The sequence below is a fragment of the Patiria miniata genome, unplaced genomic scaffold (genome assembly GCF_015706575.1).
Source record: "Patiria miniata isolate m_02_andy unplaced genomic scaffold, ASM1570657v1 HiC_scaffold_6, whole genome shotgun sequence".
Classification (NCBI taxonomy): domain Eukaryota; kingdom Metazoa; phylum Echinodermata; class Asteroidea; order Valvatida; family Asterinidae; genus Patiria; species Patiria miniata.
Genome location: NW_024037073.1, coordinates 13,710,809 through 13,775,646, shown reverse-complemented (window position 1 = coordinate 13,775,646; position 64,838 = coordinate 13,710,809). Strand labels below are relative to the sequence as shown.

The 64,838-nt window shown below is 41.0% G+C and overlaps 3 protein-coding genes across 6 annotated transcripts in view; 2 read left to right on the top strand and 1 right to left on the bottom strand.

Moving 5' to 3' along the window:
- Positions 1 to 8,221: 8,221 nt before the first annotated feature.
- LOC119742563 lies at positions 8,222 to 27,023 on the bottom strand. Its single transcript, XM_038218642.1, has 8 exons — positions 26,823 to 27,023; positions 14,270 to 14,335; positions 13,150 to 13,341; positions 12,113 to 12,251; positions 10,763 to 10,932; positions 10,136 to 10,251; positions 9,686 to 9,935; positions 8,222 to 9,273 (listed from the first exon to the last, which is right to left on the bottom strand). Exons 2-8 carry the CDS (start codon positions 14,286 to 14,288, stop codon positions 8,987 to 8,989), a joined length of 1,173 nt encoding a protein of 390 aa, XP_038074570.1. The 5' UTR covers positions 14,289 to 14,335; positions 26,823 to 27,023; the 3' UTR covers positions 8,222 to 8,986.
- Positions 27,024 to 27,177: 154 nt separating this feature from the next.
- On the top strand, positions 27,178 to 38,582 carry LOC119742562 (dye-decolorizing peroxidase msp1-like). Its single transcript, XM_038218641.1, has 7 exons — positions 27,178 to 27,345; positions 30,154 to 30,648; positions 33,022 to 33,083; positions 33,283 to 33,458; positions 34,058 to 34,251; positions 34,591 to 34,776; positions 36,440 to 38,582. The coding sequence occupies exons 2-7, from the start codon at positions 30,156 to 30,158 to the stop codon at positions 37,039 to 37,041; spliced, it is 1,713 nt and encodes a 570-aa protein (XP_038074569.1). The 5' UTR covers positions 27,178 to 27,345; positions 30,154 to 30,155; the 3' UTR covers positions 37,042 to 38,582.
- Positions 38,583 to 46,034: 7,452 nt separating this feature from the next.
- Positions 46,035 to 64,838, top strand: part of LOC119742853 (zinc finger CCCH domain-containing protein 14-like) — a 35,419-nt gene continuing 16,615 nt past the window's right edge. For 3 of the 4 annotated variants that reach the window (XM_038219057.1, XM_038219055.1, XM_038219058.1), the window contains exons 1-11: positions 46,036 to 46,203; positions 48,894 to 48,936; positions 50,641 to 50,755; positions 52,258 to 52,597; positions 53,563 to 53,730; positions 55,806 to 55,930; positions 56,481 to 56,627; positions 58,975 to 59,252; positions 59,582 to 59,726; positions 60,331 to 60,740; positions 61,846 to 61,972. In XM_038219057.1, the coding sequence (XP_038074985.1) occupies positions 46,165 to 46,203; positions 48,894 to 48,936; positions 50,641 to 50,755; positions 52,258 to 52,597; positions 53,563 to 53,730; positions 55,806 to 55,930; positions 56,481 to 56,627; positions 58,975 to 59,252; positions 59,582 to 59,726; positions 60,331 to 60,740; positions 61,846 to 61,972 (1,937 nt within the window). In that variant the 5' untranslated portion in view covers positions 46,036 to 46,164. Of the gene's footprint in view, positions 46,204 to 48,893; positions 48,937 to 50,640; positions 50,756 to 52,257; positions 52,598 to 53,562; positions 53,731 to 55,805; positions 55,931 to 56,480; positions 56,628 to 58,974; positions 59,253 to 59,581; positions 59,727 to 60,330; positions 60,741 to 61,845; positions 61,973 to 64,838 lie in introns of all 4 variants that reach the window. The other variant, XM_038219056.1, reaches the window with a different exon arrangement.

The window sequence follows — 64,838 nt, the reverse complement described above, 5'->3', positions numbered from 1 at the left end:
TGCCCTCGTGTCGGGGCAACGTTGTCAAACACTGTCTTTACTTAACCTCAATTGTATTCAGGTTACCACAATTGGTGTTGTGTTTCTTATTGATAAATTAATTAAGACCTCAAAGGTCGGGAATCAGAACTCTACAATGCAACAGTATCCCCAAGACCACTTGCTTTGTGTAGCAATTTTACTGAAAGATTATCTACGCAGAACACATGCCATATGGTGCCAAAAGAAAACTGTTTTTCTAGTTATGAAATGCCCTAGCTACAAAAAAAGTTGGCGCACAAACAATCTCCAGGTGGATAAAATCAACGCTTGGACAAGCAGGTGTAGATACTAACACCTTCTCAGATAGTGGAAAAAAGGGGTTATCGTGCACCCTCGGAAATCAACTTCTAATTGACGTCTTTAGATCAGAAAAAATGCGTAGAAAACGATTTGCTACGTTAAAAATTCAAAAAATGTCCCACGTATTGTTTTTATGCAAATTAGTGCCGCCTTACCGAAAAATCCATTGTTCACTATATCTCAGCCAATATTACAGATAACTGAACAAATTAGGTGTCTAAACCTATGTTTTCAAGGTCAGAGATCACAATAAAACTATTCTGGAAGTGACCACATGTGATCTGTGGCATAGGAATATGCAAATTAGTGCCGCTAATAACGGAAAATCATGTTTTTGGCATATCTCGGCCAATGATAGCACATAACTACACAGGTAAGGTGTCTAAACCCATGTTTTGAGGGTCAACTATCGTTAGAAGACCATTCACGCAGTAACTATGTGTGTCATAGGCAGGTAAATAGGCCTATGTAAATTCTAAAATGCCGGTTTATCAGAAATTTAATTTTTAGCCAATATCTCGGCCAACATTGCACATAACTACACAAGTAGGGTGTCTAACCCCATGCTTTGAGGGTTGTTGATTTCTAAACCCATGTTTCTGAGACATTGATTAGAAGTTGATTTCCAAGGGTGCACGACACCTTCTTCGACCCAACTACAAGATCAGCAGCATGCATGCCGCCTATAGACAGGGAGTACCGGTAAAAATCATCCTCAAGACCGCAGACTGGACAAATTGTTCAATATTTGCAAAATTTTACAATAAACCGGTTCAAGCTTCCAGTTAAAGGCTGATTTGGATTGTGTCATGGTACCTTAAGAATAATTAATAAACATTATACATGTTTTATGTCATACATGTATCATACAAGCCTTGATACTTGGACTTGTCGAGACCTGTAAACAGTCTCTGTTTATGTCATAATTCGTGATTTAGTTTTCAATTAAACTTCAGCAGAAACAAGTCAATATGCACGCTTATTTTTATGATTTGCCTTGAGCAGAGCCAGGCTTTTATACAGTAATAACTTCGTTAAACTAGGAGGAATCGTCCCACGGCGACGCTCAAGCCGGACCCAAATACTTATGTTGTAATGACCCCTTTTTGTGTGGATTTTTGGCAAATAAATTATGAAAACAAACTGCTAGGTGACTTTTGAATGCATTACTACAAAATACGACTCTCACTTCATGAGAAAACGCCTCAGAATGCAGTTTTACGCATTCGTGGTTGTCATAGAGCTGGAGCTGTGTCATACTTACATTGTAATTAATAGATTTGTGTGAGACTTAACCTTGTTTGTAATTGGGCAATGTAACGCGAACACTAAAACATTCTGGGGACACACAAACTGTGAACATAATTTTGGCCGCTAATCAAACAGATGTATATAATAATTTAATTATGGTTTATGTATTTCTCGTAACAAATAGTTTAATTTTGTGATTAATACATCGTGTGTTGAGTCCTCTGTTCTTTAGAGCGGCGCAAGGGTCCGCTGTGCGACAACCAGAAGCCCAATTACAATCAATTCCAGCTTTGCTGACCTGTCTTTCTAAATGGAAGGGAGAAACTCTCTTCTTGGTAAAGCTCTGGTTGTCAATTCGGTTATTCTTTCGCCACTATCATCTAGCGCCTATTTCTTCCCCCTCCCCGCCTCGATGGAGAAGGTGGTGAATAAGGCTATCCAGTTTCATTTGGTCTAATAAGACCGAGTTGATTTCGCGCCCTGTCCTTTTTCAACCTGCTGATCATGGAGTGCTGGATATACTTAATGTCAGTCACAAAATGTGTGTGGAGACTGATCGAGGTGTGTGTTGGATCATTCTTATTCCTCCATGGTTGGATGTATAGATGGTTGTGCTTATAGGTATTTTGCCCTTTATTGGGTAACCTTTTCGTTGCGTATAGTGTTGGATTTGGGTAGAAATAGCTTCTTGTAATTGAACACATTTGGACATATTTTCGGTCGTTCCTGAGGTCAGCACTTCGTGTGAGCAGGCCCATAAGGCATCGATTACAACTGCATGCCATAATTTAATTATGAGTGATATATTTATAGTCAGGAAATATAAACTGTAGGACATATGGTGAAAAAACTGTTACTACTGGGTAATGAGATCACTGAAAACAGGCAGGAACGTCCTTCTCAAGTTACGTGTAAATGTAATGAAACGTGTTCACCTATAATTTACAGTACTCATCGATGTCGCCATTTCCATGCTAGACCGAAACCGATATTTGGATTTATGTCAAGGTAACTCAAGTAGCCTTACATGTAGTAGCGTGCCAAGATGCAAATCAAGGTAATATACAACATTTGCTTTTGCTGTACGGGATTAGCATTTTAGAGCAACTATTGTTACACTTACCATTTTAAAGTTTTACGTTCATAGATGCTGGAGAAAAAAAAACAAGAAAAAATGTTGTTCTTGTAGTCTGGTTCTCGGTTCTCTGACCTATACTTCAGACGAATCGGAGCATTTTATAGGCTTCGGGAATTGTCACAGTTGCTTGACGATCGTTCCTGCATAGATATAGAACTTAAAATTTTAAGTTTTATGAGCTCCGTGCGCTACCAAAAGAGGGCGCCCTTTTACATAGCAACAACGTCCCATGGGTGGGACATTTCGCTGGTTGACGCGCACTGTTCCTTGTGTGTGACGCCCGTACACCAGGGGATTTGCACTATGTACGCGCACAGTGGCCGCGCTTCGCAGCGAATGAATTGCAGTCAGGTAAGATGGCGTCGTTCGGTCACCCCCAACTGTACTCTCTTTGCCGGTGAGGGGGCAACCTCGTCCCCAGTACACCAGGGGATTTGCACTATGTACGCGCACAGTGGCCGCGCTTCGCAGCGAATGAATTGCAGTCAGGTAAGATGGCGTCGTTCGGTCACCCCCTTCGATGGCGTCGTTCGGTCACCCCCTTCGTGGCCGCGCTTCGCAGCGAATGAATTGCAGTCAGGTAAGATGGCGTCGTTCGGTCACCCCCAACTGTACTCTCTTTGCCGGTGAGGGGGCAACCTCGTCCCCAGTACACCAGGGGATTTGCACTATGTACGCGCACAGTGGCCGCGCTTCGCAGCGAATGAATTGCAGTCAGGTAAGATGGCGTCGTTTGGTCACCCCCAACTGTACTCTCTTTGCCGGTGAGGGGGCAACCTCGTCCCCAGTGCTAACTTTATTTCCAACCGCGTTTCCAATAGTAAACCCTGGATAGGAAACTTTCTTCCTGTATCCTGATTGGATACCGCAATTGGCTAGTAATGGATTTGTATCGTGTACTTGGTGCTATATATTCACAACGTGCAGTACGTGTTTTCGCGATCATTCGTCCATGCCTTCTCGAAAATACTAATTTCCTTTCCAATTTGCTCATATTAATATGAAATATGATACTGCATGTTGTCTCGATATTATCGTAACAGTTTGATTTCAAAAATCGTGTTTTCGTAACTCACGCCGTGCTCGCGCTGCTACGAATTGACTCTGTTTTTACCCCAGACACCGCATACAAAAACAAACGCTAATGTGTGACGCATATCTAGGCACCAGACTGTTCCTCATTTGCATACGTGTGCAAAAATCTTGCACATGCAAATGATCCAATACCAGGGTGAGAGAGCAGGTAGTGGTGGGCGCGTACTGCTCGACACCCTGGGGACGAGGTTGGGTGAGGGGGTACTTGTGAACGGAGCGGATATCTATGCGTTCTTTACATAGATATAGAATAATAAGTCTAGATCGGCAGCACGTGCATACGCGCAATAGACTGTGCACAAATTTTCCCGTTCCGCCATGGACGCCCTATGCGCAGTGGTGCGTGGGGCAAAACGTGCGTTACGCTCATCTAAATTCCCGTAGGTTTGTGCACAAATGTGTATTTTTATGCCCATTAAAGTAACATTTTTGACCAGTAGTAATTATGTCTCCGACAAAACTCAAAATGCATTATCAAGCTGGATAGTCACCTCGAAGTTTGCTCCATTTTTCCCTCAAATTAATTTTTTTCGTCTGAAAATGGTTGTGCGCGTTGCTAAAAATATCCAATAAAATATCGTGCTTATCTGATAAAACTATATATATAAAACATTGTTAAATCAATAAAAAGGAATGTAAAAACTGCTTTGAATTACCGTTAAATTGTTTAAAATTAAAATTGTGAAATGTGTTAATGGAGGATTTTAGAGGTTTGTGTTACACTATATTATTATCCTGTTTGGATGGCGGCCCCCCTAAGATCTCGGCCATCGAGTGACGAAAAATTTTGAAACTCGGTACATGCATAGAGCAACTCTTCATGAACATACCCAAGAAATTTCATGACCAAAAGTCAAAGGGTTTTGGAATTATGGCTAATCAATTATTCATATGTATGAATGGCAATTCTGGTCTGTGTACACGACGTATAATGCGAAAAATGTTCGCTGCGCCACAACCCCCGGTCCGATTTTTATGTTTTTGGTGTCAAAAGATGTGCACGGCTCGAGGCTAAAAAGTCATAAAAGCTCGGGTCGCGAAAACATTTTTTTAAAGGCTATCGCGGAAAAAGTCGGGGGGGGGGCGGATTCCGCCCCTCCGGCCCCTTTAGGGTTAAATTTAAGGACAACGCAACAACTATGGAAAAAGAAGTTCAAAATGATCATCATTCTGTAATTTGATGGAGGCTAGGGGGCTATTATATTCATGTACTCTGTTATAATTCTGAAGCAAATAGCACAATTGGATGCAGGGTATGTTTTTTAGAAACGCGCACCAGCATTTAAATCGGAAAATGAATACAAGGAATAAAATGGACCAAACTTGCTGAGGAAATAAGTACTACAGGTCAAAAATATAACTTTTACGGACATAAAAATATTCCTTTCCATACAAACCTACGGAAAAAAAGGTGTGCGTAACGCAGGTTTTGCCCCACGCGCTACAAAATGGCGCTGCCCATGGCAGAACGCGCGTCTGTACGCACTGCCCATAGATATAGAATAAAAAGTCTATGGCACTGCCGATCTAGTCTTTTTATTCTATCCGCTCCGTTCACAGCACCCCCTCACCGGCAAAGGAAGTACAGTTGGGGGTGACCGACCGACGCCATCTTGCCTAGCCTGACTGCAATTCATTTGCCTCGCGGCGCGGCCACTGCGTTCATGAACATGTAACCAATAGCAGACAAAATTTGGACTGAAAATAAATGGTAAATTTGGAGCAGTAGTTGAAAAATAGTTAGGTTATTCCAACGGTGGTCGGCCGACCACCGCTGGAAATGTTTACAAAAATCCCATTTTTTTGAAAATGACTTCACACCAGAGGCCTTTTATAGAGGAGAATTTTATAGGATGTTTCAGACTGTCATTAACCAACATCGGAGTAAGGTATTTCGTAAAAAGTTTTATTTTTCGATGATTGCAAATGTTGTATATTCCCTTTAACAAAAGGGAAAGGACATCTTTACTGTCGCATAAATTGTTTTATTTACCGGACGTGCCATCAAATTAGAACCCAGCACTGTATGGGCGATTAGGATGTTAGTTTTGCCAGAAGTTGATCACAGATCGCGAAAATCCATCAGCACTCCACTACCTATCGAGAAAGTGCATCACCGATTTGATGATCACACTGAGTGCCTCTTTGGCGTTCCATAGGATCCACAGAGTAAGGCTATTCGTCGCGCCCACGCTCACCGATGCAAGATAGTAATTCGCCGCGGCTAGATATATAGCTCGCCGCGGCGAGATAGTAATTCGCCGTGGCGAAATAGTAACTCGCCGCGGCGAGATAGTAGGTCGCCGCGGCGAGATAGTATTTCGCCGCGGCGAGATAGTAATTCGCCGCGACGAGTTAGGAACTAAATTTTTCATAATTTCTTTTGGCCCTTCTACGCTTCCGTACGATGTAAATTCAGTGGGTTTTTTTAGTTAATTTTTTTTTAGATACCAAATTAAGGCAATTCCGACTTGAGTCAAGTCTACATATTGGCCTACTTCATTCACAAAGTCATCCCCTAATCCCAACTTATTGTGGACCCGTCCATGCGAGTGTTTTATAAGAGCATGCTACACGTGTACTACTCAAAATATAAAAAGCAAACTTAGTGACATGAACAAGAATTCTAAGTCAACAAATACTGAATATAATTATACCAGTCATGTGTCACTTTTATTGACCATAATTCATCTACATACACATTAATTGCTCTAATATGATCAAGGTTTGTTCTAAGCTCCCATTACCCAAAATGTAATAAACATTTTTTTTTTCTCCAATTACCAAAGATTTTTTTGTATCTAGATATCACGACAAGCGACGTGAACCAACTCCACCAAGATTAACAGAATGAATTTAACAATGGATATACTATGTTTGATATAAGACAAAACATATATAGAAGCAGAAAATTAAAAGTAGATATAAACCATCCAATTATTATAAAATAACCTTACATGACGTAACTACTTGATAGTCTCAAGCTTCCCGTGAAATTATGGCACCTGGTGTGCTGTCATTTGCAAGCCTTAGCGAGATTTTGTATTAATTTCAAACGATGTTCGGCCGACCGTATCGTTGGAAAAAATCTTACCAAATTGAGCTAGTCCATATCCCGTTTACAATTAGTTAAACATCTGTGAATGGGTGCAAGCCAGCTAGTCTAGATCCCTGACTTAACAAAACCCCAAAAGTTCTGTTTCGTATAGGATCAGAGAGCCAGACTACAAGAACAACATGTTTTTGTTGATTTTTCCAGCATCAATGAACAAAAATGTTAAACAGGTCAGTGTAATAATACATTTTATAAAGTACTTACCCTCAAATCTATTCATTTCTCAAAATTACAGCGAAAGTAAATGTTGTATATTATCTTTAAACAAACTGCGTATGATGCGATTCCATAACTATAGAATTCACTTACAATCTAAGGCAAATCTATCATTATCATTATTAAGTTTAAGAACAGCAGTAGTTAACTACAGTACAAAGATAAACTCTCAGTTATGTAATACCACAATGCTCTCGCGATTATGAGTCCCCACATTCATTATCTGCGTGCAGATGAAGGAATAACCTAACTCTATACGTATACAAAAAAGACGACGAAGCAAGCCATTTACCCGACAAGATTAATATATATTTTCGGTAGCTACTCATACAGATACATTTATTTCCACATTACTGACAATGACAGCACATAAAATATGTCGATGAGTAAATGACATGAAACGAGTAACTTAATGAAGAACATGAAATGACATAGTAATAAGGGAATAAATGTGTGCTTCGGAGGTTTTTATCACTCTGTTTAAGACCACTTAGAGTCTGGGTGCTGATAATTACCCGAGCCGGAGGCGAGGGTAATTATCAGCACCCAGACTCTAAGTCGTCTTAAACAGAGTGATAAATACCGACGGAGCACATATTTATTCCCATTCATATATACCTTTTCGGTAAGAAAAAATCATATAATTCGTTCAAAACATCCCGATTTTGTTCAACAAATTCACTTTATGCTTTTTGAAACATCCCTCTTGCAAAATAATGGAGTGTTCAGCTGGCGAGTAAGATGTAAACAACCCTTTTATGGAGATTGACGCGCGCGTATCATGTTCTGCGCGATGTCGCGCAGAACGCACCTGGCGCGTTGCGTTTTGAATTTAGAACTTTAAAATTCTGACTCCCTGGTAGTGTTGCGCATGCCTACGTGAGGATTGTGAACGTTCAACCAATGAAACGATAAGAGGCACTGGATTTTTAGGAGTCCACATTTTATTGTGACACTGGAAAAGTGTTTAAGACCAGCTAGCCATGTCTTTATCATCCGTTTAAGACCGGCCACGTGACGGGCTCTCGACCAATAGGAATGCGTAAACTGTCTTAGGTATTTATGAATAATTGATAAAGAGTACTAAATAAAGGAGGAACTAAGCATAACAATACTAAAACAACAAGTACGGTTAATAATCCAAAAGTCTCAAGTCTTGTGTTTTTCTCAAACAATGATGGGGACTTTGTTTTCCTTTGCAAGTTTTCGTTAATTCTAGGCAGAAAAAACAGCTCCATGGTTCATTGAATAATAGTGTATTCACTGATGCGTATAGGTATTAAAATGATCAGTGGTACGTGGACAGCTGAATTTTGTGTCATTTCTAGTAAAATAGAAATAGCTTGTGAGTAGCACGCAAATTACGTACGGTAACATAACTAGTCAATAACATGTACATTCTTCCAATGTAATTTAATTGTATTGTATTCTTTTAAAGATTTGGACACACACTTTCTTTTGGACACACCATGTAGCATAACGAAGTGAGTCAGCCAAACGAGGAGCAGTGACACGAACAAATTAAAGGGGAAAACAGCAAACGAGTGTAGGGGATAATCACGATGTATAGGCGAAAGAAAAGATAAGCTACAGGTAATGGGAAATAAGAGCTACTTTGATGGAGTTCTAAAAGCGGGCCACAGACGATTAGATAGAGCTGTGAAACCACGGTATCAAACTAGTCATGTGGACCTATATATTAATGATCGAATGACCTGTGGACCAATTCATGCAGCTGGTATTAGCACAAAAAATGTGCTATGTTGCTAAACACATTATTTTGCTAAGCGCAGATCCTTGGAATTGGTCCCTTGGTCTACTCAGGGGTTTTACATAGCTGTGTAGCCACGGGCAAAATAGTGATTCTTGACCTTTAGCAGAGGGTGCAAGGTATTGAGGGCAAGAAGGTTCAAAGCAAGACCCTTCGGTGAGGTGCCAACGCATGGATGGGCTGGTTGGACTCCATTGGTGTCAGTACAGGCCTCAGCTGTCAGACCCACATCCATCAGGAAGGCCACCGATCCGCCATATTGGATGGGCACACCGGCTATCTCGATGTCACCTACAGTGAAGCCTTCAGAAGCAGGCACCTCTAAACTGTACCGCAGGCCTTCCTCTGTTTTCAAAACAAAAATGGGAATGGTTATAGCATGGAGAAATAAGAACCTCCATGGTTATAGAGAGTTGCACAAGAAGATCAGGGCAAAGAGATTTGTGGGGTACTGTCACAGGCATCCTCAGCTTGCTGTAAGCAGCCTGGTGCTCTGGACTTCCTCCCATTACGTGAAGGGAAGACCAAATATCACCTATATGTTTGTCACGGTACAGGCTTCCTTAAAGAAGAACTACTGGCTGCTATGGGGGACAGGGAACAGTGGAGAGCCATTATCCGGCAGATATCGCCGACTTAAGCAAGCAAGCAAGCATACAAGGAGCGATATAGTTCACCTTGAAACTAGCGATTTATAGGCAAAAGGAGTTGAATACGTGAACAAAATTACTAGCTTATAATACGTGTAGGTTTTTACCTGCGGTCCCGCGGAGGAGTTTCATGTACTTGGAGGCATCATCCCCGTTTGGGGTGGTCCAACCAGCAGTCTTCACATCGGCAATGAACAGGCAGACGGGGTTGGCAATGCTGATCCTTTTGCCGAGGCGACACAGCGAGTTGCAGGCTGAGCCGATGTGAGGATCGCTGTTCCGGTCGGCCCGACCATACTGGGAGCAGTTGATCAGTTCTTGCGAGTCTGTAATAATGCTGCCATTTTTCTTGCGAATCTGAGGGAATCATAATCACGATGCAAGAACCAAATAATTTGTTGGCTGCAGGTCACTTGTATACTTTTTTCCCTGTGTAAATGGAATTTTGGACATTATTTGTACTAGTCATACAGAAAAATGTGTCCGATTTTTCGATACCTCCTCTCCATTAGTTACCCTACTGATTAATACCGAATGTGGCCTTTGTCTTCACTTACGATAGACGCATCTCCAGCCAGTCTGACTTCCGCGCCGAGAGAGTTGGGCGGGCAGTTGAGGTGCATACACCCATCGGTGGTATTCCACTTGTTGTAAGTGTCGTATATCTTCTTACCTATACAAGACATGCATACATAGAAAAATAGTTTGTATTAGTGCACTATTCATTGTCTATTTGCTAATGCATAGGCGTGACACAAGACTTTGTTTGGAAAAGCACTGTGGGAGGGGGTGGGTACCGTGCAAATCCGAGTCCAAGAACCCTGCGCTGTTGTTTTAAAAATGAAAATATACACACGAACAGCTTCGCGTGGCAGGAGTAACTGTCTCTAAAACTGAACCAGTATTAACTTGTCAAGTTAATACTGGGTCCGTCGGGTCAGGGAACTTATAAACCCTGATTCCTGCGTTTCCTTTACAAGTTTTTTTGTATCAGGGATTTGCGGCCTTCAGTGCCCGTGGATAGCTTGGGAACTAGCGAATATGGTAAACTAGATTGGTATGTTTTATATCGGGTTTTGCCCTTTGCAGACATGTTTTGTAAATACTGCATTCTCGGTGTTAAAGCTTACTCGGGTGGTGCCCCGACGGAAATTTTATCTTAAAATGATGGATTGGTATGCTACCTTGATCCTCAGTGTAGAGGTCCTGGAGCTTGACATCAGGGGAGATATAGTTCTTGTAGAGAGCAAGGCAAGTCTCTGGTTCCCATTGGAACAGACAATCCCAGTACTCGGGGCCTTCGCAGGTGAAATCCACGCGGGTAATTTGGCCCCGATCGTTCTTGTAGACGTACCTGAATCATTGACAGTTTGTTGTAAAAGAAAACATGGAAGCCAAAAGCATAAAAATAGGCGTCGAGCCAAGCCCGCTGGAACAAACTTTTGCCAGGGGGTGCTGGCAAAATAAATGCCAACGCTGAGCGCAAAGCCCTTACGGCGTGGCTTAAATGGCCCCTAAACGTTTTGGAATATGGATGATCTGTTGTGCAATCTGAGGCGATTCCTGGCCACTTTCATTTGACTTTTTTTGGCAAACGTTTTTTTACGATGATGAAGACAATTTATTTCATTATTTTGTTAAGAATATACTATTGCTCTTATAACGTTTTTACTGTACTGAAAAGTCGGGAACCCTGTATGTTTATCTCTGTTTTTTGTTCCATTTAATATTATGGAAAAGAATTGTATCATTATGCATGACATATCAGGTAAAAATTATTGTTGCAAGGCTGCTTTCTTGCATTTAGTAAATTCCTTCGTGTATGTTTGTTTTATTTTCCGAACCCTTATACGGCGTGGGGCCCCGGAAAATTTCGGATCATTTGGATGTAGTAGAACATTGCTGGCTGGAACGCATTTTTGCCTGGGAGTAGGAGGTGCTGAAGCACATTCCAGCACCCCCATCCAAAAAGTTGGGGGTGCTGCAGCACCCACAACAAGGCACCCCCCCCCCCCCGTTCCCGCGGGCTTGCGTCGAGCGTTATGCAAACATAAGTGCATGTTACATCCCTCAAGACTTCAAATTGGTCTTAACCGTGAAATAATCCAAAGTTGAAAAGCTAGTATATGACTTTGAGCTTTTGCAGTGCGGAACCCGGTACCCAAAGAAATAACTTTCATGATAGTATGAGTAATGGTGGACATATTAATCATTCACTGTTGTAACTATTATTCAGCTTCGCCGAAGGTCTCGTTTGAGGGTGGTCAGATCCGATGCCGGCAACCACGAAATCCAAGGGACGGTGTATATGTAAACTCTTGACCCGGAAAAGGGTTATGCCAAATACAACCCGGATTCCGGGTCAATATGATAGGGAGTTTTGTGAAGGCATGCAGTTGTGATCAATACATTATTTGTATGGGCCTGCTCACACGGAAGTGCTGACCTCGGGCACGACCGAAATAGGTCGAAATGTGTTGAATTATAAGAGCTATAAAGACTTGTATGTATTTAGGGAGATGTGCCGTACGTACCACTCCAGGTATTCGTCTTGGTTTCTGGCTTTCTTGAACTCTTCGCCGTTGTGAGGCCATCCGTCTTGCTTGTCTGCAACTTCTAGGTACGATTCTGGAAAATCTTGCTGCAGACGGCGAGGGAAACCATTCCATGTTACTGTTGTCCCCCCCCCCCCCAAAAAAAAAAACCCCAAAAAAACAAGGCACATGTAAGGACTTAATTTCAAACAGCGAAAAAAAGAAAGAAAAGAAAAGAAAAGACACACGCAACAACTCATGAGTTGGGTTTTAGTATTTCCCCCGTCCTTTTAAAGTAAGTATGAAGGGACACTGGGTGTGCGACGACTTAACATGGCCTTGCCAATGCACCATTAGTAGAACGTTTTGAAGATATAAGCAGAGCAAATTAAATTTAAAAATTACTTTGATTTTTTTGTGTGGACTTCCCGTGCTTCTTTCAGTGTCTACCCTGATTAAAATTAAAATAATTTCATTATGCATTGACATTTTGAGCGCACCATAAAAAAAGCAAAACTAAGCAACAACAAAAACAACATTATGGTGAGCTTATTGAAAAATCGAAACAAACGGGGCGCGTGTTGTAGGTGGCTAATACATGCATTGGTTATGCTACAGTATAATTATTGAACCCGAAGATACTTGAGCAGACTTGAACAAAAAAAGACTTCCAAACGTCAGAATATGACTGAAGTTTACATGAAGTGGAATACTGACGTTCAAACCTTTTCAAAAAAAGCTGGAAAAAACAATGGAGGATAGCTTTGAGGGGGCAAAGAATGTTCAAAGTTAAAAAAAGTTATTTATGTTCGCCAGCAGAAAGTGCTACTGCGGTTCTGTGTTGTTAGTTCTCTAGTGTGTTTCTTTAAGTGGTTGCTTTTTTATATTTAAGAAAAGCGATGAAAGCTCATACCTTCGAAGGCAATGGCATACACTGAAACCCCTAAATCCTCCAAAATTGTGATCGTTTCAGAACCATTTGTATAGCATTTGTTCTTAATTGATGTACAGATCTTAATTGACAAGTTAATGCACACCTTTTTGAGTGACCCTGTCCTCTCCAGCTGGCTTGATCTGTGGATTGTAGAACTGGCTTTTCCCCACTCCAACAATCGTTTCTTCCACCTGAATCACTTCGTTCATCGTTTGGTTGATAAAATCGCTCCATTCCTGGTAGTTCGTGGCGGTACAGTAGTCTTTAACGCCGGCAGGGGTGGAGAAGAACGCCTCTGTATACGAAAGGAACCGGAGTTTGTGTTGTAAGACTTTATTACTAAACTAAATTTTCTCAACTGAGGGTTTTTTTTGTGGTAGTTTGGCCACATGTGTCTCATGTTACCGGTGATCATAGGAATTGGTGGTTCAGCTTTGCATTCTCTCGTCAACATTCATGTTGCAGTTGTTTCGTCAGAGATTTTTCTTTCCGTACGGTTGACAATCTCCCATCCATTTTATGACCCGCGACATGTATACACGCATTTCTCTGCGTGGGTTCAATGCCTCTTCATATCATTACAGGGGCGAATCCAGGATTTTTTTTTTTTGGGGGGGGGGGGGGGGTCATCAGCAACAAATTATGAAATGTAGACAAGTATCTCCGGACACTTGCCCTCCGAAAATCAATTGGGGTACCATACCAAACTTTCAATGGGGGCGCTGTGCAAATCCGACGACAATTAGCTCTATATTATAGAATAGTGTGCTGGCTCTGCCCGTATTTTGTGCACATGCGGACATTACCAGCAGTTTTTTTAGGTGACAGTGCAGGGGGAGGGGGTGGGTTTCGCATTTTTTTGATGAATTTCTATGAAAAAAACTCATTTTTGACAGAACTACGGGGGTTGGCCCCCCCCCCCCCCAAGGATCCGCGCCTGCATTAAGCTGGATATTACGATCAATTTTTTGTTTTCCTTTTTGATATTTGACAATTTGACACTCATTTAAAGACCAACGACACTGTTATAAGCATTTCTCTCTCGTGTGTTCATCAATATTGTCACGTATTAGGCCTGAGAATGTATTCAACTTAGTTTTCCTTTTTCTTTCATACACACTGTACGCGGAGGCAACGAACAGATTAAGTTCAACATGAATTAAACACACGTGAAGCCACTTTCAGGAAAGTCAATTGAAGTAATAATTGTTATTGATTCATACCTGATGACATGTTGTGCATGCGCCGTTGGGCTATAATCCTTGCTAGATGAGAGTCAAGTTGGGTTTCTAGGATAGAAATGATCAACCATAATGTGTTAAGATCAAAGTATTAAAGAATCATTAATTCCATTATTTTCACAATTAGTCCTGCTTTGTTATTTGAATTCGTTGTCGAATTCGTTATAAAAGAAACATTTTTTATACCACCGACGAGATCAGCAGGTTGAAACCTGAGCCTAGCCTTAGCGTTTAAAAGCAAAATCCTTGTGCTTTGGAAGTAACGTGGCGAGAGTCCATCATTTGCAGCCATCCGAAAAGTAACTGGCGTAATTATTGTTGAAAAACAAACTTGGTTGCAAGATAGTAAGGGAACTAAACTCCCTGTGAAATTATTCTTTCCGGGAAGCTGTCATTTTGAAGTAATCAACGCAAGAAGGCATTTCCAACGGTGATTCTTAAGAAGCACCGTAGGAAAATTTAAATTAGTAGTTCGTTTTGTTATTCAGCGCAGCGCGCACAAGTATTGGAACGACGCACACGCGCGCGCGGTTGTTATAATTCGTCGGATCAGTGCGCGACGTCGCGTATAGCTGCAATTCAAAACATGATTCAAAACATGATTCAGTAACTTTTGATTTGAAATTGAGATCTTAGAATGCTGTTTTTCTCGGAATGTACAGCTGAAACTTAGCTGAAACTTCATCAGGTTAGTTGCTCAGTATCCTTCATTAGATTTTGAACTCTTTTGTTGCTTCAAACGAACATAATGCACAAATTACAAATGATGGACTGTAGCTTTAAGGTAATACTGAGTGAGTCACTCGCGTCGTTGACTGCACACAATATTTACGCCTCCATGTTTGACTTATTTTGTTTGCCGCGCTTTGATTTTTAAGATGGCGTACCTTGATAAAGGTCCAAATGGATGACCCATCCAATACGCATGAGGTTTAATATTTTTGAAACAAAAAGAAACAGTTATGGGCTCTGTGAGCCAAGAACAGAGGGCGCGTTTTTTTCTTACTATTGAGAGCTCCGTGGATGCACATCTAACAACATCTAGACACGACATTTTATATGCTTTATACGTTGTGAATTTTGTTTATGAGATGCGTTACGTGGCTTGTAACGATATGGTACGCAATGCGCGAACGTCCTGTGGCTTTGAATCATGCGCAGACGTACACGTTCGTGTAATAATTTGATATAAATAATGATTGCCGTCAATTATTACCATATACGCGCAGTATTTTAAAATGTCGTGTCTAAATAGGTTTTATAAGATGGATGCAGCCTCGACTCCATAGGCTGCGTGCGCGTTCCAGCCTCGTCTCCATGGGCGCGTACGCGTTCCCTCACTTAAGATCGCACAAGGCATCATGGGAACCAAAAAACGGCGCAGCAACTCTAAAACATAGAGTTATTTATACTATGCAGTGCCCGTCTAAAATGTGCATGCTCGGGAAGGGCAAATTGCTTGGCCGCTGGTCATGGGCGTCGCCAGGTTTTTTTTCTAGAGGGGGCAAAACATATTTTTCCCAAAAAATTCCCGTATTTCTGGTTTCAATTAACCTTGCTATTTGTAAATGTTGAGTACAGAATGCTTGCAACGTCAATGAAACTTTTAAATAAAAAGAAAAAATTCAGGGGAAAGGTATGAACAGTTTGCCCCTATTGAAAAATTGAATGTATCTTTATGTTTATGATCGGTAGATGGCAAGTTTGGGGCTATAGGCAATATTTTATCGGACTACAGAGTTTTTATGAGGAAAAACTTGCAGAGGGTAAAACAAGGAGAGTTTTTTTCTATTAAAACGAAACTACACTGGAATTGGCGTAAACCATGACTGGTTTCAATTAACCTTGCTATTTGTAAATGTTGAGTACAAAATGCATGCAACGTCAATGAAACTTTTAAATGAAAAGAAAAACCTTCAGGGGAACGGTATGAAAAAAAATGAATGAAAAAAATCCTGGCAAGCATAATAGTGGACCAGACAAAGTGGAATATGACTCTTTGGACAGCATTTTTGGGTAATAGCAGGCAACCATGTCAGATCAATCTGTCAAAGTATAGAGAAGGAGGGGTCACGTGATTTTGCACTTAATACCAAAAATGAAGACCCTGCAATATTGTATCGATTGCCATAAAAACAAAATCAAATCTGTAGCAGTTGATTTTATATTGATTTTCAAAGATTAAATCTAGAAATCTTTGATTGCTTGTAATACGATACTTGATGACGTCATTGTGACGTTATTACCAGAAAGTTCAAGAGTTATTTTAACTGTGCTATATATAGCCAAATCTTGATTATTTCTATCGCGGTTGATTTTTCAGCACTTTTTGAGGGTTTTATTGTAACTTCCGGTCTGATGACGAAATCAATTTTTTTTCGATCCGTATGTTCTGTTGTTGTCATATATGTATACTTTTATGTAATGTATCGGTACTCGGTATAGATTGACTTCTTGGAAATAAAAAGTGTTTTCTGCATTGCACAGCTTATTACCGAATTTGTCTCTATCATTTTCACCGTTGTTTGGCATACCCGCTCATCCATCGGCCATCGGCTAGCACTGATTCAATAGCCTACATCCAAGGATTTATATATTTTCGCAGTGTAACACTAGTTGCTCAAACGATTCCAACAACGGGAAATTGGAGTATGAAACTTTGGGGGACGGACCATATTTGTTTTTAATTCTATAACTTACCTAATTGCTATAACTTCGCCAAAATGGAGAAAATTGTCCACGTTTAATTCAAACTCTTCCTTTTTTCATGTTAATATCTGCGGGAACACAGAAAATATGCACAACACCTTGGGTCTATAGCCTTCTTGTTGGGAGTAGAGTCTCTTCTAATTTGAGCAACTCCCAACCTCCCAAAATCGAAAACATTAATTTTCACCCTTTAGAATGCTAACTTTTCCCGAGTTTTATTATAACGTACGTACGTATCATAATAAAGGCACCCATTCGACTTCAAATGATGTAACATTTCAACCTTTCCATAAACTGCGGATACATTATCGGTTGATTTTAGATACATTATCGGTTGACGCAGTGCCCGTTCTGTGGTAATAGTACATTATCGGATACAGTTTTTTGTAATACGTTATCCGTCGGCATGTGATTATCTATACTACAATCACGAAAATGATTCGGGGGCGCTGCCATTTTTCCGACCGGTCTCCTGTCCCCATCGCGCCCGTTGGCTGCGGGGGATGCGGAACGGGGCCCGGCTATTTCCACCCCATTTTCCCATAATTCCTTTCCCCATTGAGCCGGCCGCGCCGGCCATCTTGCGTACGGGCCGGATAATTGACGTGCCACGTCGTATACGTTCGTTTATGAGCATGCAGCGTACGGGCCGGCCGGATAATTGACGTGCCACGTATACATGTACGTTCGTTGTGAGCATGCAGCGCATGCAACAGCACAGCTTTGTTGACATGGTTGATGTATCTGTTCCTCCATGCTCCAGTTTTCTCTTTGAACGGTAAGTCTCATTTATGATATGTATTTTTGTTTGAGAAAAGTGGTATTCTTTCGAACGCCACTGGCATTGAGAAGCATTGTTGTTTGTGAAAAGTGTGAGTTTGTAAGTGTCCAATGATGGCGTAGTCTGGTGGTAGTACGGGGAGGGTTGTACGGGGGAGGCCTCGGCCCGAGTTTGGCCGTGTGTTTACTTCGTTTTCCTTGCTCCATGGCTAGGCTTAATGTGGCCAAATTTACTGCATGCTGCATGACCTCCGCAACTACAGGCCTCACTTGGAACATGTACCCGAACATGTTTGTAGAACTTTGTCAACTTTTGATTTCACAATTGGGCTTTGTTGGTAGTTTATTTTTGGATTTTGCTTTAGTTTGTTTTAGTCCTAAGCGTGGAAGCCTAGGCCTACTACTACTACTCAGTACTAGCTACAAAAAAAACTGCTGCATTTGTATATAGGCCATGAAATGTACATTCATTCCATACAAAATGATGCAAACTAAATCTTTGTGGTAATCTTAGAACACGGCAAATCATACTAAAAACTTCCTTTACAGAAATGGCTTTCATACTCATAGGCAAAACAAAATTAATTTACTGCAAATCAAAGACCAATAACCAACTTAATAAAGAAACCCTCAAATCAAAATTAAAGACGTGATCAAGTTCAAACCTCAGGCCAAAAACCCCAAAATACAGGCAAAGACTAAAACCTGAAACCAACACAGTTAGAATAGTGGATCTAAGAGAATACACTCTGGCAGAAAATCACATGACTCGACAACAGAAATGAACCCAAGCAGGATAAAGAGGAAACTAATACATTGATGACTGTTCAGTGTCTCTGCTGTTCTGCTGAGATAAAATCATATGCGGGGGGGGGGGGGGGGGGTCACAAAAATACAACATATAAGACATGTTTCGTTGTTTGGCATGTCTGGTTAGTACTTCAGTAGTGCATTCCGCATAAATGGGGTATTGCAAGTTTTCTTCACCTTAGTCGTTATTCTTTTCTTTCTAACTCCTTTACACAGGACTCCCGATGACACCCACATCACATGACCAGCTCCAACCATGCTCCAAGCATGCTCCAGTGCATGCTTCAACCAGTTCCTAAAGCAATAATCTCAACTCAAGACGAAGACACCTATTCTTTCAAGTTCAACTGCAAGATTCCTGCTTTTTCTCTTTACCCATTCAAAACACATTTTCCTTCTAGCCATAATTTTAATTTTAGAAGTCATGAAATAGTGCAAAAAAAATCACTCTTTTCTGCTGTTTGATGTCCATCCTTTTTTAAAATTATATCCTTGGCTTAGTTGTACCCAAGAATCATGATGGAATGATTACCCGATAATTACTGGCCAAGCAGACTGTGTCGATCCTGGCAAACTTATTTGATAACAAAACAATGTCTTTGATTACTAAATTACATAATCACTCTTAAAATTTCACAACAAAATATTCATGATCGCATACCCCTCCGTTTCTCATGAGTTTTCACCAACACTCATTAAAAAAATGTTGTCCTGTAACTTACAATGCCACTGTCATTATTTATGATTACAGCTTTTAACACAAAAAACTGCAATTGCACAATAACCTTTGGCCGTCTTGCTTGAAAGTCTTTCATGGAATGTTTGTGCCTATGGTAAACAAGTCTGGACCGCCGTCCCTTGCGAAAATTGCTCCTAAAACTGACTACAATTATATCCCCTGAGTTTTGTCGAAGTACTACCCTGTACAGTAATGAATGCAAATACATTATTACAAAAAATGTGTGTATACCTGATTTCATTTTCACAGTTTTGTAATAAATACATTTTACATGTGGTGCTTGACATAATTATGAAGTGCTCCAATATGTCCTTTCTTTTAGTTTTACTCTCTTCTGCAAATAAACGTGTTACGATACTTTGCTGTACAACCCCATCACCAAAATAAAAACACCAACTGCTATAATGACATTAACTTCTACTTAATACATAAGAAACACCCCCTTCAACATAACAAATATAAATTGTTGCCCACTTCCCCGGAAATATAAGTGACCATTCACAGGTGTAACATAAATAGGCATGGGCGTCGCGGGACTCCCCCCCCCCGGAAAAGCCAAAAAAAAAATCATAGTGTTGTAAATTTAATGGGTTGGGGGGGGGAGCAAAATGTCTCTGCCCCCCTCTAAAACTGATAAATCGAGAATGTGTTGAGAAAAACAGGCATTTTGTGGGCCAAAATATGTTTTGCCCCCCTCTAGAAAAAAATTCTGGCAACGCCCACACAATACCCAACCCCCACCCCCACTGGCTGCCCCCTCCTCTCCTCTGTAGTGAGAACGATGGATACGACGTTGTATAGGCCAAGATCAAACCGCGTTTCATCTAAATTACCTAATTGTACAGTTGGTGTATACGTCCTTAATGGTTTGGCACCTTGAAAATTCAATGTTCAAATTGACTGGACAATATTCCTGCACAACATTATTTATGAGCTTTATATAATGAGACACCACATGAGACAATCGGTCGGCAATGAATACTTAATTTCATTCAACTGTTGAAAGCAAGACCTTCCTAATCGGCGCGCAATTTAAAACATTTAAACGGTATGAATCCCAGCACAAACATAAACCTCCACAATATCAGCGATTTCAATATCACCATCTCCCCTCTATAACAAAAACCATTTCTCCCCATCCCTGGAAATGTTTCTCCCCATCCCCGGAAATATTTGTGACATGGTCGACGGGTTTTACGGAAATTGGGCGTTCCAACTAGCACCCTTCACCCCAGCTAGCCCCTTCCCCTATATTGACAATATGTCCTGCACCCTCGCACAATCTCTGCAGGAAACGTTATGTACGCGCACGTTGAACGCAAATACAAATTAGGCGAGACTGATGGCGAGTCCAAATAGGCTCGCGCCTCGCGTGCAGCAGAGGGTATGATTCTTTATGTGACTTAACAGTTGTTTGGAGTTATTAGAGTTTAAATTATCGAGATTTCATTGTATACAGTAATTATTACGAAACAGTCAACTCTACCCATCTAGCGGGTGCCGCGCGAAGCGCGGCATCCCGCTAGTCGGATACAAATGGTGCAACACTATCAGTCAAATGTTGTTACATTATCGGTTAGTGATACATTGTCGGTCAATTTGTGTGACATTATCGGTTGGTGATACGTTATCCGTTGGTTACTACATTATCAGTTGTAACAGGGGGTCCCCGATTGCAGGCAAAATACACACTTGTGTGTAGGCCTACGGGTGGGAGTGTGTGTTCGGAAAAATCTTGTCAGCGCGATAACTTGAGAAATACTTTACATATGAACTTAACATTCGCTTTGTGGATTGCTCTTGGTAATCCTAAGAAGCCTACTGCATTCGGGGCCGAAAGGTCAAAGGTCAAGGTCACAGTGGCTAAAACAATTGTGATCTTTTATTTCAAGTTATGTACAGCTGTGTTTTTTTTTTTTATTCAGTTTGTTTGTACAGGATCTATTCACATTCACTCACTCTTTTACATCACACACATGTAATGACTTCCCAAAAGAAAAGCAAAAAAAAAATTACATTATTGCAATTTGAGTGGTAGGGCGCAACCCGACCACTCTTTGGAGTTGTTACGATTAATTGAGTGGTCGGGCACAACCCGACCACTCTTTGGATTTGTTGCGATTAATCTTTCTTTCTTTCTTTCTTTCTTTCTTTCTTTTTTTTCTGCATAGCACGTTTCCGCGGGTTTTCTCCTAAACGGTATATGATATGAACTTGTAACTTTGAACATATATTGACCCTCATTCCGAGTGGTGCATATTACACTGACGTCACTATGTCGTCATCGGGTGTCAAATTACAAGCGATTTTCGTTGAAAAAATGACGATCTTCTTTCATCTATAACTCTTCAACAAAATGATCAATTATGCTCCAACCTTGTAATCAGATAAACCATAAATTGATAAACATTTTTTGTCGTGTAGGTGAACTCGATTGACCTTTACTTCCGGGTCTACCGGAAGGTCAAATTTAGGTGAATTCAAAATGAAGACATTAGCCTGAAATCGAAACAAAGCACAATTTCTTCCAAACGGTTTACAGTATGATCATAAAACCTACTGTGAACTTGTACCATGTTACGAAGATGTTATAACTGTTGTTACGTCATCATGACGTCATCAGGTATCAAATTACAAGCGATTTGATTGCACGATTTGACAAAATACTTTGACATATATCTCTTGAACTAAATAGGGTATCGTGTTCGTTTTTTCGTGAGGATGTAGACGGTGCCTTGAGCAACATTTCTTATTCCCGGGCACAAAACTGCTTGACCTTTACTTCCGGTGTTACCGGAAGTGCAATAGAAACTGAATCTAACTCTAAAACGGAAGCATTTTCATACAGACAAATACATTATGGAAGTGTTAAGTGAGGAATGCCAATCACAAAAACATTATTTTGACGTCATCCACGAAAGGGCGCCCTCCAGCGGCACATGGAAAACAGTTTAATCTTTTAAAATGTAAAAGCGAATTTTTATGATATAATTGCCCCTATATATCCCGTGAGCAACCACAAATGAATTTGCAAGGTTTCATAATCATGACGTCATCTGACCGGAAGTTACTGTAGGGAGAATTCAACAATGATCATTTTATTTTTAAAGTTAAATCCATCATTTGATCCCTGTCTCATGACAGCCCCCCCCCCAAAAAATGACATCTGTTACACTTAATATTGACCTTTTGCCTCCAAATACTGTGACGTCATCAAACTGGAAGTTAGCTGTTATTATTACATACACTTAATTTCCATATTTCCATGCGTTATTGTTACTTAATGATAAACAAGAGTCCTCCCTTCCCTGTTTTGACTGATGACGCCATCAAACCGGAAATAATTGTACGTGTACCCAACTGTTTACTGAAATTTTTCATACCTTAAAAGACGCATTCTTTTTGTACAAAATAATTGGTACTGGAAATGTTAAAGTTCTTGGTCCTTTTTTTCTGACATAAACATATTCATAACTTAATTGGACAATGCCTAATGAAATGGTTGTCTACCCGACCACTCTGCGTTTGTAACAACAAACGCGAACCTCTAGTCTTTCTTTGTTTCTTTATCTGGACAATACGTCTCCGCGGGTTTCCTCCTAAACGGTTTATGATATGAACTTGTTACTTTCAATATATATTGACCCTCTTCCCTAGTGGTGCATATTACTCTGAGGTCATGATGACGTCATCGGGTGTCAAACTACAAGTAATCTTAGAGGAAGAAAGTGACCAATTACTTTCACCTTTAACTCTTGAACAAAATAATCATTAGTTTTTATATTCTGTACTCAGATAGACCATGAATTGGAAAAAACATTTTTGTCGTGTACGTGAACTCGGTTGACCTTTACTTCCGGGTCTACCGGAAAGTCAAAAATAGGTGAATTCAAAATGAAGACTTAAGCCTGAAATCAAAACAAAGCAAAATTTCTTCCAAACGGTTTACGGTATGATCCAGAAACCTAGTGTGAACTTGCAACATGTTACGATGATTTTATACATTTTGTTACATCATCATGACGTCATCAGGTATCAAATTACAAGCAATTTTAGGGCAAATTCTGATTTTACTGAATCGCCCCTTGATATTCTTTGATTAACCCCAAATAACTTGGCAAGGATTCAAATTCATCAGACCGGAAGTTTCTTCTATGAGAATTAGAAATTGACCATATTTTAAATTTAATTCATATCATTCGATCCATGTCGTATATCAGCCCAAATATCGATATCCATTACAATGTTCACTTTTCGCTTCCAAATACTGTGACGTCATCAAACCGGCAGTTCAGTGTTATAAACATTTACACATATTTATTTTGCAAATGTTCATACGTTATTTAAGTAATTCTCAATGAACATTCAAACCGAAATAAATCAGTATTCACTTCCCGATTTTGACTAATGACGTTATCAAGCCATAAATAACTTGTATGTGTACATAGAATGTTTACTGAAATTTATCACACTGTTAAAGATGCATTTTTTAAACAAAATAATTGGTTGTCCTGGAAAGGATTTAATTTCGTGATCCTTTGCTCTTACACAAAAATATTCATGACTTAACTGTACAGTGATGCATAAAATAGTTTTCTACCCGACCACTCGACTCTGCGTTTGTAACAACAAACGCGATTCTCTTTCTTTTCTTTCCGTGCAATGCTTATAGGGTTTTCTCCTAAACGGTTTATGATATGAACTTGTTACTTTCAATATATATCGACCGACCCTCATCCCGTGTGGTGGATATTACCCTGACGTCATGATGACGTCATCAGGTACAGGTATCAAAGTACAAGCGACTTTCGTTGAAAAAATTACCATTTTCTTTCACCTATAACTCTTGAACAAAGCGATCAATCATGTTCACACCTTGTAATCAGATAGACCAATAACTGATATACATTTTTTTTGGTCAAATTTTTTAAAGTCAAAGTCGGTTGACCTTTCCTTCCAGGGCTGCCGGAAGGTCACGTTAGGTGAATTCAAACTTAAGAAATTTGCCTCAAGTAAAAGGAAAACATGATTTTTCCGTAACCGATTGAAATCGCGCCTCACCAGTTTTCCTCTCATATCTGTATGCTGAATTAATTTTTCCACAGCGTGTAGCCACAAACTTTTCTGTCGTAAAGTCAGCTAGTGCAGAATTTATTATTAAGCTCATGCAAAAGAGAGAGAAAAAAAAAAGAAGCCATTTTATGATATGATTAGCACATGTTGCATAAACTTCAACGACGTTAGAGGTGTAGTGAGCGCGGAGTAGCGCCGTGGGGCTTGAGTCTCGTTGGGGGCGAGTTAACATACACACACACAGCGGAGATTAAGTTTCACCGGAGAATCACTGATCATTTATTCATTCATTTGTTCATTCGTCTCCATTGGTTGCTCAGAGTCGAAGGGAAGGAGGTAGCCAGTCGCTGCACCAGGCTAAGCATAGGCTAACGGTATCTTTCATCATGATTTCCAGCGGTATCCGGGGGAATTATATTTCCATTTCCCCCAATTCGGAGGCCATTTTTCTCGACTTCCTCCGTGACCAACTCGGATAAGATTTCTATCCTTCTCCTTTTGACACTAGTTCCGGAGCACTGCCCAACGAAGCCTGTTTACCGCTGTCTGGGTTACCTCTCCCTTCGCTTGGAATAACCAGCTTTTGAATCACTCTAAAGAACCTTAGTAATATTCAAAGAGTATACTGAACTACCGAATTATGTAAGATTCAGTCTTTTATATATAAGCACCAAACAATAATTAATGAGGCCCTATAATTATTATCTTACACGACACCAAATGCCAGTCTTTGCAGACATATCCCTCCGCTGCATGGATACACGTTCTATTTTTAGAATATTGTGCACACACCTGGGCAGGCCAGGCCAAGTTCGGGCAAGGACCATTAGTAGACTAGTGGTTGATTTGTGACGTACCTTACGCCTGCGCACTGATAGCAACGTGCGAACGTCTCTAGTCAAACGCTGGTCAAAATATCATCGCAAACATTCTGGATCCTGGCTCTCTGCTAGCGTTATGAATGCGCGCGGCTATTGGTAGGCTGGTTCCAAATAGTCGACTAGCGTAGTCAACCACCGTTGACTAGACAGAGTTCGGGCAAGCGTTAGTTAACCATTGGTCAACTATAGTCCTTGCGCGAACTTGGCACCAGCTTTTGGCAATTTAACGGTGAGTAGGCGAGCGCCCTCTGTTGGCAAAATTTGTGAATGATCAACAACAAATCACTATCATAAATCATTTCTCCACAGAGGCTTCGGCAAGTCTACCAATAATCCCAACTGGTTGTATGCTTGAGTAGCCATCCATGCAGCACCAGATGTGCGCTTTCTGATAGGCCTACAAGTCTTGTCGAGGTAATATAAAGCAACAAGTTCAACTGCAGGTTGTGTGATTTTCTTTGTGAAAAACACAGGGTAATGGGTGCAGGGTAATGGGAGGGGTAATGTGCAGTTCAATTATGATTAAGTCACTGTAAACACAAGAAAATATGCCAGCCCGACCACTCTGCGTTTGTAACTCAACAATCGTGAACCTCTAGTATTTATTCTGAGATCATAGCCGGGGATCAGTTCATAATTATAAAACCTACAGAAAAAACAATAACGACGTCAATGAACGTTCCATATAACCAAGGTTCATGTAAGTTGATGTCAAAAAGAGTGGTGTCGATGTTATAGGAAACAGTCACGGTTAAAGGGCATTTGTGTTTGTAAACACTAAACACACCTGACTTGTTTGCATTGTTTTGAAAACATATACAGTGTTAATTTGCATTATTGTCAATGATTTGAATTTTAAACCTTTGCGATGTTAGCCTTGAACAAGCAGCAACAAATAAAGCACTGGATAACATACAATTTTGTGTTTTTTGTTTGTTCTTACATATTTTATCCTCCAGTCGAATGACAAAGATCTACTTGGATGTTACTTAAACAAATAATGAATGTTTATGAGTGCAATGGTGAGAATATTTTCATGAGTTGAACGATCGAATGGTCCATTCAACGAGGCGAATTAGCGGAGTTGAATCAAGGGCGGATCCAGGGGGGGGGGCCAAAGGGGGCCATGGCCCCCCCCCCCCAAAAAACGAAACCAATTTTTTTTATTTTTATGTGACATCGCAATAAAGGCAGGCAATGAGTACACCACCATCTTTTCCTCAAAAAAAACATTGGTTAAAGTGGTCAGAAATTGCCTCAGATCGCACCACAGAGCATCTAGAATCCAAAAATTTTTCGGGGCCCTTAAGCGGGCCCCTTAAGCGGGCCCCGAACCCCACGCCGTAATTTTTTGACCCACTTTTTTGGGGGACCAAAATTTTTTTTGGCCCCCCCAAAAATTGTGTTCTGGATCCGCCCTTGAGTTGAATGGGACATTTTAATCTTTCAACGAATGAAAATATAGCTGGACATATTTGTATAGTATCCTTCTCAAAGCAAATCGATGAAAACAAAAGTCAAGTATCAAAACCCAAAAACTTACCTTTACGAAAGTGACTGCTTCGGCTGTATGTCTTCCAACGTCGTGTGTTCTTTGAGCACCAACTTGTGCAACAAATTATGGAGTGCTCGACGATAATGACTTGCGTTAGCAGTCAGCAGCCAGCGGTGCCGTGAAATAGATTGAGCGAGCCGACACACCACACACCCACAACTACCCAGGTCATTGTCGACTTGAACTCTTTTGTTAACGTACCGTGATTCAACTAAAACCACAGTGCGCACAATGTTATAAACACTTGGTTGTGCAAACATCCGCGTTCTAGTTATCCAATCAAAGGCGTCCATTCCAAAGCCCAACCCTGGCTTTTTGCATAATGAGTTTGCAACAGCCAGACTAGACCCAGGGAAGTCATATCTCACAGCGAAATTGCAGTCATGCACTAATCGAGCAAAAGTCGTACACCTATCCGCAGTGGGTATTATTTGCCAGGAGTTTGCCAGCAGACTTGTGCGCATTGCTAGAGTGTTCCACGTCAACAGACTACAGTCGCCCTTGATTGCAGGTAAGTGATCTAGTATGATCTTTTTCCTGCGCACTTCCCCTCTTGAAAAGCTCTGAGAGACTGCATTGAATTGGGTGAAGAATATCATGGAGGGATATAAATATATTAAGTAACACTTAATGAAATTTATGGATGAATGGTCATTCAATTGAGTGCGCCACAACTCAACTGGAGCTGTGGGCTGCACATGGCACTTACAAAAGAATCACAGGGAACAAAGCAGAAAGCTGAATCCCATTTAGTACGTGGTTACATAACATGAAAAATGCAAACCATAAGAACACTGGAAAATTCACTGAAGCCTGTACAACCAAGACGTACAGGGAGACATGTGAAGCTTCAGTAATAGTTGTGCCTGCAACAAGACAGCGTCCAATCAGCATCACCCGGGCAGGAGTTCTTAAGGTGTAAATTTATAATGAATTAAGTTGCAATTAGTATGCGAGGAAAAATAAGATCAAAGGAAATGACAGATAAAGGTTAAATTAAATATTATGATTAAAGCTCACGACAGTAATTACTTGATTTAAAACGTTTTGGTAGTTGACAAGGCATAACGTCAACAGGTTTTAACCAAATAAAATTGTCATCTGGTATTTTCAAACTATCGAGATAAAAGTAAACAAAAGAAACTTGATGATTAACTTGATGATGAACAATGGTGAATAATCTTATAAATCAGATTAAATTATGTATGTATTCTATGTATTAAAAAAGCTAAAGCAAAAGAAGTAATCCTTACTTTTAGGACCCCTAAAGACTATAAAGTTAAAAGACTCACCAAAACAGCTGACTAAATGACACTCAAAAGTCTGAAAGTGACATTCTGATGTTTCTTGACATATTTGAACAGTTGGCAATGACACCTTCTTTAATATCAGCAGGTTTAATTTTGTAAAAAGAGGGCAGGGCTTTGATTTATGAGGGGTTAAAGACGACGATGACAAACAGAAAATATATTTAAAAAGCAAGATGGCATTAACTGCAAAAAAAGGCAGAAAAGTCACATTTTCTTTGAAAGTGCTTTCAAAATGACAACTAACATGAGTTTATCTGAGGAAAAAAGACTGCTTTAGCCTGCAAAAGTCACTTTGGTACTGGACAGTCACCTGCAAAAGTCAGTTTTGAACAGAACTCGTAAAAATAGAGGTGTCCTAAAGATAAGGATTACCGCAAAAGATTATTAATATAGTGAAAGGTATTAATATAGTGAAAGTTATATTAAAGAATTATGAAAGGACTCCTTAACCCCACAAGTCATGTTGTAATTCAAAATTAATTATTTGGTGAATAAATGACCAGAAAGACATAAAAGACACACAAAACCGGGACGTCCCTTCGTTATGTTTGGTTGGTACGTTTTGAATGGTCAATTTTGACACTTTTGGACCAAGAGTGTTCAAATTGATACGGCGTAGGTATCGCAATGGCGCCTTAATATATAATTGTTTTCCAACGGAATAAAGAATATGTGGCAAGTATGTTTTTCAGCTTCATGTTGTGTATAGTATGTACAGGTACTGCCAACGTAACATCTGGATAACGATACGTTTACAATGGTGGATCTACAACCATGGACAGGGGGGAAAAAAATCATGAAAACCTACCCCCCCCCCCCCGCGCTCTTGAGCTAAAGCTGAATCTGCCCCTGGTTTTAGTTGTTTATAATACACTGTTGATTTGGATTATTGTATTAAAAAATCAACAACCAAATCTCTTTCCTGTACATGTAAAGTGCGTATATAGGCAGCTCAATGGAATGGAAATCTTTCGAACATTTAGAGGCCTTCCACTGAATCCAATCCGGTTTTCGGGGTCGTTCGGCATCAGTCAGATCTGAAAAAAAAATATCACCAGTCGCTAAATTAAGAGTGAACAAAACCAAATTCTGTGCCGCGACGAAACGTGGTCCCAACAGTCGGGAATCAATGGAAGTCGACATGCATGAAGTTATGGGTTCACCCCTGCAATAAAATTCCCATAGACACTAGTGCTAAACGCCCATACTTCAAAATTCTTTTAAAAATACTCAGCACTCTCACAGGTATTTAAGCTGCACAAAAAAATGATGATCAACATGTCATCTTTCATTTTCTTTTCATTTTTGGTGGGCTGACCATTGACTTTTTGAGATATTCTCACCCAAAGAAGATGACCCCCATTTTCCCTAAAGCGGAAAAGTAGCCATCTTGAAAAACGATCCCTCCACAACATTGCAAAATAACGCCACTTTCGAGCCCAGTTGCATCCAAAATGCTCAGCATTAGAATCCCCACGTCCGGGCTGGAGGTTCATTGCAATATCTCTTTAATTCCATAATGTTATGGCTCTCAGAACTCTCTAATATAGAAATTTTGAGGGTAAAGATTTTATTCATGAGCTCGGCGGAAGGATGTAGACCTATTTACCGGTGTGCACCCTTATATCACGTCGTGTGCGCATCCGGCCGGATCATATGGTGTACTATTCAGGTCACTAAAACGGCGCGTTGTGTGTCTTCACGCGTTCGTTTATGGTGTAAATCGAGGACACACACACACTGAAAAATTGCCTGGGTTAATTTTTCTTGGTCGGCATATGACCTTGCACGTGAACCTGTTAATATAAAGGTCGCAAATGAGTTCAATTTGGACTTTCTATTATAAATTGTAGATTCAATAGGTATGAGAAAAATGCGCTTGATATATAACTATATTGATATCAAACAACATCGGTGTTTTAACAAAACTTGACATAATGGCCGTGCCAGACAACTGACATTACGGTAGTATCCAAAGTATGAGATAATTGTCGGTTTTGTGGTTGTAGAAATGACTTCGAAGGCCTTTACCTTGAAGAAGCAGCCGTCAATTGAAGCTCTGCTCCTTGCTAGAGAAATCAGACCTGAGGCACAAAAGAGATTCAAGGAGCCAGATGTTGACGTGGACGACATCCAAGGCGATGCACTCCGAGGCTTCAACAAACCTCATCTTGCCTTCTTGGCCCTGGATATAGAAGACAACAACCCTAAAGCCATTCAGAACACCAAGAAATGGCTCGCTGATTACGTCATTCCTAACGTCACCACAGCACGTGACATCATTCAGTTCCGCCAGATGTTCAGGATGATGCGTGAGAAACGCAATGGTATCAAGCCGACGACAGTGGTTCAGATTTGCTTCAATATCTCCTTCTCCTACGAGGCACTAAGCAAGTTAGCCCCAGCCGAAGAAGTTGAGAAATTCTATAATCCAGGTGTACAAAGTACCGCCTTCAAAGTCGGTCTGCCAAAACGCTCCCTTTATCTGAATGACCCCAAAACAGGTAAATGTAAACCCCTTAATTCTTCTATGATTTTGCGGGGGAAAAAACACGGCTTTAGAAAAAATTTGCCCTGGCAGTGATTTACGTAATCCAAACGGAGTCACGATTTCGTTCCTTTGTGGAAACTTAAAATTATAGTGGATGAGCTGTATTTCCCTGTCAGTGATTACCCATGATATGATCGATTTCAATAGATTTGGACAAAATAACTTCGTCCAAGTTGGTTTCGATTTCGACCAAATTGGCATTCGAAAGAGAGATGATTTTTCCTTTTGTGAAAACACCAACGAATAAGGAATAACCAGTCGTTCTGATTGTTTTCATAAATGTGGCTTGGATTTACCATGAGACAATAACTGTGTCGGGACCATTGTTTTAGTGAAGTTCTGCATGTAGGATATTAAAGCCCAATTCATAAGCTTTCTCTTAGTATAGGTTTTCCCAGCTTTTTTAACACTTTTATCAAACGAATTCCCTATATCATTGCTTTAATTTCGTCCCCGATCATCGCCAAGCTCACTTCTCAATTTGAATTTCAAAAAGCCACCACTAGATTTAATTTAATAAGGTGCAATATAATTCAAATTGTTAGCATACCGATTCGTCCAAAATCTTTGAATTTCGTCTTGTGAAGCAATAGGCGTTGAATTGACAAAGCAAATTTGTTTTTTGTCATTCGTTTTCATGTTGTTGTCATTACATTTTGTTTCTGGTGACGTGAAGTGCATACGATTAGAAAAAGCGCCCAATCTTTAGACTCATTTGAAGAATTGTGCGCATTAAAACAATAATAATTTCAACATATATTACCTTGTTATGTATAAATAAAAGTTGTTAGCTGTATAAGGTATGCATTTTTATTTTTGTGTTTCACAATTAACATTAGAGTCAGGAATTGACATTTCGCAATATGACATGGACACTGAGCACCTTCTAAATGTTGCTCTTTGATAGACATATACCTTATTTCTGTTATTTTATTCATATACATGTACATATCAAAGAGCAACATTAAGAAGGTGTCTGATGTCAATGCTTAATTTCCATATGCTAAACAAAGAGCATATTGTGAAAGTCCCATTTCTGATTTTAATGTTAACTTTCAAAGAAAACTCAAAACTTACAGCTAACTTCTTTCATTTATAAGGAACTATTTGTTAAACATTAAAATTTAATTAATGTGCACAATTCTTTAAATAAGTCCAAAGATTGGGCACATTTTTAATCGTAACGTTTTAAGTCACCAGAAACGAAATGTAATGATAACACCATGAAAATGAATGACAAAAAACGAATTTGCTTTGTCAATTCAACGCCGATTGCTTCACCAGACGAATTTCAGAGATTATGGACGAATCGGAATGCTAACAATTTGAATTATACTGCACCTTGATATCTAGTGGTGGCTTTTTGAAATTCAAATTGAGAAGTGCGCTTGGCGATGATCGGGGACGAAATTAAAGTGATGATATAGGGAATTCGTGTGATAAAAGTGTTAAAACAGCTGGGAAATCCTATATAAGAATCATTCAAATTACCTATGTACATGGGCGTCGCCAGGATTTTTTCTAGAGGGAGGCAAAACATATTTTTTCCCAAAATTTCTTGTAGTTCTCAACAAATTCTCGATTTATCAGTTTTAGAGGGGGGGCAGGGACATTTTGCCCCCCCTCACCTACTCATTAAATTTACACCACTATGACTTCGCGCTTTTTTCGGGGGGGGGGGGCAAGCGCCCCCTTGCCCCCCCCCCCCCCCCCCCCCCGCGACGCGACGCCCATGCCTATGTACTTTTCAAGTTACGATATTTTAAACACAACTACCGTTTTAAAGTTCTGTCCACGAATCACAAAAAGGTAAGTGTTCTTCCAGCAAAACGAAAACGAATCCCATATGTTTATGTATGTATGAAGTGTTTTCGCTTTGCTGAAAGAACGCGCACCTTCTTTGTGATCCGTGGACAGAACTTTAAAACGGTGGTTGTGTTTAAAATTCCATAACTTGAAAAGTACATAAGTGATTTGAATTATTCCTGTACTAAAAGAAAGCTTATGAATTGGGCTTTTGTGTCCTAGATTTTGAAAGTGCTACATGCAGAACTGCACTAAAACAATTGTCCCAACATTTGGGTTTCGCTTTCTTGACTCGCCCATGATCACTAGATAAAGAGAAGGCGATGGGTTTGGCCATGTTATGCCACATAGGGCATGAGTAATGAGGAACTTTGGAGCAGGAGAGACCGTTTAGTTGTCCTCTATGACGTCTGAAGGCTTCCAAATTACGCAGTTTCGTCAGTCATGATAACTGTTTAAAGATAAATGGAAGGAGAAACTAGAATATAATGATATGTTCATCTCTGAATCAAATTATCAGGTGAAGGAGCCAAGGAAAACTGGAAATTAGGCGGCAAGAGTAATCCACATATTCTCATCCAGGTATGTTGCACTTAACAGCCTAAACTCAAAGAAAAGTTGGGCAAATGGGTTGGTATTTTTTTTTTAGTATGCCCACATAAAAATGCAGCCCATTTTCAATTTTTTTTTTTTTTTTTAAATATGATGAATTTACATCCTAAATTACATCAGAGCCAAAAAAAAAAAACCACTTTGATCTAACACACCCGTTGCTTTCCAGGTTGGCTCTGACCGTACGTCACTGATCCAGGAAGAGATAAACACCCTGGTCAACGGACTGAAATCTTTGGGTAATCCTCTCAAGATTACCTACCAGGAGTTTGGCAAACGACGGGAGGATCTACCGGGACACGAGCACTTCGGATTTCTGGATGGCATCAGTAACTTCGGGGCCAGGTAATTCGGGTGAAATGTGCTCACACTGGGAACAGCCTCATGTACAAAATTTAACGAGTGCTGTTTCAAAGAGATACTCGATCAATCTGCCTCTGGTCAGACCAAAGTTCCGGAATTGATGCAGCGACGCGGTTTTTTTTTTGGGGGGGGCTCTTTTTTTTCAAGCTTGGATTGTACAGACAAGGTGGGTACTATTTTTTTGCTTTTTTTTTATGTCATCATACACATTGGTGTCCTCCATAGTTTGCCTTTGTGCCCTCCATCATTTGCCTTGGTGCAATTTCCCCATTCCTTGGTAGCAAATTTGAGGAGGTGCGGCAATAGAGGGCGCTGTCGTAGCTAACGCGGACAATATTTGAAGAAGAAAAAAAAGGTTGACGCGCAAAATCGACGCGCGTGCTGACCAGAGACGGACTATTTTTTGTTTTGTTTTTTTGGCCTAAGATAAATTGATTTCAAATTAGTCAACATCATAGGACATGCGCCAGAGCGCTGTGTACTGTGGCGGAGTGCTTCGGCCTCGTGGTTAATGGCATTGGATTCGTGGTTAATGAAATATATTGTGGTAGGCCTCAGTTATTAAAAAAATTTTGGATCAGGGGGACGTTCACTCGGCAAGGCACGAAAATACCTCAGTACGTTACGCCAAGGTTTCTGCACCAGCAAGACCCACGATCTGATCTGTATGGCCTACCGGGCCAGCGGCTGATTTGGCCAGGAGAGGTCATCTTGGGACTTCCGCAACAAAACGCTAATACTCGAGATCCCGACCAAGCCAACCTGCCCGGATCAAGTAAGTATAATATCGCAGCGTTTACAATCTTGTTTCAGTCTCAATGGGGTGGGGGTGGGGGCCGGGGTTCAGGTTATTTATATCCTCGACTTCGTCCTCTGCTCAAACGTTTATCCAAGGATACGCTCCACCTTCAGTCGAGGCCTCTGTCCTATATCGGTTGTAAATTGTAGAACTGATGTGTGGGCAAGAAATTAAGAAAAGGGTGGGGGAGGGGTATTGGTGAAACCACTGTTCACGTACCTTGCGCCCAAAATTCATCCCCTGACAACAGCTTTATATAGTCAACTAAAATCTATTATTGTGAATGCCACTTTTTGATTCGTTTGTTGATTGTAGGCTCTTTCACTGGGCCGGACTGGGCGAAGAATGGAACCTTTTTGGTCTTCCGACGGCTGAGGCAAGATGTGCCTAAATTCTGGAAATTCATGAAGGAGAGTGCTGCCGAGCTTGCTGAGCACCACGGCATGGCTGGCTTTACGGAGGAACACATGGGGGCCAAAGTTGTGTCCAGATGGAAATCAGGTAGGCCTAGTCCTTGTTGCTGTTCAGTCTCTGAAAATGTCTCCGGGGGAAATTGCAAAAAATCATGTTGGTTGGTTTTATGGCTGGTTCATTTCTCATATAATAGCAAGTCACATGACAAACTAGTCAGATTAATGAACTGTACAACAAAGATGTTCCTTTGTCATTGTCACCGCCTTATACACTTTTTAGGTGGGTAGGATTTTGATTTCATTTTGATTTGACTTGAATTTGATGGACTTGAGATATGTGACTTGTGATTGACTCGATTACAACTCTGCCATGTATTAAAGGCCCTGTCAGACTGTCTGCGATCATAATGTGGGCTCTCACTGCGTCCTTGCAAAATGGCTGGGGCGCAACAACAACTACTAGATTGCAGCGACAACTATACATAGGTCGCCTGATAGGCGCCGGAGGGTCTTTTTGGTCTCCGATGAGCGCCAAAGTTTTTGAACGTGCTCAAAACAATCGCAACATCTCTGCGATCAACCTCGTCCCCAGTGCTTACTTTGTTTCCAACCTCGTTTCCAATAATAAGCCCTGGATAGGAAACTTTTTTCCTATATCCTGATTCGATAACGCAATTGGCTAGTAATGGATATTTATCGTGTACTTGGTGTTCATTATTCACAACGTGCAGTACGTGTTTTCGCGATCATTCGTCCACGCCTTCTCGAAAATACTAATTTCCTTTCCAATTTGTTCATATTATGATACTGCATGTTGTCTCGATAAGATCGTAACAGTTTGATTTTAAAGTGTTTTCGTAACTCACGCCGTGCTGGCGCTGCGACGAATTGACTCTGTTTTTACCCCAGACACCGCATACAAAAAAAACGCTAATGTAACGCATATCCAGGTACCAGACTGTTCCTCATTTGCATACGTGTTCAAAAATCTTGCACATGCAAATGATCTAAGAGAGCAGGTAGCGATGGGCGCGTACTGTTCGACACCCTGGGGACGAGGTTGCTGGCGCTGTGCGAGCGTGGATCGTGCGACATTGAAGTGGCATTGAGGCAGCGTAGGCGCAAGGCAGTTGATGTAGTCTCCTTAAGAAAGTAACTCGACTGCGATGAACTTGTAGAATAAATTTGAAACTGGACTGCGGATTGCACCGTTTTTTCGTGGTATTTATACAGCGCAAGTGACGTCACGTGAGCGTATTTTGGTCGGATAGCGAGCACGACGCGAGCTACATAGGACGTATCAACAGCGAGCAAAGCGAAGTATAGTGAAAGCGCAGTGGCAGCGACTAGATCGAGTAATTGGGCTTGACAGGGCCGCATTCAGAGCGAGTTGAGCGCATCGTTAGCGCGGGATGAGCACAGTATGAGCTGCGATTGTTAAATTTAGTTAACATTTTTGGTCCCCGTAAGGTCTACTATGAGAGCGCATATAATGTGACAGGCCCCGAGACATTTTCCCTACGTACTTAATTGACATTCTGAGTATTCATCCTCTCCGTCAGTTGCCATTTTAAGTAGATATGTGAATTCACCACTGCGAAATTAAATTGGGTGCGTCAAAAAAAAGATGGAATTTGTTCGGTTGTTATTTCAGCGCGTAAAGATCATATCTTATTAGAAATAGGGAGAAACGCAATTTCAACCAGTTAAAGGACATTTTATTTAAATCCATTTCAATATTTTGTTTTCAGGAACACCGATCATTCGCGAACCGAAAGCTGATAATCCTACACTGGGTTCAGACCGTTTGGCCAACAATGCCTTTGTCTATCAGTCCGACGATGCCCCCTATTCTCTCAAGCCTCGAGGTAACACCGACGGCTTCCCCACGGGGAATCCCGACCCCCAGGGGGTGGTGTGTCCCCTGTCATCCCACCTGCGCAAAGTCCAACCACGTGACGCCAGCACCGACATCGGCAACCAGTACGATACCCTGAAGCATCTCATCATCCGCCGCGGGATTCAGTACGGCGACCCCATCAAAGACGTCATGGTGGACGACGGGGTAGACCGCGGTCTGTTGTTTGTCTGCTACCAAGCAAGCATCGACAAACAGTTTGAGTTTCTGATCACCCACTGGGCTAATAGTCCCAGTAACCCACATAGCGGTGGTGGTCATGATATGGTGATTGGGCAGTCGAGTGCTGATGATAGGAAGCGTTCGTTTGATGTTTGCTTACCTGACGGCACCGTTAAGACAGTGGAAACTACCGACGAATGGGTCATTCCTACTGGAGGCGGCTACTTCTTTGTACCGTCTATCACTGCTTTGAAGGATGTAATTGCCAAGTAATCAGTTAAAACAAATGAAAATGGCAAATGGTCTTATATTTAATGACCAATATAAATGACAGATAGCCATAGAGGCCTAGCTCCTTCGCCTATAGGTTTCAAGTTGTTTGGTTTATCGTTACGTTTCCATCATTTTCATGATTTCCTAATGTTTGTTTGGTTATATATTGGCTGTTTCAAAAGACTTCTATCGTTTTGTTTGTTGACAATTTTAATTTGTATTCTGAGGGGGAAAAGGAAAATGGCGTTGTCATCGATTTTTATATGAGCTGTTCGTTGACCGTATCGGTTTTTAGAAGGGATTGGAATATGTTGGCAAATCAATAATAATTTGATGGGGTGGCTGGATAAAGTGATCGCTTCTTATTAGTTTGGCCAAAAAAATGATATACAAATGATTTCCTTGGGTCTTACATTGGGTCACAGTGGACATTTTTGTTGCGTTGTATGAATGAAAAGTGCTCTTGTCAATTTTAACCAGGCATTGTTCTCGTAACTTGCATTCAGTAAAATCAAGACTGAAATTTTGCTGATTTAAGGTTTCCAAATATTGAAAATTTAAGAATTGTACAAAAGTTTAAAGGCTTTTTCTGGAGGGGGGGGATATACTTCCAACTTTTTGGAAGTAAAACTATAGTCAAACAAAATATGTATAATGTTGCTTATTAGATCACTTGTTTACGCTAATCGCTAATGATGTAAACTGATAGCCGCAGATTTTCCCGGCGAATTATAGCGATGAGTGTTTTTAGTGGAAGTATGTAACGGTGGAAATTATATGAAATAATTAGATTAGAAAAAAATATGATATACATGTATTACACAATTTTGATGAGCTTCGTTATGGTAATTATAATGTGGTACAATTATTAATGGAGAGAGGGTTTTCAATTTAGATATAAAGAGATAATGGTGACGTACTATGTTATCCATGCATGAGGTGTAAATAGCTTTATAGGGTGATTGGTTTCCCGACTATTTAGAAATTAAGACTTAAAGTAGTACAGTTACACTTCAACTTGCTCGGCTTTCTATACTTTGAGGATTGTGTTTTGAAATTGGTTGCTTCTTTCAGGCATTGACCAAATACTTGAAAAATTTGCAGCTTATCTTACACAGTGGTCAGTTCCATGGGAGTCGTGGGGGGGGGGGGGGGTGGCAAGGGTGGTCACTTCCCCCCCCCCCCCGGAAAACGAGAAAAAAAAGGAAAAGGAGGTGCGAAGCCATATTGCTGTTAATTTTAGGGGGTAGGGCAAATGCTCCCCTGCTCACGCTCGGAAAAATGATAAATTGAGAATATAATGAAAAAGTTAAGGAACATTTGGCAAAAATTTGCTTTGGCCCCCTGGAAAAAAATCCTGGCGACGCCCATGGTCAGTTCGAAATATATATCTCAAGGATAATATGTTATGCGTTAAACGGTAATTTGGAAATGATGTTAAGGAGTCACATGGATTATTTTAAACAAACTTGATCTCTGGGCAGTTTGGAAAGAAATGAATAAAATGAGTATGAAAGAGAGTGATAGTAACTTGGAACAGACTTTGATCATATCAAGCAATTAATGATGTATTTTGGTGAATTACAGTAAATAGAATATGACACAAAACTGGTATATATCCAGCTTTTTTTTATTTGGAATTCTTGTTCATGTCACGAGGTTTGCTACTGTCTTCTCACTCGCGTGGGCTTCAAGTTCAAAAAGAACTTTTCCAAATGGGAAAGACACTTTGCAAATATCCTATCAGTTTGGATATACTTCACGAGTTTCTTAATAAACGAGCACCTTTTTTAACAATAGTATGATCACTATTATTTTTCGGTGTGGTGGGGAAAGGGGCAGGGCTCACAGATTTTACACGAGCTCATTTTGCATCAAAAGTGCCCCTACAACTTTAAAAAAAAAAAAAAAAAAAAAAAAAAAAAAAAAGAGACCGTCTGGTTAAGGCCAAAAAAAAAGTCTCCGGTTTCTGGTATGGAGCTTGCCCAAAAAGTGGTGCGGCGACGCGGCTTTTTTTTTTTTTTTACCTTATTGTTTTGATTCAAATGTCGGCTGATGACTGCAAATGGTGCCCGACTAAACGTAGTGCAAATATATGGGAGTCCAGAGAGGCCACATAAAGCTTATTCTCGACCATTACCCAATCTAAAAACACGTTAAAATTGTGCAGCAGCAGGATTCCAGTCAAACCAGTGAGTTTGGCGGTTTTGAGACATCATCTTTTATTGAAAAAAAAAAAATTTCATTTTGCCGACGCGCATGGCTACGGCGACGCGCGCGCATACCAGAAACTGGAGACTTTTTGGGGGGGCCTAAAAGAAAACGGTGGCATTGTGATATTTTGCCGAGGATCAACAGGGGTCCTATTTGCCCAAGAAAAAATAATGTACAGGGGTGCCATTTGGAAATTGGACTGCACGCAGGCCTGTGACAATTACCCTTGCTCCATGCCATAACTGCCACGTTGCCGTAAAGTTGATATCATTCTGCACAAAGCCCCTAGCGCCAGGGGTTTTGTGCACAATTCTTATCAGACGACCTATCACGCTCAATATACTTCGACCAAATCCGCAAGCCTCATCATCAAGAATTAAGACAGAAGTATTGGACCAACTTTTATGAGAATGTGTTCGTAATGTATCTGTTATAATTTGAGCAGTATATGCGTGTAGTATGCTGTTGTAAAACACTCGCATGGACGGGTCGTGAAATAAGTTGGGACTATAGGGGATGACTTTGTGAAAAAAAAAACTGGCTGATGCAGCGGCGTAGCTACGGGGGGCGAGGCGTGGGAGGGGGGCACTCTCCCATATCCCCGATCTAATATTGTCGCCCCAGTCGCCCCGGTCCCGGACATTAATTGGCAATCGGAGAAAAGAAGTCATATAAGTTACCATGAGTAAGCATGTTACTATTTTAACGTCCCGTGGAAAGCGACTAGCTGCACTTATATTGTCTGACATTCACCCCCCCCCCCTACTGATTTTACGGAGGCCGTGGTTGCCGTGAAAAAAATACCTGTCTATTATGGTATTGTTGCGTTCCCGCAAATTGCGTAGTTTACTTGTTTCCCAACCAATCCATTCCACTCCGTGCACAGCGTAATGCTTGCAGCGATCCTGCGTGCCCTCACACAGCGCGAAGCTTAGGGGCCATTCAGAATTTTCAATGTTTTAAAATTTCGATCTTTTTTCCAAATAGTGGGTGGGTGGGTCAAGCTAAATAATTGAAAATCGAAATTCACTTTCCATGGAAAAAAAGATAAAAAACAAAGAAAGATAGATTTTTTGACTTGCCTGAACTACGCGTAAGCGTTCCGATATCGCGATGCGTGTTTCTTTTTTTCAGTGGGGGGGGGGGGGGGGGGGGGGGGGGGCGCTGGGGGGGGGGGCTGGAACATTTCATGGGGGGGGGGGGCGTCATGTAGATCAATGATAATTTTTTTAGAAACTCAACATCTCAGTGGGGAGGCGACTGGGGGGGGGGGGGCTGTCGCCCCCACGCCCCCCTTGGCTACGCCACTGCAGGTCATACAGTTAAAGTTTATGTAAACTTGTATGAAAAGTCAAAGAAAAGTAACTCCCATGATCTATTTGACACCAAGTTTGTGTTAACTTGCCGGTAACGCCCTAAAAAAATTTCCAGACAAATATGTTTATTTTGTAACATTTTATGTTCGTCTGTCGGTCTTCTATGCTGTTATGTTTACTTTTAGGTACCTTCAATGGTACTATGTTTAATTAACCTGTTCATTTGTTTAATAAACTAATAACGCACATATAGTTGCCAAATATGGCACTAACAAGTTTGAGGTCGGCAATTTCGTCTTTAAAAATCTGGGTACGTCGGGTTACCGTACAAACAATTGTCCTGGAAACAACAGTACCAAAGTACAGAAAGTCGTACGCAAGAGCTCCCCAGCAAGTATCGCTGACGCCATTATGATTCCAAAATGTCTCACTGTGTCACACAGTGAAATAACTAAACAGCGTCGTTGTATTGTGAACACATAAAAGCATTCAAGTCGCGTTCTTGCACACTTTCTGCAAGTCGACATAGATATCCTTGAACCACTGCCCCTGCTTTGCATAACAAGTACACATGAATGAACGATTCGACTTTTATTCAAAAAAATTTCTATGTACAGTCACCAGACTCTATTCAGTAAAGTCCCCGTCAAAGCGAAAGTAATCAACGTGCATAACGCACGGCTACACCATCGTACAGTGTGGCAGGGACACCAACAAGTAACACAACTAAATTTTTTTTTAAAAATTGATAAATATTCTGATTGAATTTCGTTAAAAGATACTTGTTGGTGAGGTATCACATATTCTAGCAAATTGATAAAAAAGTACAATATTACAATATGCAATTTTGAGGGAAATGGGCAAAATACTGCATAAATAATTTCACTTGATCATATTCATAATACACAAACCGACAATTTTCATTTTCAGACCCACAACGAGAAATATTGTTAACACTGGGCTTATTGTGAGGAGTTGTACTGGGAATCCATGAAGATGTTATTTTCAACATAATTTCTAAACAATTTAATGGGACATTCCGTGACATGAGCCTTCCAGATCTAATAAATAAATACGAACTAATAAATAAATACTCTTACAACCCAACAAACAAACAAACAAACAAACAAAACAAACAACCAGACTCAATAACGGCCCTTAACGGGAATGAATGACAAACGGGCTAAACAGATTATTACAAACAAAACAAAACAAAACCGAGAAACAAAAACAATCCCATTCCCCAGAGAGAAAAATGCAAACCATAAAAACAAACAACCTAGTTGACATACATAGGTCTACACTCACATGAAATACACACACGAAAGAAACAACAACAAAATACCCGGCAACAAAATGAAATAAGACACAATTTTACACTGACGATAAAATAAATATGACTGCAATAATTCCTCCCTCAGTTTTGAAAGAAAAGATTCACAACCTTCCATAGTTAAAACTTTTTCTAATTTTAACACGGTGACTTCGGAGAACATCAATGAGGCAATTGAACAGTTATCTTATCTTGTAATCCATGTGTCTATCAGTTCTAAGTTTCAAGTGGTGAAACGTTAAAGGCTGTGCGACGGAGCTGCCCTGCAATTCATTCCTGAAATTATTGTTGCATTGATGCATTCCCTATTAGTTCATTAACTTTCTATTAGAATCAACATTATTATCTATGATAACGAATTTGGCGGGAAACAGAGCTTTCCCACAGTGACTTTACTGGTTTAATTAACTTCGTGGGGATTCCTCCAACGTCAGGCTTTTCCTTGGTTTCAACACCGGTGTCGGAGTCTCACAACACTAACTGGGGGAACCAAGTATGCCAAAGATTTTAGCTGAACCGAGTGGGCACGGTACGAGCTTCCGCTTCGCAGAGACGGCCGGACTGAAGCGGGAGCGGACCGCTACAGTGACGGGGAAGCAACAGCTGGACGGGGCCAGCGAGTGTACCGGATCACACTATAGTTCGAGCCATGGTGTGCATGGTCAACCGGAGCCAGTGGCGTAGCCAGGAATTTTTCAGTGGGGGGGGGGGGGGGGGGGGGGGGGGGGGGGGGGGGCCGCTGGGGGGCTGGAACATTTCATGGGGGGGGGGGGGGCGTCATGTAGATCAATGATAATTTTTTTAGAAACTCAAAATCTCAGTGGGGGGGGGGGGCGACTGGGGGGCGACAAGGTTTCATGGGGGGGCTGTCGCCCCCCCCCCCCCCCCCCCCCCGTGGCTACGCCACTGTGTACTGTACATGTACGTCATGTAGGCCTACGTGTATCCATCGCTATAAAAACTGGACTATTCAACCACTGGAATCCACGACTACGAGGACCGCAGCCTGTGGGGGGGGGGGGGGGGGGGGTACGAGCGAATGTTTTTCTCAGCTACGAAGTCTTAGACACACATACAAGTGTGAAGCACATTGTACAGTACACTATTGTATAGCGCGCAATGCATGTAGCGCTCACTGCTATTGAACATGTACCGCCATGGGACATGTATTAGGACTTGGACTTTTTCCATCCACCTTTCCCCGGAGTCTATGCGAATTCCCCTCACACACCATACCTCGCATCCGACCCACATTGACCCCGAGCATTTACCGAATGTGGCTCGCTAAAACCTACCCGTGTATTCACCCCTCAGTGACCCCGTACACGGTACACACCAGCGAGTGTGTCCCGCTAACCCCCTGGCCGCAGTACGCGCCCACCACTACCTGCTCTCTCACCCTGGTATTGGATCATTTGCATGTGCAAGATTTTTGAACACGTATGCAAATGAGGAACAGTCTGGTGCCTGGATATGCGTTACACATTAGCGTTTGTTTTTGTATGCGGTGTCTGGGGTAAAAACAGAGTCAATTCGTAGCAGCGCGAGCACGGCGTGAGTTACGAAACTGTTACGATCTTATCGAGACAACATGCAGTATCATATTTCATATTAATATGAGCAAATTGGAAAGGAAATTAGTATTTTCGAGAAGGCGTGGACGAATGATCGCGAAAACACGTACTGCACGTTGTGGATAACAACGCCAAGTACACGATATTAGTCCATTACTAGCCAATTGCGATATCGAATCAGGATAGAAGAAAGTTTCCTATCCAGGGTTTACTATTGGAAACGCGGTTGAAAATAAAGTAAGCACTGGGGACGAGGTTGCACTGGCCGAGACCTACGGTAGCTAGAGGTCAGGTTACGTCCTTCATCTCATAGTTTTACTCCAAAGCATTAGTGTGTAGAATCTTACTTAGTCTAGCGACTAAGTCTTGTACACAACCCTATGTACCGACAAAGTTATTCCCTTTCCCTTTTCCTTGAGGATCAGTTCCCCGTAACGCACCTACGAGTGATCCTACTTCGCCCGCTAACCACTGCTCTCGGACTTTCTTCCAGTAGAATGTCTAAGTCAGTCGTGTACAAATCTCCCATAGAGAACTTTCCTCATGCCTTTGTACACGGATGCATTATTCATAACTACCAGAATCCAATGCTCCCATTGGCTAAGACGCGCACCCAAAAGTTTATATAAAGCGCGCAGAAATGGGTTCTGGTCATTGTTGTACTGGGCTCTTATCCAGTAGATTATTGAGCTGAGCTATGACCTACACAGTGCTCCCGCATATGATGCATTAGATTGATGATCTGGGCTCCCGACAGATCCCGACAGAGTTCCTGACATGTACACATAGATTATCGAGCTGGCCGCTCACTGGCCAAAGACCCATGTCTACGTCTATACACAGATAATCATGTACGCCCAAACTAAACATTGTATATAGTGTGCCCTCTATTGAGCTGAGATGTAAATAGTCCCGAATAAAGTACTAGTGTGTGTGTAAGCCTATCTGACTCAGTATTTGATAATGTCTCTCACCCAAGAGAGACGTTACAGTATAAAGGCTTGAGCCGGACTACTGGAAGTTGGTAAATGGTCGCCCCTAATTCACTGTAACATCCATCACCCCCCCCCCCGCCACTCGCCGCCATATCTAGGATGAGAACGGTAGCATAAAATGGCACGACAGTAGAGCGCGTGATGAATATGCATGACTATGACGTCACTAGAAGCTCATGAGTAATATATCACGCACGGTACTGATAGATATGTAGATGCACACTGTATGTGCTGCATCCCACCGATGATATCACATTTAACAAGTCCTCTTTCTACTGTCGCGCCGCCACCCTCTAGTGTCGTCCCACTTACCGATGATATCACATTTAACAAGTCCTCTTTCTACTGTCGCGCCGCCTCCCTCTAGTGTCGTCCCACTTACCGATGATCATCAAGTGGGACGACACTAGAGGGTGGCGGGGCGTCAGTAGGAAGAGGACTTGTTAAATGTGATATCATTGGTAAGTGGGACGACACTAGAGGGTGGCGGGGCGTCAGTAGGAAGAGGACTTGTTAAATGTGATATCATCGGTAAGTGGGACGACACTAGAGGGTGGCGGCGCGACAGTAGAAAGAGGACTTGTTAAATGTGATATCATCGGTAAGTGGGACGACACTAGAGGGTGGCGGCGCGACAGTAGAAAGAGGACTTGTTAAATGTGATATCATTGGTAAGTGGGACGACACTAGAGGGTGGCGGCGCGACAGTAGAAAGAGGACTTGTTAAATGTGATATCATCGGTGGGATGCAGCACATACAGTGTGCATCTACATGTATATCTATCAGTACCGTGCGTGATATATTACTCATGACTTCTAGTGACGTCATAGTCATGCATATTCATCACGCGCTCTACTGTCGTGCCATTTTATGCTACCGATGAGAACCATAATTAGAGCCACTGCTGATATTGGGATATTACTTATCTAAGTGAAAAACCACAATGAATTACGAGAACTTCTTCAAAATAGGGTCATGTTTTCGTGGAGGCTAATCATGGTGCTAGTGCCGAGGGGGGAAGAGGGAGGGGGAGGGGGTTGAGCCCGGTCTAGATCCGCGAATAGGCAATTACAATTGTTGATTAATGCGCTGTACACTACACGGATAACATTGCCATTTGGTATGAAAATGGATTTCAGCTTAAGCCTCGGTTTGCAAGTCGTGAAACATTCTTGATCAGTCTTGATCAAACTGAACAAAACAGAATTAAACAAAGTTCTGCTTTTCCTTTGAGTAATAAAAATGAACAAGTTGTTTTTAATAATAATTAGATTAAAATTATAATAATGAGGGCATCAGTAATGTGGTCAGTTACTTTTTCGGACAGGTACAAATGATGGGCCTTACCAGTACAGTTTAAGTTTCACAAAGTCGTACATTGTCATTCGGACTACAAATACTGGGGTGGGGGTGGGGGGGGGGGGGATACTAGGCTCAGCGTCGTGCGTCCTCAAAAGCGCCCTCATTCGACTTGATTTTTAATAAGACAGGTACCCAGCCTCATCCCGATCCATTATTGCAATGAGCAAACGTGATCGTAAAAAGCGGTGCGTCGGAGACCAGTCTTTCATTTACACCACGGACATGACGGATACATAACGTGTATCGTGCGCTTTACTTGCTACAAAAAGTGACAATAATATTTACAAATTGCTAGCTAAGTTGTAGAATATTAATTCGTAAAGTAACTATGGAGATCGGTAACAACGAGATGAGCAATAAGATAAGGGTAAGCAATTTCTCAGGAAAGAATGTTGCAACCTGACGCCACTTCAGCGGTTGTGTACAAACTCTATCATCATGTGTCTAGATGTGATCGACATGTCATGATACGCGCGCGTAGTAGGGGCCCTGTTTTGTTTCGATCAAATTAGAATCAATATTAAACTAAAGCAGACTTCTCTCAGGAAAAAAATTCCATACTGGGCCACCACTCATATTTCTTAATATGACTTTTTAAGGCTGAAATTAAGTGAAAAGTACCAAAAGTTGTAAATCTGATAAAGAAACACTGTAAGTGTTACTACTTAGTAGTTTTACTTTAAGGAGTGCAAAATTTCTTTGATACTAGTAATAGCTGAATAGGGAAAGATTTCCATATACGAAGTTCACTCAACACCCTGTGTACAAACCCTATTATTGTTGATGTACCCTAACGTGGCGCGGCCCCTAACGTGGCGCACTTTTATTTTTCGCCTGTAGCGCCTAGCTAGAGCAAAAGTTTTAACTGAAATTTCACAGAAAGTGAAATTTCATCAAGTTCTAAACACTCCCGTTCATAAATCGCGAGTTTATTTACCCATTACAAAGTTAAAAGAAAAAATTATTTTGGCGTGATTTTCCGATTTTATTTTCAAGTGCAAAGTGAACCCTTTGAAAATGCCCCGAAAAAATAAGAAAATCATTTTCTGACAAACATTTGGCTGGGTTTGTAAGTAAAGATAATAATGATTTATCAGAATTTATCAAGTTTACAGAAATTCTTAAATGTTAATTTGGAATTTTCTGAGATTTATTCAAGTGCGCCACGTTAGGGAACACTCCGCCAATTTGTGCCCAATTTCCGGACGCGACCGTGTTTGCATTTCGGATTAAATTTTATGAAACCGAAATTGTTCACAGAGGTTAAATAGCAAACATTAATAAGGTAAAAGTACCAGCATTTCACTGCATGAATTGAGGTTTATCAACAAAGAGGTTTGGCAACACTACACGAGGAAAGTTGGGTAAGCTTCGAAGTGCGCCACGTTAGGGAACACGACTATAGTATGAGATTGGACTGAAAATTCTAAGTGTTTTCTAAGAAAATGCTTGTATTTTCTCACTGCTCAAATTGACTTTGATGACATGAAATTGCTATCTGGGGGCTTGTTAGTCAATACAGAGGAAAATTAGTGAACTTCGCATATGGTAACTAACACTAACTAATAGTAATACTAACATGACTAATAGGCCTACTTTAATTTGTTCTGTCAATGGCCCATAGACTTTGTGCAGGAGCTCTGAGTGGTGGCCCAGTATGGAAGTTTTTCCTTCTCTCAATGTAATGACACCTTTTTGGTAATCTTTGAACAGTTTGGGGTAAAAATTACAATTTTCCGGCGCCGTTTACGGGCCGGTTGGTGCCGGCCGTGCAGCGCGACTTGCGTGCTCAGTCACGGTTCATCGCGCGGTGATTGCCATCTTTATTTTCGTGTTGCATTCTGACGTTGTCATCGTCATTTTTCCCCCAAAATTGTCCTCAAAATTCAAAACCCTGCCCTTTATCTATGACAAAATTTTGACATATCACATGACATGCATGACATACCTGTATCATGTTCTTAAAAAGGGAAGATACAACATTTGCAAACATCACAAAACGAAATGATCAAATTATCACAAAATGAAAAGAGTGCAAACGATGGTCTGTTTGCCGCTTCCATTCGTAAAAAAATAGCGTGTGCAAAAAAGTGATAATTAATAGAAATATCCCTTTTAGTTTTAAAGGCATTACATGTATTTGTACGCTTTCTGGTTTCTACATTTTGTACAGGCATACATACATGTAGAGCACTTGATCTATAACGAATTTGTACAAACTGTATTAGTTTAAGGCCTACTTTTTTAATATAAGTCTAAATGTAGTTGAAACTTTATGAAAAGCCAATTCTAAATAAAGATTCTGTATTTGTTTGTTTCTATCGTGCAGTGAATCCTGTATGCCGACACGTGCTCAATGCACTTACCGTGTGTAGTACATGTACAACCTTCAATGACGCCCATATATTCCTGCACAAAAACGCCATACTCTTGTCTAAATCTTCCCATGCCAAAACATGCACCTACATAGCATACAACAAGGAGTTTCAGGTTCCTATACCCATCATCCCACTAAACTGATTCAGTATTCAAAAATTTCCGGACAAAAAAAATCCAAAAACATTGATAAATTGCTTTGAAAAAAATGTATTGAATCAGTGATTAAAACCAAAAAAAACACTTGATTTCATCTATGTACATGTAGGCAACCTCATTGGTACAAATAAGACACTTTTGTGCATGGCTTGAGTGTAGTTATACGTTGTGTGTGGAATGTGGATATGAATAAAAATTAGGTTAGTTTTTTCAGGTTTGCCAAAAACTGTGAGGACAGGTATTCCTGGGCATGTGTACATGTACTTCATAAAAATGCTTCAAATTTCAAAACCGAAAGGAAAGTCCCCTCTATTAGGGTTATTGGACTCGCAAAACTAATTAACGATGTGGAAATCCAACAAGAATGTTTGTGGAAAGAGGGCAGGGTTTCATTGTGGGTAGAGCAATGACAAAGATGCCCCAACAAAATATTGATGCTATCGACACAAGAAAACCATGAAATGAGATTATTGTAAGTGTAGTGACGACTAAACTTTGATAATTTTCTGTTTTTCATTGCAGTCTGCAATTAAGGCCAAACTTGTGGATCTGGGATCATATGTTGGTAAGTAATCAAAAAATGGAATTTTGATTAAACAAACACCCCCCCCCCAAACAAAAAATCCCAAAGTGCTAAATTAATAACATTATTGGAAGGTTAATTTTATGTGTACACGTATACTTTAATGTTTCAACTGTCATTCTTTCAAAAAGCCATACACTTATGCATAGCCCGACTGCCTCTGGCCGTGCAGTGTACATACTACCGCAAGCTCTGTATTACGACCAGACAGGCAATGCTCCCCTAAACACTCAAAAGTGATGTAGCGATTTTGCTACCGATTTTGATCAAGATTAGCTTCTCATCAAGGACACAAATTTCCAAAGTTAGGGTACCTACAAATGTACAATGTACACTGAGTCGTAGAGGAACTCATACCTGTTTGAAATCATGTTCCTTTATCTAGAAATCTTCATCCATCTGGCCAAAAAACAACGATCAGTCATCAGCTCCCACAAATATCGTCTAAGAAATGTTCCTCCATGGGATTTCAAAATGGCGGACGCATTGTATTGCGGACGTGCTTGGGCAAGACTATGAATATGTATGGCTAGCCCTACAAACACACAGAGTTGCTGACTCGAGTCATGTGACTTGGACTCGAGTCGGACTCGAGTCGCTATTTTTGTGACTTGTGACTTGACTTGTAAATACCAGCTTTGACTTGTGACTTGACTTGGACTTGCAAACAATGACTTGTGACTTGACTTGGGATTGCAAAAAATGACTTGTTACCAACCCAAGTCAGACGCTACTCGAGCGACCCAATACACTTTAATTAAGCTATTATACTTTGAATTAGCTTTTTCATTCCAGAAAATAGACCTCATATCAGTGACTGAATCCAGTAAAAGGAATAGTTCCCACTAGTTTCAAAAGTTTTCAATAAGACTGTCACAACAAACTACAGTTTTCAATGACCAATTGTCTCTTGCTTAATGTATTGGTTGAACAAACTTTGAAAGGAACCTTTCATGAAAAGAAAGCAGGCCTTTGTCAATTGCATGTAAAATACCGGATAGCCTAACCCATTGGTAGGCATTTAGTATACAAGAAAATTGAACAATAAAGTGTTAGTATACTACACGTAATCGAGTGAGGAAGTCTTTTTTTCACGGTCATCTCAACATTTATTTCTACAATGTAAAGTAAATTTATTAAAGTATACAAAGGGCTTATATCCGACGGATATGTGATAAACTACAAGAAAAGTAATTGCAACACATTGAAAAAGGGGAATTAAGGAGGCATGTTCAAAATAACTCGTAAGTTCACGCCAGGTTCATTCTTTTAGCTTATTACAGCTGGACAAAATAATGTGCAACTTGACGTGTTCTTGGACAAAGATACTTGTGACTTGACTTGTTTTTAGACCAAATGACTTGTGACTTGACTTGTGACTGGACCTAATGACTTGTGACTTGACTTGTGACTGGACCTAATGACTTGTGACTTGACTTGGACTTGCAAACAATGACTTGTGACTTGACTTGGACTTGCAAAAAATGACTTGCTGCCACCTCTGCAAACACAAGGTCATGAACTGTGTAATGCATATTGAATTTTTGCTACCGATATTGCTACCGATAATTCAATTTAAAAAATTGTATTAAAAACAAAGCTTCTTATTTTTTAACTAGCATGTCTTTGCCTACATGTACACTATGCGTACTTGACTGTCTATACAATGTCATTGTCTATCTGCAGATGATGAGCTGCCAGATTACATCATGGTCATGGTTGCCAACAAGAAATCACAGACCCAGATGACTGATGATCTGTCCCTATTTCTTGGAAACAACACTGTGACCTTTACATCCTGGTAAGGCCGTTGTCAACTCTGTCATGTCTTACAAAGAATCCTTACAAAGAGCATGGCTTCTTTTACTAAGAGTTTTGTCGCATCAGACACAGATTGTCGATGCCATGTTTCAAGGGCCTTTTTTTATATTTGGCTCAAAATACCAATTTGGGATGTCATGGGAATTGCAGACGTTGAACACATCTTAAATCCAGCATATTTGGTTTACAACTGTTTTGTGATGTCAGAGTTGCAAGTTAGCATAAACTCTAGGCATGATTTCCTGGCATAATGCAAACTTTAATTTAATTAATATACCATTGTGTACTTAGGTGGAGCTGTGTATATATACATGTATTTACATCAGGAACTCATTGTATGTGAAACCCATAGAGCTATATTAAATTACTAGAGCGCTAACTCGCCATTCTGTGCGCGGAGACACTTTGAAGCCGTCCTGGGCACAGACATTTTGAATTCATGTGCATAATGAAATTAGATGGATTGAATTTTGAAAGTGTACTCTACATGCAACGCGCAAGTAGAACACACGCAAACAACTGAAGCGCGTTATTGACGGTTCAAAAAAACGTTATGGCAAAAGGCATCTGCAGCGAATACGTGCACGCGTTGCGCAGCATGCGTAGAGCAAAATGACACGCTCATTTGCTGATCGTGTCTTTCGGTTTTGGGCGTATTGGCTTCGATAACGCACTGGTATGGAATACAAACGCAGATATGCAAATAGCCGTACAAAAGCCGTACAAAATTTCTAGGTCTCCATAGGTTCGTGCACAAACATGGATGCGCCCAGCAGGCATTACTTTGTACACGAAGTTAGCGCTCTAGTAATTTAATATAGCTCTATGGTGAAACCCCGTCAAAACATAAGCACTTTGTCAAAGCCTCAAATTGCAATTCAGTGTTTTTGTTACTGAATGATTTCTAATGTCTCTTCTGGTATTGAACATTAACATACATGTACCTCGTGTGTGCCATGAAATTAACATGCATACCTTGGGTGTTGAACCATTCACTCCAAATATTAGGGCGAAATCATGCTTCCCTAACCCTCCTCAATCCTCCAGGCAGTTTTGCAGGAGTTTGGAGGATTGAGGCTGAATGGCAAAATAGTGTCCGTTGGAGGATTTTGGAGGATGCATTGTGTCGAGTTTTGAGGCTGCACCCATCATTGTTAATGTTGAGCCATGCTCATTTGAACTCTGCATTATTCTCAATATCATCCGCACTGCTTCTGAATGTCATCATGTTTTGAATTGGGCCTGAATTCAGCGTCCGAGACACGTTCTCACTGAGCCGATTGCAGCTACGCGATGTCGCGCACTAATCCGACGAATTATAGCAACTGCGTGTGCGTCGTGCCATTGCTTGCGCGCGCTTCGCCGAACAATAAAACGAACTACCAATTTAAATTTCCTACGGTGCGTCTCAAGATGTGCCTTGGTCAACCTTGATTCTCAGGAAAAGAGTCTTGGATTTAAAACGCGCTGCTCTTGTTGCAGGTTGCACAGCATACTGGATAAGCTGACAAAGCCCTCCCCGGATCCCAAGCCCAAGAAAGCCAAAGAGCATGCTGCCAAGAGTAAGAAGGCAAAAGAAAAGAAGTCTGTCGCTTCTAGTCAGATGCAACCCAAGAGAAGTGATGTCCAGCAAGTGCCAATCCAATCAGACAACACCTTGGCAGCAAGCTCCAGTGCTGCCCTATCAACTGCTGTGCAGGAGACACCGGTGGCGACTGTAAAAGTTGGTAAACCGGATCCCTCCCAGGACGTCATTTCCTTGAAGCCAGAAACTAACGACTTTCTGGATGAGGAGTTGGCACAAGAGGCAATGGTCTCTGAGGTACCTATAGATGTGATGTTTACACGGTTAAACTTTTACCCCAAAGCAATCAAAGTTCGTTCAAAACTTCCCCTAATGTTCGGGACCTTGTTGTCACTCAATCTATATTCAAGATTTATGTTTCAACCATAGAGCTATATTAAATTTCTAGAGCGCTAACTTCGTGTACAAAGTAATGCCTGCTGGCCGCATCCATGTTTGCGCACAAACCTATGGAGACCTTGAAATTTTGTACGGCTTTTGTACGGCTATTTGCATATCTGCGTTTGTATTCCAAACCGGTGCGTTATCGAAGCCAATACGCCCCAATCCGAAACGCACGATCAGCAAATGAGCGTGTAATTTAGCTCTACGCACACAGCACAGCCCGTGCGTGTATTCGCTGCAGATGCTTTTTGCCATAACGTTTTTTTGAACCGTCAATGACACGCTTAAGTTGTTTGCGTATGTTCTACTTGCGCGTTGCATGTAGAGCACACTTTCAAAATTCAATCCATCTAATTTCATTATGTTCTACGAACACGTACATGAATTCAAAATGTCTGCGCCCAGGATGGCTTCAAAGCGTCTCCGCGCGCAGAATGAGGAGTTAGCGCTCTAGTAATTTAATATAGCTCTATGGTTTCAACGAATCAACTTTACATGTATCTGTAAGCCTACTAAGAATTTTAAATGATATTTAAATTTGTGAACGTTTAGCAATACTTGCACACATACCATTTGAATTAAAAAAAAAAAAACCTCACAAGCCAGCACTGTACAAAGGCTCCTGCCTGACTGAGTATGTGTGCATCTCACACATAATGTAAGAGAGGCATGGACATGTGATCTTGGCCTGGTCCTCCGTGTGACCAATTTTGCACGGGTGAAGCTTTTATAAAGACTGGTGGGTTAGAAAGCATTCAAACATTTCAACAATGTGTGAAAGCTAATTCAACATTTCAATTCCCATCTTCTCGCCCAAGGTGAGCAAGAAACAGTCGGCAGTGGTCCCGCCCATTGCTTCAGTCAAGGAGAAGTCCTCATTCCGCATTGAGAAGAGCAAGGTGTCTCAAAGAGAACCCAAGGACAAGAAATCCCCAGTGTCACCCAGTGCTCCTGTGAGGGTGAAAGTTTCTCCAACTTTGCCAACGGTAAGAAGACCCTCAGCCATGTTGATAATAGACTCCGTACAGCTTATGGCAAAACAGTGTAAATGTGTGCATGTAATAAAACACTCAGAAAATTCCTGATAATATATTTGTGTTGTGATAAATGAGGGTTTTTTTACGGACTAGCTATTTATGTTTCACTGGAAGTTCAAAGATCTTCATGTTAAGAATGTTTTCTGAAAGGGTACATTTACAATGAATATGGAAAATGTTTTGAATGTTTCGTGGTGGCACATTTACAGTTTGGTTGATAGTATTTCTTTGGTGTGTGATCCTTTCCTGCTTGGAACACAAATTGAATTTCATTGCAGTGCCGGTAAAAAACCCAAATTTTTAATATGGTGGTTGAAGATTAACTCTAAGCCCTTGGGTGATTTACCAGGAACCTTCCACACTCTTGCAAAATCCAACACCATATAGTAAACTGTACACAAAACCTGTTGGACTCTGATTCTGGTGGTACCTGCCTAGCCCCATGTAAAAGCATAATCAGTTTACTAGTGCAGTACTCACTCCAACCGAGAATTCGCCTTTGTATGTTGTCTTGTCAGGGGCAGGAGGGTTCGCAACCCTACTAGCTTGGTCTGGCGTGGCCGGCCTGCCTGGCCCCCCCAAGTGTGGTCTTGTGAGGGGGGGGGGGGGCGGCATAAAAAACAAGTACTCACTCCAACCGAGAATTCGCCTTTGTATGTTGTCTTGTCACGGGCAGGATAGCCTTTCGCCAAGGCCATTGTGACTTAACTTTCCGGCATTAGACAAAGCGGCGAAAGAGCGAAGCGACTGGAGCGGGAGACCACACACGCGAGTAGCGAGTAGCGAAGCCACGAGGGCCTTTTTCAACTTGTCAAGAATTTCTTATGTTTTTCTTTATAATCTCGATTTTTGCTACCCCAAAAGGGTAGCAAAATTCCAACCAATCATCAGCCTTTTAGCGCGCTCGTGGCTACTACCTGGACGCGTCGATGCGCCCGGATGCTTGCACAAAATTAAAAAACAAAAAATGCGAGTCTAGTTTTCCACGAGATCGTGACCGCGTAATGTTTTTACATTATCTTGTTTTAATTTTATTTACAAAAGTATTTCAAGAAATTATTTGAGTGTATGAACTTATTTTTTATCTGAACTTACAGTTATTTGCTCTTACGTTTTCCTTACTCACCCTTCTTTCACAAATGGAAGCGACTAGGCAATATCCGCGTTGTGATTGGTTAACCTTTCAGCACTCTTTTTATTTGCATAAAAACTATGAATAATTCAACAAAATCAAGTTCGATAAGGCCTTATGGCTTTGCCACTTGTGCGTGCTGACTTAATCTTTGCTCCAGTCGCTTCAGGCTTTCGCAGCTCCGCTTCTATAAGCCACGATGGCCTTGGCGAAAGCGTGGTCTTGGGGGAGGGGGCCATCAAAAAAAAAGTTCTCACTCCAACAGATTACAACAAAACATGCATCTGGATTTTGAAGGGTTGGGAGTGGTTAGGGTTAACTCTTTCGCTACGGAATTAAATTTACCTTTTTCGTCCCAACTGGACGTAATTAAAAGCTGAAAATTCCGCCGAGCGTCGATGTGGGCGCCGCCATCTTTGAATGTATCTCCGTAAACAAACTGCTCACAATAACAAAAAGCACACCCCGGCCAGACGGAGAGCCGCTGGCAGCGACTCAAACTAGGGTCAGAGGTTATACGATATAAATTATGTAGATATGGCCCACGTCATGGGGATACCCTGTTTATTCATAGCGACGCAACCGAGCCGCTGCCAGCGGCTCTCCGTACGACCTGTACAATTTGTATGTGCCGCTGTCAGCGGCTCGCCGTAGCGAAAGAGTTAAAGGAAAGTAGGGTTTAAACACTTTGTTTTCTCATTACATCTCCAGTATTGTCAAGTGCAGTTCATTACTGCATAATTATTTTCTTTCAGTCCTCAGAGTTGCATAATATGCTGAATTTCCTGTTGTTTATTTCAAAGTAAGTCGGAAACACTGTCCCTATCAAGGGTAGCTTTTCATGAGACTATACTGACTGACATGTGATGTATCCCATGTGTCTGCTTTGTAGGCCTCCCGTAAACGCAAGGCTCCGGGCTCTGTGATTGGCCAAGTTCTAAATGTAGAAGACGAGGACAGTGATGAGCCTGCCAGCTTTGGCAAGAAGGTTGCCAGCACCGTGCTGCCCCAGAGGAGGTCGGATAATTGGGCCATGAGGGATTTTCCCAAACCTCGGTTTTGTCTTCCAGCTTTTGCTTCATCTCCCTTTGTAGAACCATTTCTGAAGTCTTTATGTCCAAATTGAATGGAAATAGACAAAATAAATTGCAGCCTCATTGCGTTCCAATTCCCTAACCTCAGACTGGATGTTGCGCAGACGACATTGCACTAATAGTTTTGTATACCATGGGGTCTTGCATACCCAAGTAACAGCCAAAAAGTAGAAACAAGCAAATTTGTCTACATTTATCCAGCTTAGGATTGCAAGGGAGGTAAATAGTGACAAAGAGTAAACAAGCCAACAACCTTATTGTCCAAACATGAATATTTTGATTATCCTAATGATAACTGATATTGACAATTTCTATTGAAATAGGATAATTTCTGTGAGCCATCAGCTCTGTGAGCCACTTATCAGAGATACAATTTCTATATTACATGTAAGTAATTTTTGAGTGGTAAGAGACAAAAGTAAAAAAAAAAAAAAGAACCCAAATAACAGATATTGGTTTGCTTTTACGTACAGACCAACTCTTCCAGTGGCTAAGCAGGCTAACACCTCCTTGCTGAAGAAGGCTGTCTCTGCCGCTGAAGCTTCAACCAATCAAGCTCTGACTGCAAAACTGCAACAGAAGGCACTCAAGATGGCTCCCAGACGCTTCAAGATAATCAGGTAGGACAGATGTATAGTGACTTTTCCTGGCAGCAATTGTTCTTTTTCCATGCTGTTGGGTTTCCCATTGCAGATTGGTCTATTACAGTCGACTCTCGTTTGTACAAACTCTGTCAATACAAAATTCTGGTTATGACAAACATAAAGCCTTGGTCCCGACTGTGCATTTATATGTACACAATGAATGGGACTGATGTTCCTCTTAATACAAAATTCTGATATAACAAACAATTTGGCTAGGTCCGAACGAGTTTGTTATAACGAGACTCGACTGTATATGCAAATCTGATGCATTGTTCTCAACAACACAAAGCCAGCAACAACACAAAGCAGTTTTATTCCAACCAAAAATATATTCCCCCCCCCCTTTTTTTGATGTCTGCAACCCTCTGAAGATCGCGAACAAACAGATCCACTAATCGAGCAGACTAGCTCCCGGTCCGTACATTATGGATACTGTTCGTGGGGCGGAAACCAGCCTACCGTGCGAGAATGGAAGTATTGTTTTGCAGCCAATAATTCCAAATTGTAAAGTAATAATTCAATTACCAAACAAGGGCCGATTGCTTTGGTCAATGTCTCATTCAAGTGACTAACTTTTGTATTGCTAGAAAAATAGCGAAGTAGAAAAGGAATCTATTTTTTTCGGGATGAAAGTTTGGAATAACAAGGGGATCACACTTTAAAATGATAAAATTAAAAGAGCACGAAACCCCTCTCTTGGATTCAGCTTGACTAAATGCAACTCATGTTTCCTTCTAACTACTCATGTTTCCTTTTAAAGGGAAAATACAACATTTGCAAGCATTGAAAAATAAAATGACCAAGTTTTTACGAAATACCTTACAGGATGTTGGTCAATGACAGTCTGAAGCATCCTGTAAAATTATGGCACCTGGTGTAAAGTCATTTTCAAGAAAATTATATTTTTGTTTACATTTCCAACGGTGGTCAGCCGACCACCGTAGGAAAAACCTAACTATTTTTCACTACTGCTCCAAATTTACAATTTTTTCAGTCCAATTTTGATAGCTAATTGGTTTTATGTTCATGAATGGGTGCAGGTCAGCTAGACTGGTTCCCTTAGCGTACAATTTTCCGGCATCTGTAAATTGATCCATTTCATCTTCAGTGGAGTCGGGGAACCAGACTACTTGAACATTTTTGTTTTTCTTGGTTTTTCCAGCATTTTCGAAATCAAAACTTCAAACATGTCAGTGTAACAATAATTTGATCTCTTATACTAACCCCTCAAATAGTTCATTTCTGAAAATTAAAGCATAAGCCAATGATGTACATTCCCTTTAATTCCTCAAAACTCTTCCCCGTATTCTTTATTCGTAAATACTTGAGACAGTTTACCCATTCCTTTTGGTCGAAAGCCTGCCATCTGGTGGTCTTAAAACGCTGTCTTAACACTGGTCAGTGATGTTTAATACCAGTCACAAGACACTGCACTCCACGCATATGCATACAGAATGCACTGTGCACGCCTACTACACCTGGGTGCCCAAGAACCACTGATATGATCTCCACATCAGAAGAATTAGATTTTGAGAGAACCAAGCGCCCGATGCGCACCATAGAAGTGGCCTGAACCTTGTTGAATTAAACGCCGTCGGAATGTTGTCATTTTGTTTTTTTTTTACTTTTTTGAAGTTTTTCTCCAAGGTACATGTATTTTTGAATGGGAATAATAATGTAGAGGAGCAGTTTTAAACGTGTGGTTTAAAACGGGGTAGGGGCCTGGTCGCCGAAAATAGCCCCTTGCCTACAGGGGCCGATTTCACGGCGCTGCTCAGCACAAAAATTTGCCTAGCACAAAAAAAGTCTGGTTTATAAAAGTAGGTTACCAGCCAAAACTCCATGTAATTTTTATGCTAAGCAAACAACAGTTGCATACTGATCACGAGCAATATACATCACGTGGAGTTTTGGCTGGTTACCTGCTTTTATAAGCCAGACTATTTTTGTGCTAAGCAAATTTTTGTGCTAAACAGCGCCGTGAAATTGGGCCCCGCTTGGGCCATTATGGGCGACTAGACCCTTAACTGGTTTCAAACCAGAGGTTGACAACTGCTCCAGGACACTATTATTCCTTTTTTACGTAACTAATTCTCAGAAGCCCTGGACATCTGAGAATATGCAGGTTTGCTGACGAGAGGGTGTCCTCAGTATTATCCTGCAAATTGGCCTCATGGCCACACTTTCTCAAGCCTGTGGTGATGTGGGACAGGTAATCTTTTTACCCCAGGGACGCACAGCACACACGGCCTTCTAAGGTGTACAAAACATGTGTGCCATATCACAGCAGTCGGCAATGATTGTTTTGTTATATTTATAACAGGAAGCAGCAGCAATCGCCTAAAAAGAGGAACCTTCTCCTGAAGGCAGTCCAGGAAGCTAAGGAGAGTCTGTCTGTCCCCAGGCAGCCCCAGGGACATGCTGGGTCTGCCCATCAGAGAGTCCAGGTGGAGATGCCTATGACGGGACTGGTGTCGCGCTCCCGCATCATGGAGCTAACTGAGCGAGACTATGACGCGCAGGATTTCATCACGGTGACGGCGGATCCTGCAACAACCTCGCAGCAGATCGAAGAGTATTACGCTGATGACGAAGAACAAGGTGAAAAACTGTCCAGTCATCTAATAAAATAAATTCATGAGTCCGTCTGATAATAGCTGCAACCTCTCATTTGGAATTTAGAGAGATGTTACAGGAGGACAATCCCAGTCCACCATAGCTAATGACTGGTTTTTATTTTCACGAAGAAAATTAAGTTTATAAAAAGATATTTGTATTTTACCCCCTCTTGGATGCTTGGTAGTTTCAGTTTTACACTTGAGCCATGCGTCTCTTTGGTGTGAAAAAAAATAACAGCAGTGGACAACTTTTGAATGTCAACTGGGGAGTTACTGACCATTCTTTCCGCCTATTTGCATTCTGCATAGCAGATGAAACCGAGAGTCCAGACTCTAGACAGATATGCCTGTCATCAGGGACCAAAACTGAACTTGTCTACGTGGTTGAGGATGACAATGCCGACCAGCGGGTTGCTGAACCAGTGTACACTCCGACCCCACTGACCTCCTGCCAAAGGTCAGTCTTGAGGTCAATCAATCAATCAGAGTTGTCATCAAGGCATCACAAGTCTTCACAAGCAGCAGCATTTTCTAAAAAAGTCATATCATTGGCGGACTTCATTGTATTTTGAATCAGCATGTCATTACTTTTCCCTCCTCAACCTAACCCCCAGATCCTTTAAAAATGCACTTTTGATTTTTGGAAGATGTTGAAGGAAATTGCGCCATTACTTGACAAGGATCTGGATGGCCCCTGAAAGCTAAAATGCACGAATGGTGTGTTGCTTTTCTGTACAGTGGTGGATTTTGGAGGATTCAGGGGGTGTGTTCGAGTGCGTTACTCATGCTACTCCTGAGGTGTAGGAAAATGTTGCGTGCGCATTTCTTTCAGTGCAAGAGTATGGCCGAGAGTATACTCGTGCTAACCTGTGGGTCGTACTCCTGCCGTTCGTGCGCTTGGGAGTATACTTGTCTTAACACCAAGTAGCACGTTCGAACACACCCATGACGTTCGGTTAGGTTCTTCATGAGAACTGTCGGGCCATATATGTTGTCAAACCCCAAATGACATTCTTGAAGATACTTTTTCCATAAAGAGCATTGTGACCTTTTCTTTGCAGTGAAGCGTCTGCGAGACCAGTCAGTCCCAAGTTCATTGTGACTCTAGAGGGCGCCACCCATTCAAAGGCCAAGACCAAGCAGCGAAAGTCAGCGAGAGTTGCACCCCGTCTCTCCTTCACGCGAACGGTAGATAACAGCATGATGTACGCTGACTTTGTTGAACTCCAGCAGCAACAGCAGCAGCAACAGCAACAGCGGCAGCAGGAAGAGGAAGAACTGGCCCGACTGCAACAAGAGGAGCTGGCTTTGCAGCAAGAGATCATACTGCAGCAAAGAAAACAACAGTTGCTGCAGCAGCAGCAGCAACAGCAAGCCACTGATGAATACCTCTGTGGAGACAGCCGTCTGACATTTGTTACACGGAAGCCCCATCTGGACGAAGTAGAAGAAATGCAGTTTACACTCGAAGGTATGACGATGAGAGAAATGTATGAAAAATAAGTTTTATTTATTTATTTATTTATTTATGTATTTATTTCTTGTTATTTTACCAGGGTAGCCCCATCAGTTGTCAATGAACTGTTCTCCCTGGGGGCCCTGGATTACCTAAAAACAAATTACAAAAAACACAATAAAAGACATAATGAATACATTCCCAAAAATAATCCAAGAAATTAAAACCACACAAAATTAAAACCCTAAATTACAACAGACGATATATAACCCAAGCAATTAAAACCACACAGTGATCATCAGTGATTGAGCCTCACGTCCACAATCACTCCCATGATATGAAGTGAATATCATTGGGCGTAACCAAAAGAAGTACAAGTGAGAAACCTTCGAAAGACGTTCCATGTCATTGTTCATCTTTTGTAATAGTCCTGACCTTACTTGCAACTAAGGTTGACAAAAGTTTGATAAACTGTCAAACAGCATTTAATTGCACAAGCAGTTTAATAGCCAACACCTTTTCACACACGAGCTGCCGCCTGCCTCGGTATGTGCGTTGAAGGTAGGAGATGCAAATTTAAAACATCAAACATTATCATTTGAATCTTATATGATGGAATTTTTGCGCCGGGGTGATATAAATCAAATTAGGTTTTGCCCTTCACTGACGTTTAAACACTGTATACTCAGTGTGTTACCCCCCGAGTGAAAGTTGGAAAAAATCACTTGGATGGGACTCGAACCCACGACCTTGTTGAATCTTGTTGACACAAAACCTGTACTCGCTGATCAAAGAAAAGTGTATAAATTTCCTGGGATGTGATTGAGTACTAAAATGCTTCTAATGCTTTGCAAATTGTTCGTACATATGCACTCTTGATCCTGTTTAATACAAAAACTTCATGGAAAATCTCATGAATAAAAGGACCCACTTTTTTAATGTGGGTTCAATGTAATAGATTGTGGAAATTTGTATATACATGTATATCGATTTTAATTTGTGTGTGTGTAACTTCACAACCTTACCAGTGATTTCAATTGTGATTGAGATATTCTATTCACAGCTTAGAAAAATGTGTGCTGTCAGTCAAAGTAGTGAATTCCTCCGTTTCCATTTACAGAGCCGTTTCAAGAGGAGGACCCCAGTCCAACAAAGAAGGAAAAATCCACGGCTGAGCGTTGTATGTTCTGGCCAGCATGTAAGAACGGCAGTGACTGTCTGTATGTCCATCCTACCACACCATGCAGGTGAGTGCATACATGTACCAGTATGTAACCAAGTTGGATAAGTTGTATTGTAAGCTATGTCCGGGGTATATCTTAAACCAGTCTTGTACAGTCAGTTCAAGTTCTCATTTTCATGATTATGAATGCAATTCGGGCGATTCACAATGCAGTGCGCCACCAAGAGTTTGCCATGGAGAGTCCAGTTTTAAAGTTTACGGTCGACAAAACATGGCCCATTTGAATGAGTGTCAGCAGACAACTTGAGCTAATTTGTTATAGATTGTGACATAGCATTTTGCCGCCTTACAAAAAAACACCATAGTGATGAAAAGAAAAGAAAAGGGCAAACGTATACTCGAATCATACGCTTACGAAACGACTGACCGGAAAAAGCAACAATTTCAAATGTCCCGCGCTGCGAATTTGTCGACCATCTCCCACACAATGCAATGGGAAAAATTAACTCTCTATGGCAAACTCTTGGTGGGGTACTGCATTTTGAATTGCCCGAATTGGTTTCATGTATACAAAGACAAAGGCTTTTTAGCCCTCATATGCAGACGCTTTAAGTTCTGAGGGTGGAATGATTATAGAAATGTCTTTAAAAAAAACCCAAATTATCCTATAAAACTCACCCAGATATAAGAGAGGTTTACATGGTGGCATACAAGTGTAGGTTGCTAGTGCGTAAAGAACTTTCCTCTCACCACTGTGGCCCTGGTTCGATTCCCGGCTGCGGACCGTATGTGAGTAGAGTTGTGCGTTGGTTCTCTCCTGTGCCACTTTCCGGTTTTCTTCCCCCCGGAAAAATCAAACACTTTCAAATTCAGGCTGTGCTCCTTGGTCATATATGGGTCGATGTGGCTGGCTGCCAAAGGCGCCACATGCCTGCGGCTCGACCACGTTGAAGCTGCTTCCTTCCCAATTCAGCTTCCCAGCTGCGAGTAAGGATGATTAGCCTCCCAAATTATTCTTCTTCTTATACGAGTAAATGGTACTTTAGGGAGACACGTTATTGCAATTTTTTTAATGGAGGGAGCCACCGGTCATAAGGGAGACATAATATGAAGGTAGTAATTATTATGATGATAATGATACTTACCCTGGATTGGACATTTGGAAGACATCCCCATAGACTTGTGCACAAAAATTTTCAAATTTAAATGTGCCCTAACCCAATATTCCCTTGTCCTTTTTCCACGAATTTCGGTATGTTTACTAATTAGACCACGTGCAACAAATATAATCTAATGGCGACTCCAAAAATTTTGCCTCTAAAGGGGGGCTGTGACATTAGGGAGACATGAAAATGTCTCCCTAATGACCAATGTCTCCCATCGTGCGAAGAAATTATGATAACGAGTCTCCTTAATGGTACCTTTACATGTATTATTATTATTATTACTACTATTACTGTAATAGGGCGACAGGTTTTGCGAACTCTGTCCACAATAGGGCGATACACCTTATTGAGGCGACAAAATAACTGTCGCCCTTTTATGAAAACGACCCTTAGGACAAGGACTGTTGCTGTCGCTAACCATCTAGATCGATTCCTCATGGTCCAATTAGTATAAATACTCAATTTCGTGGAAAAAACATAAGGTAAACTTGGGTTAGGTGACAGTTTAGGTTTGTGCACAAGTCTATGGGAAAGTCACCCTATTGGGGCGAAAAGAGTAAATATTATTATTATTATTATAAAGATGTACGGTAGCACATCTTAAAAACATATTTAAAATAAAGATCTTTAAAAAAAGTGACCATACGCAATTAACCTTCCAGAAAGGTGGTGTCCGAATGTCAAACATCATTTCATTTTGACAAATTAATGGGATTGGTTTGGTCAATTAGTATTGGGTTCCCAGTTGTTTGTCCCTGCCCTATCATCTTCCATAAGGTTCCCTGTTTGACATTTGATGATGGAGCACTGTAAAGGCCTGAAAAAGTGTGACCTTCATGTGTAAGGGATCATACTGAATGTCAGTTGCACGTGTACAATGTACACGTGCAAAAAGCAATGAATAAAAATATGCAATACTTGTATGTTATGAGATTTCCTGCTTTTCCTTTGCATACATGTAATGTCTGTTCATCCTGTGCTCTTGATCCAGGCATGCAACTTTTCCTCGGATCAGCTGATTTCCTCTTTTTTTACTTCCCATGTGTGCCATTGAAAATAGAAAAACACTGTACAAAGTCTGGGAAAAATGTGAATTTCCTCGTTTTGGGTGATTTTTCCAGTTGCATGCCTGTTGATCCCTTTTCTTGTACATGTACATGATGTACAACGTACATTTGTGACTTAAAATCTGAGATGAGCTTGCTCTATAAATTGTGAATTCTACACTGCCAGACGTCCAAAAATAAAATTACATAAAATCTAATATTTTTCCTAGTCAGTAGCTACAGTTGGTCCTTGTCTATAGCTCTTTTTTGTTTTTAGTAAGACAAGCCTACTGGAAGTACATTCTATGGCCCTAATCCAGTGTTGTAGTACTCGTACTCAGTACTCGTACTTGAGTACTTTTTTGGGAGTACTCATACTCGTACCACTACCCAAATGTCAAAGTACTCGTACTCGATATGGTGATACTCGTACTCGAGCAGCAAAGTACTTGTACTCGCACATGTCGAAATTGTACTCGATCATCAAAGTACTCGTACTCGAATTACAGTACTCGATAAAACAAAGTACTTGTACTCAAATAGTGGAATTCGATAAAAAATAGTATATCACTTACGTTACCACGGCCTTATTTTATCGATACTTTCATTTTCAATTGGTCGATTGAGGAGAAGTCAAAATTTTCTCTACTCTACACATGTCCAGACAAACACAATTAACAGCTAGCCGTGATTGGGACTGTATAGGTCTGACTGGGCC

Excerpts from the sequence above, each read along its gene's own strand:
- LOC119742563 (XM_038218642.1), bottom strand. Across the intron at positions 12,252-13,149 it reads GGACAGGGTCACTCAAAAAG|TAACATGGAATGGTTTCCCT; the intron begins GTGTGCATTAAC and ends GGGGGACAACAG. Across the intron at positions 10,252-10,762 it reads CCTCTACACTGAGGATCAAG|GTAAGAAGATATACGACACT; the intron begins GTAGCATACCAA and ends TGTCTTGTATAG.
- LOC119742562 (XM_038218641.1), top strand. The coding sequence starts at position 30,156 with ATGACTTCGAAGGCCTTTACCTTGAAGAAGCAGCCGTCAATTGAAGCT. Across the intron at positions 30,649-33,021 it reads TCTGAATGACCCCAAAACAG|GTGAAGGAGCCAAGGAAAAC; the intron begins GTAAATGTAAAC and ends TCAAATTATCAG. Across the intron at positions 33,084-33,282 it reads ATCCACATATTCTCATCCAG|GTTGGCTCTGACCGTACGTC; the intron begins GTATGTTGCACT and ends GTTGCTTTCCAG.